The sequence below is a fragment of the Manihot esculenta genome, chromosome 11 (assembly GCF_001659605.2).
Source record: "Manihot esculenta cultivar AM560-2 chromosome 11, M.esculenta_v8, whole genome shotgun sequence".
Lineage (NCBI taxonomy): Eukaryota > Viridiplantae > Streptophyta > Magnoliopsida > Malpighiales > Euphorbiaceae > Manihot > Manihot esculenta.
In genome coordinates, this window is record NC_035171.2 from 10,053,230 (window position 1) to 10,125,318 (window position 72,089).

The 72,089-nt window shown below is 39.4% G+C and overlaps 3 protein-coding genes across 3 annotated transcripts; 1 reads left to right on the forward strand and 2 right to left on the reverse strand.

Annotated features, from left to right (window-relative positions):
- Positions 1-15,986: 15,986 nt before the first annotated feature.
- LOC110625581 (wall-associated receptor kinase-like 8) lies at positions 15,987-18,833 on the forward strand. Its single transcript, XM_043962096.1, has 3 exons — positions 15,987-17,011; positions 17,294-17,404; positions 17,573-18,833. The coding sequence occupies exons 1-3, from the start codon at positions 16,165-16,167 to the stop codon at positions 18,736-18,738; spliced, it is 2,124 nt and encodes a 707-aa protein (XP_043818031.1). The 5' UTR covers positions 15,987-16,164; the 3' UTR covers positions 18,739-18,833.
- A 9,012-nt stretch (positions 18,834-27,845) lies between these two features.
- Positions 27,846-28,476, reverse strand: LOC122725013. Its single transcript, XM_043961420.1, has 2 exons — positions 28,264-28,476; positions 27,846-28,187 (listed from the first exon to the last, which is right to left on the reverse strand). Exons 1-2 carry the CDS (start codon positions 28,474-28,476, stop codon positions 27,846-27,848), a joined length of 555 nt encoding a protein of 184 aa, XP_043817355.1.
- Positions 28,477-28,602: 126 nt separating this feature from the next.
- LOC110625582 lies at positions 28,603-31,322 on the reverse strand. The gene is made up of 4 exons (XM_021771218.1): positions 30,656-31,322; positions 29,698-30,032; positions 29,063-29,568; positions 28,603-28,879 (listed from the first exon to the last, which is right to left on the reverse strand). The coding sequence occupies exons 1-4, from the start codon at positions 31,320-31,322 to the stop codon at positions 28,603-28,605; spliced, it is 1,785 nt and encodes a 594-aa protein (XP_021626910.1).
- Positions 31,323-72,089: the final 40,767 nt, after the last annotated feature.

A 72,089-nucleotide genomic window follows, 5' to 3' on the forward strand; every position in this document is an offset into this window, starting at 1 on the left:
TATCCATTTGACCGACCTAGGGCCTTTTATAGTTGGCTGGCCAGACCAACTACGGCGGCCGAATGAGAACCCGAACGCCATGCACGTTCGGCGACAGAAAGTCACCTTCGGCGGCCGAAAGTCACCTTCGGCGGCCGAACCTTGGCTTTTCTGCCTTGGTGCTTTTCTTGCAAAACCTTACTTCTTTACACACTTTAAAACATGAAAACGCTCAAAACATAGAAAAACATAATCCGTACCCTTCCAAAGGATTCCGACATCAGAAAGTCCACCGGACTACAGGACTTCCGACGCCGGACTCTAGCCGGGTATTACATTGATCCAGATCGGCTTAAGACCGCCGGGACCCGTAGCAAGCCTGACATACAACCTGTAAACCTGTGTAATCCCATACATGATCAAACAAATACATAAACATGTAAACTTTTTCTTTCATAAATCAAGCTTAACCTGTGCATGCACACTAACATAACCATAAACCTCACACTGGAGCCCTCATCACATGCTCCAATGGGGTAACAATAACATACATTAAGCTTGATTACTCATCTCATCAATAATAATATTGTTCATGCATTAAAAGGGAATACCATACACATAGGGTCAAACACAACCTCTAATCCTTAATATCATTTTACATATCATGACTACATAAAACATTACATTTCAATTTCATAATGTCCACAACTTCTAACTATTACATAAAAACAGACTTTACTCCTGCTGACCTCCTGGTCTACCCTGTACCTGCAAACCTGGGGGATAAGGGGAAAGGGGTGAGCTACAAGAGCCCAGGGAGCAGAATAATAATAACAATTTAAAACACATGCTATCATGTAATGCATCACATCACAACCATATCACATCAAGGATGGACTTGTCACCAAGGGTCCTCTACATAGTCCAACTGTGCCAAGGGCGTAGTGCAGGCCACACCTGGTCTTTCTCTTACATATATCATAACATACATGTCCAACTGTGCCGGGGGCGTAGTGCAGGCCACACCCGGACTTTCACTTACATAGTGCCAGGGGCGTAGTGCAGGCCACACTTGGTCTTTCTCTTACATATATCATAACATACATGTCCAACTGTGCCAGGGGCGTAGTGCAGGCCACACCCGGACTTTCACTTACATAGTGCCAGGGGCGTAGTGCAACATATTCGTGAATTCTAATGCAAGCAACCTAGGATATCACATGGCATTTATGATGCATGATTCATGCTAAAATTTTCATTTATTAAAAGATAAGAGTTTATTCTACTCACCTCTGGCTAGCTCTGACACTGACTGAAGCAGCTGACTCACTGCTGGGGTCCTCGGTTCCTCGGGTCCGAACCTACACAGGTGGACTCAAATGAGGGACCAAACAACTAGAACATAACTCTAAAAACATCCCCCAAAAACCCTCTAAAACACCTCAAAACATCCATGCAAAAACATGCAAAGGAAGGCTGAACAGGGCACTTTCGGAGGCAGGTTCGGCGGCTGAAAGTCCCTCCAGAGCCGAAAGCCAGACAGGTTCGGCGGCACCTTCGGCGGCCGAAAGTGCCCTCCAGAGGCGAAAGTCTCTTTTCGGGGGCAGGCTTCGACAGCCGAAAGGCTGGCCTCCCAGGCAGGTTCGACGGCCGAAAGTCCTTCGGCTGCCGAACCTGGTTTCTGCCAAAGGGCAGAAACCTGGCTCCTCATGCACATTTGCCTCCCAAAACCATCCAAACATTCATTTTTCCTAATCTACAACATACATACTCAAGCATACAAGTTCCTAGGGGCTTCAAACTATCTTAAACCCCATCTACAACACATCAAACATCCACATTGTCCAAAAACATAACATAAACCCATAAACCTAACCATAAGCTAAACATGCATTCTACCCCATAGATCTACTTAAAACTTACTTAAAACATGCCATAAGCTCAAGATCGGCCCTTACCTCTTGAAGATCGAGAGGAGAACGACCCTAGCTCGGAAAATGGGAGAGAGAGAGTTCCTTGAACCTCCAAGCTCCAAAACTTGCTCAAATGCTCAAAATCTTCAAAACAAGGGTAAAATTAATGAAAATCGAGAAAGATTTGAAGGAAGGAACTCAAAACCGGCGAGGGATGGCGGAGAGCTCACCTTGGCCGAAAATGGGGAGAAAAGCTCGCCCGTTTTCGGCTAAGGGACCCCTTTATAGGTGGCTGGCCAGGCCACGTTCGGGAGCCGAAAGTGCCTTCGCATGCATGCCATGTTCGGCGGCTGAACATAAGGTTCGACGGCCGAACCTAAGGTTCGGCGGCCGAACCTGGTTTCCCTCACTTATGCTTTCGGGGGCCTAAGGCACACCCGAAACGCATGCATGTTCGGCGGCCGAACTTGAGATTCGGCGGCCGAACCTGAGTTTTCCTCCAAGGTTGTTTTCATGCAAAAACTCAGTTTCCTTTTAGCTTAAAAACATGAAATACATTAAAACATTTTATAAAAACATGATTTTACCCTTTTAGAGGTCTCTGACACCCGAGATTCCACCGGACGGTAGGAATTCCGATACCGGAGTCTAGCCGGGTATTACATTCTCCCCCCCTTAAGAACATTCGTCCCCGAATGTTCCTCAACTAGCACATGTAAAGCATACAACAAGTCATACACATAACATACATACAAAGCACATAAAACTTACTTTAGAAAAGATGGGGATATTGCTAGAGCATGGACTCCCGTGTCTCCCAGGTACACTCCTCAATATTGTGGTGATTCCAAAGGACTTTCACTATCGGGATTTCCTTGTTCCTTAGCTTTCTGATCTGGGTGTCTAGGATCCGCACCGGCTGCTCAACATAGGTGAGATCCTCTTAGATCTCCACATCAGGCTCACTAAGAACCTTGCCCGGGTCCGACACGAACTTTCTCAACATAGAAACATGGAAAACTGGATGGATTCTCTCCATTGAAGCGGGTAAGTCTAACTTGTGTGATACATTCCCAATCTTTTGCAAGATTTCAAAGGGTCCAATGTACCGTGGAGCCAGCTTACCTTTCTTCCCGAACCGAATCACCCCTTTCATTGGAGACACCTTGAGCAATACCAAATCCCCCTCCTGAAACTCTACTTGTCTTCTGCGGACATCTGCATAACTCTTCTGTCTGCTTGAAGCAGTCTTGATTCTTTCTCTGATTATGGGTACCACCCTGCTGGTGATCTCTACTAGCTCAGGCCCTGCCAAGGCCTTCTCCCCAACTTCCTCCTAGCAAACAGGTGACCTGCACTTACTTCCATATAAAGCTTCATATGGAGCCATCCCGATGCTAGCATGATGGCTGTTATTGTAGGCAAACTCCACCAAGGGTAGATGTTGCCTCCAAGAACTGCCAAAGTCCAGCACACACATTCTGAGCATATCCTCTATTGTCTGGATGGTCCTTTCTGATTGTCCGTCCGTCTGCGGATGGAAAGCAGTGCTAAAATCCAACCTGGTACCCATGGCATTCTGCAGACTCCGCCAAAACCTGGAGGTGAACTGGGGCCCTCTATCGGACACTATTGAAACAGGAACCCCATGCAGCCTGATGATCTCATCAACATACACCTACGCCAACTTGTCCACAGAATAGCCACTCCTGACAGGGATGAAGTGAGCAGATTTGGAGAGTCTGTCCACAATCACCCATATGGAGTCCAATCTGTTGGACGTCGCCGGTAACCCCACTACGAAGTCCATAGCTATATTCTCCCATTTTCACTCTGGAATAGGTAGCGGGTTAAGCATTCCAGCCGGCTTCTGATGTTCCAGCTTCACCCTCTGACACACTTCGCAGGCTGACACAAATTGTGCCACTTCTCTCTTCATAGTTGGCCACCAATAAACTTTCTTCAAATCTTGGTACATTTTGGTGGCTCCAGGGTGAACGCTGTATCTTGCATTATGAGCCTCTCTCATAATGTCTCCCTTTAGCCCTATGTCATCTGGTACAGACAAACGACTCCCATAGCAGAGGATCCCCTTATTGTCGAATCTGAATTCGCTGTCTTTGCCTGACTGAACAGTCCTGGCAATCTTCACTAACTCTGGGTCCTCATGCTGTTTCTGAGCCACCTGCCCCAGAAACACGGGTGCCACTCTCATCTGGGCAACCAAAGCACCTGTACCAGACAACTCCAACTGAAGACCTTCATCAACGAGCTTGTAAAACTCCTTCACCACTGGTCTCCTCTCTGCCGATATGTGGGACAAACTGCCGAGTGATTTTCGGCTTAAGGCGTCTGCCACAACATTCGCCTTACCCGAATGGTACTGAATCTTGCAATCATAGTCACTCAGCAGCTCCACCCATCTTCTCCATCTCAAGTTCAAATCTCTTTGACTCAGGATGTACTGCAGGCTCTTATGATCTGTAAAGATCTCACATTTAACCCCATAGAGGTAGTGCCTCCACATCTTGAGTGCAAAGATTACTGCTGCCATCTCCAGGTCATGTGTGGGGTAATTCAACTCATGCTTCTTCAGCTGCCTAGAAGCATAAGCAATCACTCTTTCATTCTGCATTAACACACAACCCAATCCCACTCGGGATGCATCACAGAAAACTGTGAAATCCTCACTGCTAGCTGGCAAAGCTAACACTGGTGATGACGTGAACCTCTTCTTAAGCTCTTCAAAACTCTCTTCACATTGGTCAGTCCACACAAACTTTTGATTCTTCCTGGTTAATCTAGTCAGAGGAGTTGCAATCTTTGAGAAGTCCTGAACGAACCTCTTGTAGTAACCTGCCAAACCCAAGAAACTTCTGATCTCTGACACTGAAGTGGGTCTAGGCCAGTTAGCCACAGCTTCTACCTTCTTGGGGTCCACCTCTATCCCATTTTCTGACACAACATGCCCCAAGAATGAGATGCTCCTCAACCAAAACTCACACTTGGAGAACTTGGCATACAAACCGTGTTCCCTCAAGGTTTGCAGAACCAACCTCAGATGATGGGCATGCTCCTCTGCATTCCTGGAATACACTAAGATATCATCTATGAAGACAATAACAAAGTGATCCAGGTATTGGCTAAACACTCTGTTCATGAGATCCATGAATGCTGCAGGGGCATTGGTTAACCCGAACGGCATTACAAGGAACTCAAAATGCCCATATCTGGTCCTGAAAGCCGTCTTTGGCACATTTGCTTCTATGATCCTCAGCTGATGGTACCCAGATCTCAGATCTATTTTGGAGAAACAACCCGCTCCTGCTAGCTGGTCGAATAGATCGTCGATCCTTGGCAATGGGTACTTATTCTTAGTAGTGACTTTGTTCAACTGCCTGTAGTCGATACAAAGTCTGAGGGATCCATCCTTCTTTCTCACAAACAAAACTGGAGCACCCCAGGGTGAGGTACTCGGTCGGATGAAGCCCTTGTCTACCAGCTCCTGTAACTGCTCCTTCAACTCTTTCAATTCTGCTGGCGCCATCCTGTAAGGAGGGATAGAGATCGGTCGGGTTCCAGGCATCAGTTCTATCTCGAACTCTATCTCCCTAGCAGGTGGTAAACCTGGCAGCTCGTCTGGGAACACATCCAAAAACTCTCTGAGCACCGGTACCGAGGCGGGCTCTCTAACCTGACTGCTAAGATCTCTCACATGAGCCAAATACCCCTGACATCCCCTCCTAAGCAACCTACGAGCCTGAAGAGCTGATATCAGACCTCTAGGTGTACCCCTCCTCTCTCCCCTGAAGACGACCTCTGATCCATCCTGACCTCTGAACCTGACTACCTTGTCCATGCAGTCCAAGGTAGCACCATGGGTAGATAACCAGTCCATCCCTAGAATGACGTCAAAATCTGTCAAGTCTAGAACCACAAGGTCGGCGGAAAGGCATCTTCCCTCAACAAAGACTGGACTGCACTGGCAGACTGACTCTGCCACTGATGGATCACACTTGGGTCCACTGACCCAGAGAGGATACTCTAACCCAGAGATCATCAACCCCAACCTCTCAACGGCTCTCGGTGCAATAAAAGAATGAGATGCACCAGGGTCCATCAAGGCATACACATCTGAACAACCAATGACTAAGTTACCTGCCACCACGGTGTTAGATGCATCTGCCTCCTGCTGAGTCATCGTGAAGATTCGTGCTGGAGCTGATGGACCTTCACCTCTAAAACCCGCTGAAGAAGAGGCTGCCCCTCTCCCTCTGCCTCTGCCACTGGCCTGAGTCGTGGCTGGAGCTGTTGGCTGCGCTACACTACCAGAAGCTGTCTGCTGGGACTGTGCCATCGGGACTGCTCTTGGACATTCTCGAGACATATGCCCCTTCTGACCACATCTGTAACAGGCGGTCGTCCCAAACCAACATACTCCCTTGTGTGGCTTACCACACTTTGCACAAAGTGCATTATCCGCACCAGAGCTTAAGCCACCTCCAAATCCCAGACTGGACTTGACTTTGTTCCAGAACTTGTTCTTCTTAGACTTCCTAGAGCCTCTGTCCCACTTTTTACTACCTGAAGCTGCTGCACTCAGAGAAGAAGAGCCTGGGGTCTTAGAACCAGAAGGCTGTGCCACTGATTGCTTGACTTTCCCCTCGATGATAGCACTAGCCTTCATCCTCCTAGCTATATCCACTATGGCATGGAAGCTCTCCCTATCTGCGGACTGAATCAAGGAGGAATATCTGGAGTGAAGTTTCATGATATACCTCCTTGACTTCTTCTGGTCTGAGTCAAGAGTTTGCCCTGCAAACGGCAATAGCTCCAAGAATCTGTCGGTGTACTCATCTACACTCATATCCTCTGTCTGCCTTAACTGTTCAAACTCAATCATCTTCAATTCTCTTAAATTTTCAGGAAAAGCCCAACCTGAAAATTCATTTGCGAACTCCTCCCATGATAGGCTGTCCAACCTCGGGCTCACATAGTTCTTAAACCACTCACGGGCCTTTTTGCATTTGAGTGTGAACCCAGCCATCTGAATGGCTCTGCTGTCATCAGCTCCTATCTCATCTGTAATTGTTTTGACCCTTTCAAGGTACACAAACGGGTCATCACCGGCTTCAAACTGGGGAGCACCCAGCTTCATGTAGTCGGTCATCTTGACCTTGCTCCCTCCAGATGAGTTAGGCTTAGGTATTTGGGTTTCTAGAACTGTGGGTTCTACTGATGGTGGAGGAGGTGCAACATTTTTTGAGGTAGGGTTAGCTGGATTTGGATAGTAAGGTGGGGGTGGATACATTGGGTACTGTGGATATGGTGGGTAGTAGGGTGGGTATGGCATCTGTGTGGGATAAGGGGTAAAGCTAGGGTAATCCGATGTACCTCCCATCGAATACCCGAGATTTGGTGAGAAGTGTGGATAGTGGGGTGGCTGAACAAATCCCGAGGCCTGAGTGCCTCCTTGGGACTCTCCCATTCCCTCTTCTGACATACTAACTCCCAGACTGCCATCTCTCCTCTGCTCTACATCCATATCATCCCCCATGTCCTCTGACATTCCTCCCTGAACTGTTCCCCTCACTGATCTGCTTCTACCCAGATCCAAAGACCTTCTAGGGTCTCTTGCTGCTCTTTCTCTGCTAGCCCTACTAGACATTGCCCTAGGCAATGCAGGAGGACGGGCGCTCATGCCCTCATCCTCAGGTGGCACTCCAGTCAATCGTGCAGATCGACGAGTTCCTGTTTTCTGAAAAACAGTACACATCACATAAACATTAGCATCATATGGTTCATGTGGGCACACATGAAAACGCATCACATACATATCATTCATATCATAGCATTAATGCACATGTATATAATCATGGCATTTCACATCATCATAAAAGACAGGACTCCACATCCTATCCTAGTGGACATGACCTTTCCTATTGTGCTTGACCTTCTATAACATCTATGAGCCCGACACTCTAGGCCCGACCATATGAACCTAGGGCTCTGATACCACTCTGTAACGACCCGAAAATCGGACCGCTACCAGCGCTAGGATCCAGATCGGCTTAAGGCCGCCGGGACCCGTAGCAAGCCTGACATACAACCTGTAAACCTGTGTAATCCCATACATGATCAAACAAATACATAAACATGTAAACTTTTTCTTTCATAAATCAAGCTTAACCTGTGCATGCACACTAACATAACCATAAACCTCACACTGGAGCCCTCATCACATGCTCCAATGGGGTAACAATAACATACATTAAGCTTGATTACTCATCTCATCAATAATAATAGTGATCATGCATTAAAAGGGAATACCATACACATAGGGTCAAGCACAACCTCTAATCCTCAATATCATTTTACATATCATGACTACATAAAAACATTACATTTCAATTTCATCATGTCCACAACTTCTAACTATTACATAAAAACAGATTTTACTCCTGCTGACCTCCTGGTCTATCCTGTACCTGCAAACCTGGGGGATAAGGGGAAAGGGGTGAGCTACAAGAGCCCAGTGAGCAGAATAATAATAACAATTTAAAACACATGCTATCATGTAATGCATCACATCACAACCATATCACATCAAGGATGGACTTGTCACCAAGGGTCCTCTACATAGTCCAACTGTGCCAGGGGCGTAGTGCAGGCCACACCTGGTCTTTCTCTTACATATATCATAACATACATGTCCAACTGTGCCGGGGGCGTAGTGCAGGCCACACCCGGACTTTCACTTACATAGTGCCAGGGGCGTAGTGCAGGCCACACCTGGTCTTTCTCTTACATATATCATAACATACATGTCCAACTGTGCCGGGGGCGTAGTGCAGGCCACACACGGACTTTCACTTACATAGTGCCAGGGGCGTAGTGCAACATATTCATGAATTCTAATGCAAGCAACCTAGGATATCACATGGCATTTATGATGCATGATTCATGCTAAAATTTTCATTTATTAAAAGATAAGAGTTTATTCTACTCACCTCTGGCTAGCTCTGACACTGACTGAAGCAGCTGACTCACTGCTGGGGTCCTCGGTTCCTCGAGTCCTCAGTTCCTCGGGTCCGAACCTACACAGGTGGACTCAAATGAGGGACCAAACAACTAGAACATAACTCTAAAAACATCCCCCAAAAACTCTCTAAAACACCTCAAAACATCCATGCAAAAACATGCAAAGGAAGGCTGAACAGGGCACTTTCGGCGGCCGAAAGTCCCTCCAGAGCCGAAAGCCAGACAGGTTCGGCGGCACCTTCGGCGGCCGAAAGTGCCCTCCAGAGACGAAAGTCTCTTTTCGGGGGCAGGCTTCGGCAGCCGAAAGGCTGGCCTCCCAGGCAGGTTCGGCGGCCGAAAGTCTTTCGGCTGCTGAACCTGGTTTTTGCCAAAGGGCAGAAACCTGGTTCCTCATGCACATTTGCCTCCCAAAACCATCCAAACATGCATTTTTCCTAATCTACAACATACATACTCAAGCATACAAGTTCCTAGGGGCTTCAAACTATCTTAAACCCCATCTACAACACATCAAACATCCACATTGTCCAAAAACATAACATAAACCCATAAACCTAACCATAAGCTAAACATGCATTCTACCCCATAGATCTACTTAAAACTTACTTAAAACATGCCATAAGCTCAAGATCGGCCCTTACCTCTTGAAGATCGAGAGGAGAACGACCCTAGCTCGGAAAATGGGAGAGAGAGAGTTCCTTGAACCTCCAAGCTCCAAAACTTGCTCAAATACTCAAAATCTTCAAAACAAGGGTAAAATTAATGAAAATCGAGAAAGATTTGAAGGAAGGAACTCAAAACCGGCGAGGGATGGTGGAGAGCTCACCTTGGCCGAAAATGGGGAGAAAAGCTTGCCCGTTTTCGGCTAAGGGACCCCTTTATAGGTGGCTGGCCAGGCCACGTTTGGGAGCCGAAAGTGCCTCCGCATGCATGCCATGTTCGGCGGCCGAACATAAGGTTCGGCGGCCGAACCTGGTTTCCCTCACTTATGCTTTCGGGGGCCTAAGGCACACCCGAAATGCATGCATGTTCGGCGGTCGAACTTGAGGTTCGGCGGCCGAACCTGAGTTTTCCTCCAAGGTTGTTTTCATGCAAAAACTCAGTTTCCTTCTAGCTTAAAAACATGAAATACATTAAAACATTTTATAAAAACATGATTTTACCCTTTTAGAGGTCTTCGACACTCGAGATTCCACCGGACGGTAGGAATTTCGATACCGGAGTCTAGCCGGGTATTACACTAGCTATGCATGAAAGAAATAACAAAGCAAATGAAAGATGGGTTGTCTTCTTCAACCCACCTTATGGCCGTAGCTTACACCATTGAAAAACCAAAAACTTGTTTTGTCTTTCTTCCACCAAATCTAAGTTAAAATCTCACCAAATCAACTTCTTTCTTTAATAAAAATTCACTTTAAAATGAAGATTTAAAGAAAGAGCCAGACATTGAAGGAATTGAAGAAAAAAAAGTTTAGGGTTCCTTATGCACCAAGCTTGAAAATCATAAGTGAGCTTAGAAATACGTAAGAAATAGCATCTTCTCATTTCTTCATGCATGAATTTAAATTATAAAGTTTTAATTTATAATTTATTCAATCTTTTCCTAAGATATAAATTGACCTAGGTGAAGGAACATCAAAGAGAAAGGAGAGAGCTAGAGAGTACAAGTGAAAAAGAAAGAGAAATTTAATAAAGGTTTAGTGTTTGTATGATTTTTTTTTTATGTTTTTCTTTGATTTTCTCATTAATATATGAAAGTATAGATTAATTTTACTTGCTGAAAATGTTGCTTTGATTGTATACATATGTAATATGAATGTTGGAATGGTATTTAAAAGGCTTAAATAAAGAAATTTAACATGAGAATTAAAAGTACAAACCTGGTAGGATAAGTTTTTAACAGGGCGGTATGTATTAACAACTTAATAACTCATTGTATAATTATTGAAATTAGGTTTAAAATATACTAAATGAAAACTAAGACAAAGAGATAAAACTTTCATGCTTGACCAAATTCTAAATCTATAGGTAAAATGATATAAATTACAAGTGAACCTAAACTGGACACAGTGATAGAGCATCCAAAACAGATTGTATTGATTATACCACAACTAATTTTGTACTTAATGAAATTAGTTAAGAATAGTGCCAAATGAATCTTAAGAAGCTTGCCTAAAACTTTGTAGAAGATACTTAAACTTGAATTTGTATAAAAATGCATGAATCTAATATGTTTTATAATACCATAAACAAGTACCAATACTAGACTGATTAAAACCTATTTGAGTAGCTTGTAAAGAAAAATTCATAACTTAAGATAGAGTAATCAGATTTGCATGAATTATAGATTGTTGGAAAGATAAGACATAAAATATACATTTGTTATATGAAGAAATTGAAGTCAAATTGTAACTTTAAACTGCTTGAAAATTTTATGCAATATATGGCAGAATGTAGTTCTCTCAAATTGGAATGTATAAAAATTGACATGCTTACTTAATCGGTAAGAATTATGCACGTGTTTGCTTATCGTACTTGATTTTTACACGTGCTTGCTTGATAATAACACATATTTGCGCATGATGATTTCAGAAAAACTTGTCATTCTTTACTTAGTGTTATGAAATGCAAGAAGTGAATTGACTTGACGCAATATTGGAATGCTAAGTCAATAAAATTTTGTACTATTTGCCATGAGTTTCTCATCTTGTTAACTTTGACATATGATATATGTACTTTGGAAATGAATTCCAATAGCTTCAAATGACATGCATTTTCAAACAGGCCGGCCCAAACTGGCCCAAATAATTTTTGGACCTACTTTCCACTTAACCCAAAATGGTTAACTCAAGTTATTTAGTAGTTTCGTGCTAGCTATTATATACAATTCAGAATTACCGTAATTTCTCGATGTGGGATGTGGTACAAGCTGGTAGCTCAAGCAAGCAGTTGATTCTTACACTCTCCCCCGCTAAATTTAAGACGTGCGACGAGGACGTCGCAAGGACGTCGCAACTGAATTGAATACAATTGCAATTTGCGACGAGGACGTCACAACTGAATTGAATACAATTACTAACCAGGATCGGACTCTTGGGTATTATGGTTCGCTAGTACCTCGGGCGGCTCCACCTCGTCTCATACGGGTAGCCCTTTCCTCGCAGGTCCACGAGCTCCGGACAATTTGTCTGAGCCAGGGTGGCTCTGATACCAATTGAAACAGCCCTGCCCAAACTGACCCAAATAACTTTTGGACCCACTTTCCACTTGACCCAAAATAGTTAACCTAAGTTATTTAGTAGTTTTGTACTAGCTATTATATACAATTTAGATTTTCTATAATATGACGATGTAGGACGGAAGCCGCAAATCCGCAAGTAGACAGCTTACCGTTATACTCGTTACAGCTAAATTTGCGACGTCCTCATCGCAAAACTTTATCTTTTTCTCTTTGTTATTTATTTATCTGCTCACTGAGTAAATTGTACTCACCCTTATTTAAAATTTTGCATTTTAGAAAAGAGCTACCCGTATGAGACGAGGTGGAGCCGCCCGAGGTACTAGCGAACCACAATACTCAAGGGTTCAGTCCTAGTTAGCAATTGTATTCAATTCAGTTGTGACGTCCTCATCACAAATTGCAATTGTATTTAATTCAGTTGCGACGTCCTCGTCGCATGTCGCAAATTTAGCAGGGGAGAGTGTAAGAATCAGCTGCCTGCTTGAGCTACCAGCTTGTACAACGTCCCACATCGAGAAATTACGATAATTCCAAATGGTATATAATAGTTAGCACGAAACTACTAAATAACTTGGGTTAACCATTTTGGGCCAAGTGGAAAGTGGGTCCAAAAGTTATTTGGACCAGTTTGGGCCGGGCTGTTTCACATATATATTAAACGATTGATACATTGAATTAATAATATTTTTCCCTGGTAAACTTAATAGGAGTCGAGATTAGATTAAGGGTATGACATGCAATATAAACATACAGAGTTCGCAGTACTGCTAATGATATATGATATATATTTGAGATTACATATCATGTACTTCATAGGCATGGCCAGAGAGCCTTGCTATCACAGTTTTAGCCTCTGAGCCTACCGTTTGGCACCTTGTGCCTACCGTTATAACTCCTTATCTACCTAGTCGATCCTACTATGTGTTTATAAGGGCTGAGAACCTAATTAAGATTGATACTCGATTTTGTAAAATTATCAGTGAATGTTAACATGTCTGCATCTATTACATGCACTAAGCTATGGTGATTTGCTATAAATATAAAATGTGCAATCGTGGCAAAAGAAGATACTTTTATTGAATGAGAAGGAAATTCTTGTCGTGCATAAAAATACATATGACACTCATATCTTATGCCAAGAAGTTTGACAAGTATATTTTATATTATGTTAACTATATTTTACATGCTTGTAATTGTTTATTTAATTATCTATATATATGAATAAGCTTGTTTTATTTTATTATTTGTTTGCAGTCACCCATTAAGCATTAGCTTAGAGTGTTGGTTTTTATCTCACGCAAGTTATAAATAAAGTAGGCACAACGGAGGTCGTCAAAGATCTACACCAGATTTCAAAACCATTATTATAGCCGGTTGTTTGTGTCTCCGTATCATAGTACAGTTATATTTTGGCATGTACATATAAAATAGAGTGAGTTACGAATGCTATGTAAATTAAAATAATGTAATCATGTATGAATAAAGAAAAAGAGTTAAGCGTTTGCATATAATGATATCCATAGAAAAATAAGAGATGATATTGTTATGAAATATGTGCTAAATTAAATAATAGTAAGATATCAAATGACAATTGATAGGATAATTATAAATATATTTTTCATATATACTATAAGTTAAAATTGTGATGAAACAGAGAAAACTCTGCTAAAATTTTGGTTTAAAATCTAATATTTACTTTAATCACTTTATAAAATTTACTTGAATTATCTAATAACTTGATAACTACATATAAAAAAATTATTTAATTTTGATATATCTAAAAAGTATAATTTGTGACAATTCTTATTCTGTCTACATTTTGATAGGATAAAGTGTTACATTATATATAGTTGATTCGATTCATACGGTTCGATTTTTAATTTAACTACTCATCCTTAATTTAAATTTTTAATTAAAAAGATATTTATAACTTTTCATTTAAAATTAACAGAATCCGTTAGCATGTTGACTTGGATGTTTATATGACCAAGGGCTTAACTTTATACGAATTTAAATTAAATTAAGTTTTTTAAATTAAGTTTTTTAAAGAATAATTATTAATTAAAAAATAAAAAATAAAATTAAAATTAAAATAAATAAAAAAATAAAAGAAAAATATATATAAAAATACTTTTTAATGGCTAATTAATTAATTTTAATATTAATATCTTTAACTAAAATTATTTCTTGTAAAATCTTATTAATTTTGATAAAATTTATTTTTAATACAAAATCAATTCTCATAAAAAGAATTGAATTTTTACACTATTACTTTTATTAAATATAAAAATTTAGTAAAAAATATTTTTTTTTAACTTTTTTCAAAATTATAATTTATAGTGAAATTTATATTTTAGGTTCTGTATTTTTTAACATTAGTCTTTCAAGTTTTATTATTTGATTAATAAAATAATCCATTGATTTAAGTTTTATATTTTAATTAAAAATAATCTTTATAATTTTATAAATTATTTCATAAATATCATAATTATTAATAAATTTTTGTATTTACAAATTACTAAATTTATTTATTAAATTTTAATATTTTGTGAAAATAATAAAATAAAAATTAAATAAAAAATCTGTCATGTTCTTTTGGTCCTAGTTAACTGAAAAATAAATTATTGAGAAGGAACAAGTTAGAGGAAAAAAATTTTTTTAACTTAAATTTAGATGTATATTGTGTTTTTTATTTAATTTTTATTTTATTAATCTATTTCAAATATAAGAGATTAAATTTTATAAACATGGAGATTAATTTATAAAGAATATAAGTATTTATTAGTAAGTAATTATAATATTTAAAAAATAATTTGTAAGAATATAGGATGAATTATAATAAAAGAGACTATTTTATTATAAAACACAACTTTATAATTAAATTTACAAATATATGAAATATATTATATATAAAAATTTTAAGAATTAAAATATAATTTATTTTAATTAAAAATTATTTTAAATGTAATATCAGCTTAAAGAGAAAAATCTCACTTAATAAAAAATAAAATTTTATGATTTTTTTTCATAAATTAAATGATATAATTTATTTAAAAAAAGCGTCAAATCACATAGTCATTGTTTTATAATTATCCCTTTTAATTATAATATATGTCAATATTTTTTTATTAATAATTTTTACTTCAAAATATTAATTTTTTAAAAAAAATTAAATTTTAATTTTAAATGAAAAATATAAAAAATATTATTTATATGAATATATATTTTATATAAAATTAATATTTAATAAAAATATAAAAAATTTATTATTTACTCTTAATATTATAAAAAAAATTTTAATTTTAAAAAATATATTAAAACGTCTATATTAATTAGCATTTGTATTAATTAGCATTTGTATTAATTAGCATTTGTGTTAATTTTCTCTATTAAATATTTTTCTATTTAATTTTTATAATATAAAAAATTTCACTAATTAATTTTTTAATTTTATAAAAAGTTTATTAATTAATTTTTTTATATTAAAACATTTTAAATTTTTTTATAATATTATTCAAAAGCTAAAAATAATTAATTAATTTCTAATCCGCTATGGTATTAATTTCAAATTCAAATCCGTGGCAAGTCTCGATTACTTAGCATTCTAACCAGTCATAATAAGATTCGGATGGGATATCTGTAAATTCCCGCGTTGCCGTCCCTGTTTGCTTGCATGAGTAGTTTTTGGATTTTGACTCGTTCATCCATTACCAATAGTTTTAAACAGATACTGCCGCTAATGCTACTTCATTAGCAACAGTCTGTTGCTGCACAATATTCCTTTTACCAGTAATCATTCTTTGCAAAACAACAAAATTCCGAAAGAATAAATCGAAAGCTAATCCTCTACAAAGAACATAACGACCTGAATCATAACTATTCAAATCAAAAGCTTTGGTCCTCGGAAGCAACGATTATCTTAGATAATCTTCTTTACTGCATTAATTTGTCTATAAAACTATGTATACTTTCCATTGAAGTAGCAGCCAAATGAGAAGAGGATTGTCTCTGCGATGGGCGTCTCTGCTTACTTTCTTGCTGCTGCAAATGTTATCAGAATCATCAGGTTTACCAATGAAGAGCTGTGAATCTAAATGCGGCAGCATTGATATCGAATACCCATTTGGTATTGGAGCCAACTGTTCCATGAACGACTGGTTTGTGGTCGTTTGCAATGGAACTGCCGATAATCGGAGAGCTTTCATAAGCAGCATCAACCTGGAGGTGACAGACTTTTTATATGAAAGAAGCCGATTGCGAGTTAAAAGCCCAGTAGTTTCATTCAACTGCGACGTGAATCACTCGAACAGTGTAGTGGATTTAAGAAGGACTCCATTCACAGTCTCAAGCCACAACAGATTCACCGTTGTAGGATGCAAAGCTCGAGCTTTGCTGACCTCTGCTGAGCCAGACATTATAGGTTGCCAGCCGACCTGTAACAAAAAGCTCAAACCTCAGGGAAGAAACCCTCCATGCTCCGGCAACAGATGCTGTCAGACATCAATTCCTTATTATCTGCAAGTGTTTAAACCGAGTTTTGAGAAGGAGAATGGTAAGGAAGGCAAAAGGGTATGCAAGCTAGCGTTCATAGTGGAAAGCACCTGGTTCAAATCTAATATAAAAGATCCATATAAGGTGCAAGAGAGGGAATATGTTCCAATGCTGTTGGATTGGAAGATCAATGCAACAGACATGGAATCTCTTGGAATTAATAAGGAAACAACGAGTTGGTCTTTTAGGTATTATAATGGATTTGGTTTCCCGTATCCCAACAACAGCATGTTGATGTGCCGGCAAGGTTATGCCGGCAACCCTTATCTTCCCGATGGATGCCAAGGTACCTTAAAAATCTTTCTTTCTTTCTATATTCTTGGCAGAAAATATTTGGGGTGATACAAAATTGTCCTCTGGCAAACGCCTATAGCATAGAATAGAACTTTAAAAAAAGATCCATTAAATATCTAGGCTAAAAATTTCATTGCTGTTAGGCTTTCTTTTGGGAAAAATAACTTCCTACTTGAAAGTTGTTTTTTAAAGTAATTGTAAATCCTATACTTCAAATTAAGGAAAAACTTAATGAAAAAATGATATGGACTCACATTCATGTTTTTGGATCCAGATGTTGATGAATGCTTGGATTTTGAAGTAAGAAGTCGGTGCAGTGGAAATTGCATAAACACTCGTGGTTCATACAGATGCGAGGCCCAAAAATCTTGGATTTTCATTTTAGGCAAGTCTTATCTCTCCAAAATTATTTTCCTTTTCTTTATAAAATTTGATTATTTGTTAGATTATAAAAAAAAAAAACATTGTTTATACTAATAATATTCCTCTTGAAATCTGAGATATCTAGATTCTAGACCGACTAACAAGCATATTGGTCGCCATTTTTGAACAGGTAGCAGCATGGGTTTTGGCTTATTAAGCCTGCTTCTTACTTCATGGTGGTTATCTAAATTCATCAAGAAACGAAAACGCAGCCAACGTAAGAAAAAATTCTTCAAGAAGAATGGTGGTTTGTTGTTAAAACAGCAAGTATGTTCAAGCAAAGCCAATGTTGAGAAGGCGACAATATTCAGTTTAAAGGAATTAGAAAAGGCAACAGATCGCTTCAACGTGAATAGAATTCTCGGAAAAGGTGGCCAAGGAACTGTTTACAAAGGAATGTTAGCAGATGGAAGAATCGTCGCAGTTAAAAAATCCGAGAAAGTAGACCAAACAAGAGTCGAACAATTCATTAACGAGGTTGTCATTCTGTCTCAAATTAATCACAGAAATGTCGTAAAGCTTCTTGGGTGTTGTTTGGAGACTGATGTTCCTTTACTTGTCTATGAATTCATCCCCAACGGAACTCTTTTTCATTATCTTCATCACCCAACTGAGGAGTTCCAATTATCGTGGAAAATGAGATTGCAGATAGCTATAGAAGTCGCCGGAGCACTTTCCTACTTGCACTCAGCTGCTTCAATACCGATTTATCACCGAGATATTAAGTCCACTAACATTCTCTTGGACGAGAAGTATAGATCAAAAGTATCAGATTTTGGAACTTCAAGGTCAATTCCTCTTGATCACACTCATCTCACCACTCGTGTATTAGGAACTTTTGGATATTTAGATCCTGAGTATTTTCAGTCGAGCCAATTTACAGAGAAGAGTGATGTTTATAGTTATGGAGTAGTTCTTGTCGAGCTTTTGACCGGACAACAACCGCTTTCTTCAGCAAGCTTACGAGATGGCGTAGGTTTAGCTGCACATTTCATTATGTCAGTGGAAGAAGATAAACTCTTTGATGTGCTTGATCCTCGAATTGTGGAGCAATGTGATAAAGAAGAAGTGATGGTGGTTGCTAGTGTAGCAAAAAGATGCTTGAACTTGAACGGAAAGCAACGACCTACAATGAAAGAAGTGATAATGGAATTGGAAGGGATTCAATTTCCTCAAAAAGATCATTTGAGTATTCTAAGAAAAGGTGATGAATTTGAATCCAATCTCTGGGATGCCTGCTCTTTCACCACTTTCTCTGGTTCTAATTGTTGTACAGATTTGCCTGTAGAAATCTAAGCATTCACGGCAACAAAAATAATCCCATTGTACAAAAGGAAGTTAAAATATTTATAGAGGTCGAGAGTTCGATCTCATAAATAAAAATACTGGGTGTTTACTTCTTAGTGAACTTACACAGTGCGAATAAAATTTAGTTTTAGTCTCAGTCTAGTGGATTTGAGTATACATGTGGTTATATATATATATATATATATATAGATGATAATATGCACAATTATATAGTTTTAATATTATAAAATACTTAGATATTGAGTTTAATTTCATTTAAAATAGATTGATTCGTTTAAATTTTATTATCTTGGTAGGATTGGAGAATAATAAGAGCAAAATCCAATTTGGACTCTATGTTATGAGATTAAACATGGTCACAACCAAATTTACAGAAGGATAAGGAACAGAGTCATACTTGAACTCTAATTTTCGGACGAGCTGTGTTATGGACTACGTTATAGGCATAACATACTTAACGAACAGAGTTCATTTTCAAATCGGAGAAACAAACATCTAACTCTCATCAGTCAAGATTTTAGCTACTTGTATTTACGTTAAATTAGGACTCTTAGCACTATAAAAAAAGGATATTATGATGTATCTGATATCTCATCTCATTTTTTATCTTCCATTCTTAGCCATGAATATGCGTGGCTAAGTTTCTTTTTTTCAGTTAAATGATAATTAAAGTTTCAATTCAATTGGTTGTGAGATTTATGGGATTCTATTGTTTCCTCAATTATTCTTGGTATTTATATTATTCATGTATTTATTGTTTACTATTATTCTATTGGTTGTTGTATTAAGATGTCATCGCTCAATTGCTACAATTGTATTTTGCTATTCAGGTTAATTAAATTAATAATTATTTAGTTAAATTGAAATAAGTAGTGAATTAGGTTGCGTAATACCTTCCTAAAAAATAGTATAATCTAACTTAAATGAACCGAATGTCTTGTGTTTGTTAGTTAGAATCAGATCCTTTTAATTATGAATTCAATAATTAGATTAAATTTTATGAGTATCTTCCACGGTTATTCAAGAGTTAGAATCGGTTAACGAGCGTCTCTTGACTATTTTAAAATCTAAGAAATGATTGAATACCTGAAACATTTTCAATATCTATAATGGGTTTATCAATAATTAAATTGAAATTATTTTATATCTGTAATCAACCAATAAAAATTGAAATTAAAATTATTTAGGTTTCTCATTTTGATTTTTTCTCTTCAATTTAATTACTTCTTTTTTTGAATTAATTTCCTTTATTTCTCAACATTCACAACCTCTCAACCTCCCATTTTATTTTATTTTATTTTTTAATTCATTCAATAAAATTAATTTAATTACCAATCTATGTGAGATCGACCCTACTTACCAATATCACGAGTTTTATTTTAAAATAGAAATTTATTTTTAATAATTTTGACGTCCATCATGAGATTAGTTTTATAAAATTATGATAATCTATAATTAAGTATTTTGTTTTGATATATATCATTTAGTATCCTAACTCTATTGATTTGATTAATTTAAATTCACATTTCGAATTATTATATCCTAATTATTCTATTTATATTTTAAAAAATCATTCTCAATTGATTCAATACAACTATATTACAAAACACACATAAGTAAACCTTAGCCGAAAAATTATTAATTATCTATTTAAAAATATCAAAACCTAAAACAAAAAAGTTACTTATTTTATAAAAAAAGGGAAAATTACTTTTTAGTCCCTGAGATTTAACGTAATTAACACTTCTGTCCCTCTATTTTGGCGACCCAACACTTAAGTCCCTCACTTTCTCTTCCGTCCGAATTCGTAGTCCTTCCGTCCGAATTCGTAGTCTTTCCATCTGAATTCGTAGTCCTTCCATCTGAATTCGTAGTCCTTCCGTCCGAATTCGTAGTCCTTCCGTCCAAAATGGCCGTTTGGTCAAAGAGTCTAAGGTGAGAGGTGAAATTTTTTACCAAAAATACCCTTAATGAACTTGATAAAACCCTTCTCAACGTAAAATCCCTCCATCCTTCTTCTCCCTCATATCTTCTCTCTTATTTTCGGCCATTGTTGATTCTCCATTTTTTTCTCTTCTCCATCTTTATTTTCACTCATATCTTTCTACTCTCTCATATATTTCTTCTCCCTCATATCTTCTCTATTTCCTTTCAGCCATTGTTGATTCTCTTTTTTTTTTTTTCTCATTTTCATCTTTCTTCTCCCTCACATCTTCTCTTTCCTTTCGGCGATTGTTATGAATCATCACTGGGGAAGAATAATGTCAGTATCAAGTGGGTCTACCAAGTACTGGAATAAAAGATTGAAGAATGTGAACTGCAATGTGGCAAAAGGGCTGGGATAAGAATTTCTGAGTCAGCCGAAAACCCTAATAAGCCATATTATTTTTACAGAGATAATGTGTGTGGAAGTTTTCGTGGGTGGTGTGAACCTGTGAATCAAAGTTCAACTCCATCAAGTGGCAGCATTAACGTGGATGAGGGATAGAAAATCGAAAAAAAGAAGACCTATAGAAGAAATGCTAGAGAAGGTAATAGAAGATATTGCAAAGATGAAGAATGATCTGAAGAAGATGAAGGAAGAACAAAGAGCTACTAGAGATGAGATTGCAAATATTGAGGGAATTATGTGCCAATTGAGAATAATTTATATTGTTTTGATTTTTATTGTAGTTGGAGTAACAATGAAAGTGATTTGAAATAATATGTATCAGGAATTTAGATAATAGAAACTACCTTTTTTTTGCTGTGAATATATATTTTGAATTTACAGTAGTACGATGGACTAAAATGTTTGAATATTTAATTTTATGAGGACATAAGTGTTTGAAAAACTGAATATATGAGGACTAAAGTGTTTGAAAATTTAAAAATACGAGAATTATAGTGTTTGAATATTTAAATGTATATGGACTATAGTGTTGTGAACTTTTAGTTAATTAAGTGATAATATCCCTCACAGATATATTATTTTGTTACAAAGTAATTTATCCCTATTCACATATAAAAATGTTATAAAAAAGTAGTCAACAAGAAATGTAAAAGCATACACAGGATGTGAAAAAAACTGAATATTCATTCATATAAAAGATTGATCATTTGAATGATAACATGATCAAGTCCATTACATTGCAAATGAAATTTTTTCCATTACATTACAAAATATATGCAAAAAACCTATCTAATTTCTTCAAAGTTGTCCAAAATAGCTTTACAATATCTACATATCTGAAATGACCAGTATATATCCAAAATAGCTGCACATCAAAAGATCTCAAAACCTGTAAATGAAATCTGTAAAAAAAATAATCAAAAGCTGCACACTAATTATATCAAAAAAATCACAATTTCATCCAATTTAGACTAAATTAAAACTCACCAAATCTGTCCAGAAAAACATGTTGCACATCTAATATATCTAACGAAAAACTCACAACCTGCACACATGTTCACAAATTGTTCATTCTCTCCTCACGCCCTTCATATTTGATTAACAACTTGTATATCTCAGATTTATCCATTGCTATCTACAAAAATAAAAAGAAAATTACAAAATTAATTCCCAAATCATTAAACCCCCTAATCTTAACAGTAAACCCTAGAAAAATCAATAAATAAAAAATTAATTATTGTAACTCAAAAAATCTAAATAATAAAGCAACAATTTTTTCTTCATCGTAAAACAAAAAAAAATTTTCGTACCTTCGAAGTGGACCACGCTCCACCTTCGGAATATGGTGGGTTCAGTGCTTTTCGAGAAAATTAAGGAAATGAGAGATAATGGGACCACAGAGAGAAAAGTTTTGATAGAGAGAGAGACAGAGAGAGCACAAGAGTGAGAGACAGAGAGAGCACGAGAGAGAGAGAGACAATGGGACCACAGAGAGAGAAGTTTCAATAGAGAGAGAGACAAAGAGAGCATGAGAGAGAGGGACAAGGCTTCGACAGAGACAGAGAGAGCGTGAGAGAGAGGGACAAGTTTCAATTGAGATAGAGGGGTTTAGTTTCGACAGAGAGAGAGAAATAGAGAGAGCGCGAGAGAAAGGGAGAAGAAAGAGAATAGAGTTTCGTGATTTTAAAATAGAGGAACTTTTTGTGAGGGTTAATTTTGTCAATTCACGTGTTCCAAACGGCTATTTTGGACTGAAGGACTACAAATTCGGACGGAAGAGAAAGTGAAGGACTTAAGTGTTGGGTCGCCAAAATAGAGGGATAGAAGTGTTAATTACATTAAAACTCAGGGATTAAAACGTCATTTTCCCTAAAAAAATGTTAAAATGTTAGTTTATAAATGAGATTTAAAAACATATGAAATAAAGCGAGTTGGAAAATCAGCAATTAAAAGCACAAGAAAATTAATAAAATAAGGATTTATTGATTGGCTATAGACCTATATTTACGTTCTATCTGTTCTTTTTTTTTTTTCCAAATAATTATAATAAAGGAAATCGAGAAATAATTTAAAAATAATGAGCATATTGGCTTTGGTCTTGTGAGGTATAGTAGTAATTCAGCCGGACTGCCAAAACATAGGTGCAAAGAACAAATGAACACGAAAAGTAAGAATGTATACAGCGAGCTTAATAAATATTAAATAATTTAAATTAATTATTTTAGATCAAATAAAATATAAATTTAAAAATTATTTAAATCAGTTTAAATCAAACTGTTATAATTTTATATTATTAATAAATCATCGAATAAAATGCTATTCATAAATTTGAAGTGAAATTGCTTGAGACATTAATAAATCATAATAATTAAGGATTAGGTCCGAATTTTTCAATTTATCTGAATTAATAAAAAAAATTACGATCAAGAATATTACAAAATTGAGTGGTGAAATAATATTATTATGATATAATATATACATATGACTCTTGTAAATGCTTACTAGATTATTATTTAGGTAAATTTTTTTTTTCAATTTTTTTTATTTACATTTCTATTGGATGAAATTTTATTAAATTAAATTTAAATTTGAAGTATTTTTATTATTGTATCATTTATTTATTGACTAGATATATATCTTAATACATGTAAGAAATATCATTTATTTGAAAAAATAATTTACATTTAAAAAATATTTTCTAACGAAATAATTTATTTTTTATTATTTAATTTTAATTTAGAAATAATTTTTTTAATAAATTTATATATAAATGTCTTCATAAGAATTTCAATAATATTTGTCTTGTAGCCTTAATTCATGGAACCAACGCCCAAGTAGTCTGGCGAGAACCGCCTTATGATCTGATTTGGTAAATATTTCCCTTGTGGCATTGATTTATGGGACCAACGTTCGAGTGGTTTGGCGAGAACTACCTTGTGACTTGACATGACGAATATTTGCCTTTTGGCCTTGATTCATGGGACTAACGCCCGAGTGGTATGACGGGAACCGCCTTGTGACCTAGCCTGGCGAATATTTGCTAGGGGTGAGCAGTATTCGGTTCAAATCTAAAAAACCGACCGAACCAAATTAATTTAAAATTTTGATTCGGTTTTTAATTTCAGAAATTTTGGTTATTTCGGTTCGGTTCGATTTTGATCAGAAAAAAATCAAAAAAACTGAATTGAACCGATTAGTGATAATAATATATTATTTTCAATAATATAGAGAAATTAAATCATATTAAGATTAAAATATTTTAATTAAATTTTAAAATACTAAAAATAAAGTGTAAAAAATAAAAAATTTATTAAAAATCGAAACCGATCAAACCGAACTGAATCGAACCAAATCAGACCGATTTAGTTCGATTCGATTTCTGATCAAAATCGATTCGGTTTGGTTTTCATAAATACTAAAATTTCAATTTTCTGTTTATTCAGTTCGGTTCGGTTTTGAACCGAACCGACCGAATGCTTACCCCTAATATTTGCATTGTGCCCTTGATTCATAGGATTAATGCCCGAGTGGTCTGGCGAAAATCGCCTTGTGACCTGACATGGTGAATATTTGCCTAGTGCCCTTGATTCATGGGACTAACGCCCGAGTGGTCTGGCAGGAACCGCCTTGTTACTTGGCCTGGTGAATATTTGCCTTGTGGCCTTGATTCATGGAACCAACGCCCGAGTGGTCTGGTGGGAACCGTCTTGTGACCTGACCTGACGAATATTTGCCTTGTGGCCTTGATTCATAGGACTAACGCCCGAGTAGATTGGTGGGAACTGCCTTGCCACCTAGCCTAGCAAATAAGTCTTGTGGTCTTGATTCATAGGAGCAACACCTAAGTGGTCTGGTGGGAATCGCCTTGTGACTTAGCCTGGCAAATATTTGCCTTGTGCCCTTGATTCGTAGGACCAACGCCCGAGTGGTCTCGCGGGATCCACCTTATGATCTGGCCTAACAAATATTTGTCTTATGGCCTTGATTCATGGGACCTATGGCCTTGATTCATGGGACCAGTGCCCGAGTAATCTGGCAGGAACCGCCTTGCGATCTAGCCTGATAAAAATTTGCCTTGTGGGCTTGATTCATGGGACCAATGCCCGAGTAGTCTGGCAGGAACCACCTTATGACCTAAGAACATACCATGTAAAAATACTTTGTTGAATTTACTATTAAAAGAATATCTTTCATTTACATACAATGGTAAAACTAAATTACTTGTCAAAATATGAATAATACTGAAACAGATACTTCGAGCGGATGACCCTTATAGGCGAATGTTTTCCTAGATTTATAAAGTTCCCACCTTTCTGGTAATTACGTTGTAATCTTTTCTATACGTCATCAGGTCCTTTTGTTATCATATGTATGACTCCCATGAGTTCTCTATTAGGAGTCATCTCTTGGGTTATTTTCTCAGGGTCAGACTTTTGCCATTCTTTTCCTTTTCTTGTGAATTTTCGGACAGTGCCATCCCTTATGAGCCTCTTGATCTTGTCCTTTAATTATCGACATTCTTCTATTGTATGGCCATGATCTTCGTGGAAGCGACAATATTTAGTCATGTCCCGTTTGTCTGCCATCCCGGGATTAAGTTTGGGCAGCCACCTGATTTCATTATCATTCTTTCTTATCCACATCAAGTTACGAGTTCGTGAGTCATTTAGTGGGATGTAATTCTTATACTTACTTTGTTTATCCTTCTTTGGCGAGATGGGATAGCTCATGTGATCCCCTTCATGGGCTCGACTCTCAGACTTTTGACTCGCCCTATTGTCTTCTTTGAGTGTCTAGATCTCATCATCTAACCTGATATACTTCTGGGTTTTATCTATCAACTGTTGGTATGTTTGTCACACCCATTCTCTAATCTGTAGAGACGGATATAACTCGAAAAACTGATAGAATTTCCCCTAAATATATATATATAAATACGTATAACCTGCTACGATTTTAAAATATTAAACATAGAAGAGAGGATTGATGGCTGGTCTAGTCAATTCATAATATATTTCCACCAAACAAAATAGATACAGCACTTGAATATATAATTTATATATTATCTTTCAAAATTACAAAAAGTTACAAAGAACTTAAGATTGACCCGCCCTCCACTAGACTCTGAGCGGACGAAGTGGAAGGAAGGACAAAACTAGAAGATGAAGACTGCTAGGAGTGGATCACCAAAAAGAATCTGTAATATTAAAAGTATAAGGGGTGAGTACAATTTACTCAGTGAGCGGATAAATAAATAACAAAAGGGAAAAGATAAAGTTTAGGTACTTAATAGTACCAAATATTTAGCTAAAATAAGTCGGCTAAATAAATACAATTTAATTCAATTAATATAAAATAAGCTAAATATAAATTACTAAGATATCACTATTGGATAATGAATCCAAAAAATTATAAATGTGAAAAATAAAATCCGCATACACTCATAACATGCTACATGTGGATAATACTGGCATCTCAGGTGTGATAAAATAAAATAATGACAGCCTGAGAGCAATGCTAGCATCTTAAGCTCTATGATGACAGTATTGGACCAATAGCTAATAAAATACTGGTCATACACATGTGCAGAGCTACCCCCAGAGAGTGACCACCTGACATACGCCCCAAAAGTTTTGTGTATATAAAGCGCTGTCCCAAAAACAGTATAAATATATACTAAGCTGAAAATAAATCACATATCATCAAGATGTTATCTGTTCAATACATGTACAAAGTATAATCGGCTATTTATTCAGCTGTGTTTTAAATTTAATTTTTATTCATTCAAGAAATATGACTTCATTTTATTCATTCCCATTTTAAATTAATAAAATAGCATATACATATATAAACATATTTAAGAAAAGTATCAATGTTATATATTTATCCACTTACCAGTACTAGGGACAAAATAATCTTAGATCATAGGAGCAGCCCTATTATCTATACCGGAAGCTAGGTCATCCCCTAGAATTAAGAAGAAAAATAATATATCAAGTGATAAATAAATATTCTAGGATAAAAATATAAAATGTAAAATGCGAATTTTAAATATATTTTTATATTTTTTAAAGAAAAATTCGGCAATATTTCGGCATAGCTAAACCTCCCAAAATTATACAGACTCAACAAAAATACACAATAAACTATAAATATTATTTGGATCAACCTATGAAAATCATCAATCCAAAAATATATATAGAATCTCTTAATTGGGTCTAACTAAAACTTATCCCCTTTTAATTCTCAAATCACAAAAATCACTTTTAATGATAGAGAAAATAAATTATTTCGTAATAATTCGAATAAAAGGGATAAAACTCACTTATCTAAATATCAGAGTTTCTAAAAAAAATTATTGAATTTCTGGTCAGGATATTGGTTTAAATAATGATCTAGCTAAGGATTTCGGATGTTTATGGATTGATTGGGTTGAGGAGGATGAAATTTGGATTTAAAAAGGAATTTTTTTTAAATAACAGAGCAAAAGCTCTGTTTTTCTTCACCTGAAGAAGACGGAGACGTTGAATTGCTTTGGTTTCGGGATATTTTAATTTTTATTTTTATTTTTTTATTTTTTTATCATTATTTTTTTTAAATTTTATTTAATAATTTTCTTTTTATATATATGTTTATGGGCTTTTTTTAAATGGGCCAGGTATAATAATTCTCTCATCCTAAAACAAATTTCGTCCTCAAAATTTTACATACCTGGTGAAGGGAATAAATGTGAGAATTGAATTCGCATATTCTCTTCTTTTTCCCAAGTAGCTTCTTTAGTAGAGTAGTTACTCCATGGAACTTTAACTAAGGGTATTATCTTGTTCCTCAGAACCTTCTCTTCTTTGGCAATGATCTCTACTGATTCTTCTTCGTATGTTAAATCTTTTCTCAACTCGATAGGTTGTTTCTGGAGGATGTGGGAAGGATCACTTCTGTATCTCCTTAACATAGATACATGAAAGATATCATGAATCTGTGATAGCTCTGGAGGTAGTGCTAAACGATAAGCAACTGGTCGAAGTCTATAAAATCTCATATGATCCTATGAATCGTGGACTCAATTTTCCATGTTTACCAAAACGTACAACCCCTTTCCAATGAGAGATCTTTAGAAATACCTTGTCACCAACATTATATTCAATATCCCTTCTCTTCAGATCTGCATAACTCTTATGTCTGTCTTGTACTGCTTTTAATCTACTTTTGATCATTTGAATTTTATTTATAGTGTGTTGCACTAATTCTGGACCTTCTAATTGTCTTTCTCCTACCTCATTCCAACACAATGGTGTTTTGCATCTCTTCCCATATAAAACTTCATAAGGAGTCATGCCGATACTAGTATGATAACTATTATTATAAGAAAACTCCATTAAATGCATATACCTATCCCAACTTCCTCTAAACTCCATCACACAAGCCCTCAGCATATCCTCCAAGGTCTGAATAGTTCTTTTTTATTGATCATCTGTCTGAGGATGAAAGGAAGTGCTAAACTTCAACTTTGTGCCTAAAGCATTTTGCAAGTTAGGCCAAAATCGAGAAGTGAATCTTGGATCTCTATCTGAAACAATAGAAACTAGAGCACCATGGAGTCTTATAATCTCATTGACATAGATCTCTACTAATTTGTCTAAAGAATAATCCATCCTGACATGTAAAAAGTATGTTGACTTGGTTAATCTATCAACTATCACCCATACTGCATTAAGTCCATGCGAAGTGCGAGGCAACCTAGAAATAAAATCCATAGTAATGTGTTCCCACTCCCATTCTGGAATAGAGAGCAATTGCAGCTTTCCTGTTGGATGTTAATGTTCTGCTTTAATTTGTTGGCATACTAAGCAAGTGGACACAAAGTCAGCTATTTCTTTCTTCATGTCTGGCCACCAATAATTTTCCTTAAGATCTCTATACATTTTTGTACTACTTGGATGCATAGAGTAAGCAGAACAATGGGCTTCCTCCATAATCTCTCTCTTCAAGCTTTTCACTTTGGGTGCACATAATCTATCACCAGACGTTAAAGTCCTATCTTCCCTTAGGGAAAAGTCGGTACGGGTGCCATTTCTTACTTCATTATTGATCTTACTCAACTGCTCATCTTGATTTTGGGTATCTCTGACTTTTTCTATCAAAACTGATCGAACTTTGAGAGTTTCCAACAATGCTCCTGCATAATCCACTGCTAATTCTACCCTTAAGGATCTGATCTCTAGTAATAAGGGAAGCCAAACTGTTTTGAGATAAGCTAAATTACTAAAGGACTTGCGACTAAGGGTATCAGCTACCATGTTAGCTTTGCCTGAATGATATTCAATGGTACAGTTGTAGTCCTCAAGTAACTCAATCCACTGTCTTTGCCTTAAATTCAACTCCTTCTGTGTAAGAAGATACTTCAAACTCTTGTAATCTGTAAAAATCTAGCAAGTCCCGCCATAAAGATAATACCTCCATGTTTTTAATGCAAACACAACTGCAGCTAATTCTAGATCATGGATGGGATAATTTAATTCATGTGGTCTAAACTGTCTAGCAGCATAAGCTATCACCTTCCCATGTTGCATGAGTACACAGCCTAAACCCTTGTGAGAAGCATCACTGTACACCACAAATCCACTTGTACCTGAGGATAAGGTAAGGACTGGGGTTGATGTAAGACATGTTTTAAGCTTCTCGAAACTCTCTTGACATTCATCTGTCCATTCACACTTTGCATTCTTTCGAAGGAGTTTAGTCAATGGTGCTGCAATGATGGAGAAATCTTGAACAAAACGACGATAATACCTTGCTAAGCCTAGAAAACTTCTAACCTCTCTAACATTAGTTGGAGGGTCCCAATTGACTACTGCTTCAATCTTCTTAGGATCAACCAAAACTCCAATTGCTGAGATAACAAGTCCTAAAAAACCACTCGATCAAGCCAAAACTCGCATTTGCTCGATTTAGCATATAGTTGCTTATTCCTCAAAATTTGCAGTACTATCCGTAAATGCATTTTATGCTCTTCCTTGCTACGGGAATATACTAAGATATCATCAATAAATACAATAACAAAGCTATCTAAATAACTCTTGAACACCCTATTCATGAGATCCATAAAAGCAGCGGGTGCATTAGTTAACCCAAAAGGCATAACGAGAAACTTAAAATGCCCATAACGAGTTCTAAAGGCTGTCTTAGGTATTTCGGACTCCTTGATCTTCAATTGATGATACCCAGACCGCAAATCAATCTTAAAGAACACCTTAGCACCTTGGATCTGATCAAAAAGATCATCCATGCAGGGTAAAGGATATTTATTTCGCACTGTGACTTGATTCAATTATTTGTAGTCAATACATAGCCTTAAGGAAATATCCTTCTTCTTCACAAATAGCACAGGGGCTCCCCAAGGTGAAACAATGGGTCTTATGAAACCTTTATGAAGTAGCTCTTGCAATTGTGCTTTTAACTCCTTCAATTATGCTGGAGCCATTCTGTATGGTGCCATAAAAATAGGAGCTGTACCTGGATTTAAATCAATAGAGAATTCAATCTCTCTATCTGGAGGCAACTCGGGAAGTTCTTCAGGAAATACATCAGGAAACTCGCTTACTATTGGTACATCTTCCAATTTAGGTCCTTTTAAGCTACTGTCCATCACATAGGCTAAGTACGCTTGATAACCCTTCCGAAGCATCTTCCTAGTAGTCATGGCAGAAATCACATAAGAAGGGAGTAAACGCCTCTCCCCAAAAAAAGTGAACTTAGATCCTTCTGGACTATTAAATACTACTGATTTCTCAAAAAAATCTATTGTGGCTTGATGACGGGATAACCAATCCATACCTAGGATAACATCCAGATCTTGTAGATATAAAGGAATCAGATCCACTAACAGCTCATGGTTGCCCAACTTAACAACACAATTCCTATACACATGTTCACATACAACAGAATCCCGGACTAGAGTACTCATAGCTAATCCACAATCTAAAGGTTTTAATTCTCTATCAGCGTGCACAGAGAATGATTGAGATATGAAAGAGTGAGTAGAACCAGGATCTATAAGAATGTGTGCATCTTTATAAAAAATAGTTAACATACCAGTCACCACCTCTAAAGATGCTCGTGCCTCATGCTGTGTCATAGCAAAGACTCTGGCCTGAGTACGAGGTCTACCAGGTTGTATCATTGGTCTAGATTGAGAAGATGAAGTAGCTCCACTGGCTTTGCTTGCGCTAGACCCAGCTTATGTTGTAGGTACGCCCTGTGATGGTGTCATACCATACTTTAAATTCTGAGGCGCCACTAATCCTTGTTGAGAACCACTGTCTCTAGCTATCAGCAATGGACAATCTTTCTTAAAATGTCCCGAAGAACCACATTCAAAGCAATCCTTATCAAATTTTCTGCACTCCCCAACATGATATTTACCATAAGTGACACATTGAGGAAAATGTCTCTTCTTTTGTTCAAACCCAAAATTATATTGACTCACGGTTGTCGAGGTCGGTCAAAAATAACCTTTTTGGTTATCAACAATTTTACAACTGTAGATAGTGGCAAAAGGATCGTATCCACAGGGAATCGATACTTACTTATTTTTCTTGTCAAGACCAAGTAAATAAACTAACAATAAAATAAAAAGGGGGTTTTGAGGTTGTTGAGTTAAGCTAAAATTGAAAGCAAGCAAGTAAAGCAAATAATAAAGTAAAGAGAAATCAATAATGAGAAAAGCCTAGTTGAAGAATTGGATTCACTTTAGTTGTTGGGATTGATCATTGACACAAAGGTTCTTTCATTAGATTCAATAAATTAGTTATGGAGGTGGAAGACACTTCTCACCAACCAAATCCCTCCTTAAGCTTAGATTAATTAAGGAACGTCCTCTAATTAATCACTAATCAACAAGTTGCAAAGGAACGTCCTTGGGCCATAGGCAACAAACAACTGTCAATTGCATTAAGAAATAGAGAGACCTAATTCTAGCTACCCAAACGCATGGAGATATTGCTAGATTATGCAATTCCTTGGTTTTTACACCAAGTGTTCTTGTGTGTGAATAATTCCAGCAATTACGGACTAAAAATTATCCAAACTAACAAATAATTACTTTGCAATCAAGAATCAAGTGGCCAATTTGATCAAAACAACAAAGCAACAATGAATTAAGCACAAAATTGCATAAATACTGATTAATAAAAGAATAACATAAAGGTTCAGATCTCCCAATCCATAAACAACCAAAGTTTCACCTTATTCTTCAACTAGAAAAAGGGTTTCAGCCACTCATGGCTGAAAGTAAAACAAAAATAAAGAAAGAAAGCAAGAAAAGAAAGAAAGAAGGGGCTGGCATAAGGGCGCAGCTACTGGAGTACTTCTACCGCAGGTGTGGTGATCCAAAGATGATCCAAGGATGATTGATCTGCTGGTTTGCATGCCCTTTTATAGCTGAAGAGGCTGCCTTAGGGTTTCCTTGTTGAGTTGGGACCCCTTTTCCCAATTGGAGTTGAATTCTTGGAAGATAATTGTATTTTGATGAGATTTGTCTTCCTAAATATGTGGGATTGAGTGCTGAGGTGTCTCTAGGGTTTGCTGAGCTGTCCACACGTGTTTGGGAGGAAAAACACTTCTTGAGCATTTGAATTTTGATTTTCCCGCAATTTACTGTCTGCTGGTTGCTGGTGCTGTTTGCCCGGGTTGTTTGGGCAAACAGTTTAGTTTTCCAGTTGTCTGTGCTCTGCTTCTGCCCTGCTGGTCTGTTTGCCCAGTCTGTTTGGGCAAACAGTCTGGTCAAACAGCAGATTGTTCCTCTTCTATTTCAGCTTCAACTTTGGTTTGGGCAAACAATTTGGGCAAACCATGCTTGTGCAATTTTGCTCTCTTTTGGGCAGATTTAAGGCCATTTTTGCCAAATTACCATTTTACTCCATTTTTCTGCAAAATAAGGTTAAAACCACAAAATTAGGTAGAAAATGTGTAAATTAACATAAATATTAATATGGAAAATGGGTCTAAATTTGGCTCTATCAAATACCCCCACACCTAACCCTTTGCTTGTCCTCAAGCAAATAGACTTAGTCAAACAAGCTTTCTTACTCTAGATCCTTATTACCACTTTAGCTCTTACTCTAGACACCTATTTTGAATCATTGCAGTGAAGAATATATGCATCAAGGTTACTCACCTTCTTTCCTTGTTTCCCTTTACTTGCCATGGCTAGGATTTGTTTTCCTCAAGAGAGACCATGCACATTTTTGTTTAGACTTTTTCTAGCTTTCAGAGTGACTTGCCCTTACCTTGAAGTACTTTATTCAGGCTTTTGCACTTTTAATTTTGCTTGGAGAGGTCACCAGCCTATTTTTGATGTTGAGAGTTTTTATATTTTTCAGTTGGTCACCTTTCCAAGTGGCTACTAGCTCTGTTCTTAGTCTTTTGACCATTGGAACAGTTTTTGATTTGTGCTTTTGAGGACTTTGCCTTTGCTAAATTTTCTTTCTCTCAATGATTTGGGCAAATCAACACCAATTGCTAAATTAAGTCATGTTAAGTTCATTCACACAACTTTAATTTATTCTTAATCAATTGAGGGTCATCAGTATATTTTTCACCATTGGCAACCTCTAAGATTCAATTCAAAAGGCAATTTCCAAACATGAATACAACTCACTACAAGTGATTCAACTTAGGTTTAAAGAGTTATCACATTAATTGTAATGACCGGGAAACCGGACCGCTACCGGCGCTAGGATTCAGATCGGCTTAAGGCCGCCAGAACCCGTAGCAAGCCAAACATACATCCTGTGAACCTGTTTAATCCCATACATGGTCAACAACAAACATAAAAAATTTAAAAAACTTTTCTTTCATTCAAACATTTCTTTGCCAAGCCTAGCCTGTGCATGCACAAACATAACATAAACCTCTCATTGGAGTCCTCATCAAATACTCCAATGGGGTAACATAACATAACATAGGCTTGGATTACATAGGCATCATAAAAACATTATATCTCATACAAGACCATGTGTACAGGGAATACAACAGACTCCAGTCAAGCACATTATTAAACTTACATTACATTACATCTCATAATTTTACATTACCAACAAACCATGTCCACAGCTAAGCTATTACATAAACTTCTCTTACTCTGCTGACTTCTCTATCTACTCTGCACCTGCAAGACTGGGGTTAGGGGAGAGGGGGTGAGCTATAAAGCCCAATAAGCAGAAACTAAAAACATTTGCTTTAATTCCTCCATTTTTAGGTATATTATTATTCATTTTATTATTATTATTATTATTATTTTATTTTATCATATTATTTAACTTTTTCTTTCTTTTTCTTATTCATGCTTTCATGAAATGCAACACATCACAGCTAATCACATAAAGGATGGTATTGTCACCATTAGTCCTCAACATCTCCAAATGCCAGGGGCGTAGAATGGGCCTCACTGGTCTTTCTCTTACATAACATAACATTCTAAAATGCCAGGGGCGTAGAATGGGCCTCGCTGGTCTTCCATAACATATCATCATAGCATAACATCAGAGGACTATGGATCACCCAACAACCATCCACATCAACATCAATTTATGCAATGCAGCATATTCGTGAATTCTAATGCAAACATCCTGAAATATTGCATGGCATAATGATGCATGGGCAATGCTTTATGATTCATTCATTTATTCATTTACTTTACTTTAAAACTTAAGGGGTTGTTCCACTCACCTGGTGACTGAAGCTTTAACGACGAACTCTGAACGACTATCTCACAACCGGGGGTCTCGGTTCCTCGGGTCCGAACCTACACAGGTGGACTCAAATGAGGCACCGAACAACAAGAACATAACTCTAAACATACCCCCAAAACCCCCCCTAAAACATCCTGAAAATATCACATAGAGATATGCATGAAGTGGCTGAACAGGGCACTTTCGACGGCACCTTCGGCGGCCGAAAGTCCTGGACAGAGACGAAACTCAGGTAGGTTCGGCGGCACCTTCGGCGGCCGAAAGTGCCAGACAGAGACGAAAGTCTCTTTTCGGGGGCAACTTCGGCAGCCGAAAGGCCTGCCTCCCCAGCCATGTTCGGCGGCCGAAAGTGCCTTCGGCTGCCGAACCTGGTTTCTGCCAAAGGGCAGAAACTTGGCTCCTTTGTGCATTTTCGCCTCCAAACTCACCAATCATGCATATATCTCAACCAAAACAAGCATACAAGTTCCTAGGGGCCTCAAAACAACAAATACCCCAACTACAACACTTCAAACATACTCAAGCAAGCCACATTGTTCAAAACGTCAATATTAACCCATAAACTCAACATATACCCTAACATGCATTTCTACCCATAAAACAACTTAAAACTTACTTAAAACATATAAGGAGCTTAAGATCGGCTCTTACCTCTTGAAGATCGAGAGGGAGACGACCTAAACTTGGAGATCCACGAAAATGAGCTCCTGAGTTCCCAAAGCTCCAAAACTTGGTTTAAATGCTCAAAACTTGCAATGTGAGTTTAAAACTCAAGGAAAATGGAAGAGATTTGGAGGAAGAACACAAGATTTGCAAAGGGAAGGTCGGAAGCTTGCTGTGGCCGAAAATGGGAGAAAGCTCGCCCATTTCGGCTAAGTGCCCCTTTTATAGGTGGCTGGCCAGGCCACGTTCGGGGGCCGAATGTGCCTCCGCATCCATGCAATGTTCGGCGGCCGAACTTGACTTTCGGCGGCCGAACCTGGACTTCCCTAACTCATGCTTTCGGGGGCCTAACGTGCCTCCCAAAATGCATGCATGTTCGGCGGCCGAACTTGACTTTCGGCGGCCGAACCTGGGTTTACCTCCAAAGACTTCTCAAGCAAAACTCATTTAATTTTCATACTTAAAACCATGAAATGCTTTAAAATATTTTATGAAAACATGTTTCTACCCTACTAGAGGCTTCCGACATCTGAGATTCCACCGGACGGTAGGAATTCCGATACCGGAGTCTAGCCGGGTATTACATTCTTCCCCCCTTAAGAACATTCGTCCCCGAATGTTCACCAAACAACACATAACATGGCAAAGAATATAACATACATATATAGCACATCAACACATAGGGATCTAACCTTAAAAGAGATGAGGGTATTGCTGGAGCATAGACTCCCGTGTCTCCCAAGTGCACTCTTCCAAGTTGTGGTGGTTCCACAGGACTTTCACCATCGGGATTTCCTTGTTTCTTAACTTTCTGATCTGGGTGTCTATGATCCGCACTGGCTGTTCAACATAGGTGAGATCCTCTTGGACCTCCACATCAGGCTCATTAAGAACCTTGCTCGGATCTGACACAAACTTCCTCAACATGGAAACATGGAAAACCGGATGGATTCTCTCCATAGAAGCAGGTAAATCCAGCTTGTACGACACATTCCCAATCTTTTGCAAGATTTCAAAGGGTCCGATGTATCGTGGGGCTAGTTTACCTTTCTTCCCGAAGCGAACCACTCCCTTCATTGGAGACACCTTGAGCAATACCAGGTCCCCCTCCTGAAACTCTAACTGCCTTCTGCGGATGTCTGCATAACTCTTCTGTCTGCTTGCAGCAGTCTTGATTCTCTCTCTGATTATGGGTACCACCCTGCTGGTAATCTCTACTAGCTCAGGCCCTGCCAAGGCCTTCTCTCCAACTTCCTCCCAGCAAACAGGTGATCTGCACTTCCTTCCGTACAAAGCTTCATATGGAGCCATCCCGATGCTAGCATGATGGCTGTTGTTGTAGGCAAACTCCACCAAAGGTAGATGCTGCCTCCAAGAACCGCCAAAGTCCAGCACACACATCCTGAGCATATCCTCTATAGTCTGGATGGTCCTTTCTGACTGTCCATCAGTCTGGGGGTGGAAGGCAGTACTGAAATCCAACCTAGTACCCATGGCATTCTGCAGACTCCGCCAAAATCTGGAGGTGAACTGGGGCCCTCTATCTGACACTATCGAAACAGGAACCCCGTGCAGCCTGACAATCTCATCCACATACACCTGCGCCAACTTGTCCACAGAGTAGCCACTCCTGACAGGGATGAAGTGAGCAGATTTGGTGAGTCTGTCCACAATCACCCATATGGAGTCCACTCTGTTGGACGTCGCCGGTAACCCTACTACGAAGTCCATAGCTATGTTTTCCCATTTCCATTCTGGAATCGGTAGCGGGTTAAGCATTCCAGCTGACTTCTGATGTTCCAGCTTCACCCTCTGACACACTTCGCAGGCTGACACGAACTGTGCCACTTCTTTCTTCATCGCTGGCCACCAATAAACTTTCTTCAAATCTTGATACATCTTGGTGGCTCCGGGGTGAATGCTGTATCTTGCATTATGAGCCTCTCTCATAATGTCTCCTTTTAGCCCTATGTCATCTGGTACACATAATCGACTCCCATAGCGGAGGATCCCCTTGTTGTCAAATCTGAACTCATCATTCTTGCCTGACTGAACAGTCCTGGCAATCTTCACTAACTCGGGGTCCTCATGCTGTTTCTGAGCGACTTGCTCAAGGAACACGGGTGTCACTTTCATCTGAGCCAACAAGGCACCTGTACCCGACAACTCTAACTGTAGCCCTTCTTCGATGAGCTTGTAGAACTCTTTTACTACTGGTCTTCGTTCTGCTGTGATGTGGGATAGACTGCCGAGTGATTTCCGGCTTAAGGCATCAGCTACAACATTAGCCTTACCCGGATGATACTGGATTTTGCAATCGTAGTCACTGAGCAGTTCTACCCATCTTCTCTGTCTCAAATTCAAATCTCTTTGACTCAGGATGTACTGCAAGCTCTTATGATCTGTAAAGATCTCACATTTTACCCCATAGAGGTAGTGCCTCCACATCTTGAGTGCAAAGATTACTGCTGCCATCTCCAGGTCATGTGTGGGGTAATTCAACTCATGCTTCTTCAGCTGCCTAGAAGCATAAGCAATCACCCTCTCATTCTGCATCAGTACACAACCCAGTCCCACACGGGACGCATCACAAAAGACTGTAAAGTCCTCATCACTAGATGGCAGAGCTAAAACTGGTGCTGAAGTCAACCTCTTCTTAAGCTCTTCAAAACTCTCTTCGCACTGGTCGGTCCACAGAAACTTCTGATTCTTCCTGGTTAACTTGGTCAGAGGAGCTGCTATCTTTGAGAAGTCCTGAACGAACCTCCTGTAGTAACCTGCCAAACCCAAGAAACTTCTAATCTCGGTCACTGAAGTGGGTCTAGGCCAGTTAGCCACAGTTTCTGTCTTCTTGGGGTCCACCTCAATACCATTCTCTGACACTACATGCCCCAAGAACGAAATGCTCCTCAGCCAGAATTCACATTTAGAGAACTTGGCATACAAGCCATGTTCCCTCAAAGTCTGCAAGACCAACCGCAGATGATGGGCATGCTCTTCTGCATTCCTGGAATACACTAAGATATCATCTATGAAGACAATAACGAAGTGATCCAGGTATTGGCTAAATACTCTGTTCATGAGATCCATGAATGCTGCAGGGGCGTTTGTTAACCCGAACGGCATCACTAGGAACTCAAAATGCCCATATCTGGTCCTGAATGCTGTCTTTGGCACATCTTCATCTCTGATCCTCAGCTGATGATACCCAGATCTCAGATCTATTTTGGAGAAACAACCTGCTCCTGCTAGCTGGTCGAATAGATCATCGATCCTAGGCAACGGGTACTTGTTCTTGGTAGTAACCTTGTTCAATTGTCTATAGTCGATACAAAGTCTGAGGGATCCATCCTTCTTTTTCACGAACAACACTGGAGCACCCCAAGGTGAGGCACTCGGTCGGATGAAACCCTTGTCTACCAGCTCTTGCAACTGTTCTTTAAGCTCTTTCAGCTCTGCTGGCGCCATCCTGTAGGGAGGGATAGAGATCGGTCCGGTTCCTGGCATCAATTATATTTCGAACTCTATCTCCCTAGGAGGCGGTAAACCTGGCAGCTCGTCTGGGAAAACATCTAAGAACTCTCTAACCACAGGCACCGAGGCGGGCTCTCTGACATCTCTGTCCAGCTCTCTCACAGAAATATATGTAAAGGCATGTAATAGCTAGTAAGTCAGTATGAGATGGTTTGTGCTTTGCCTAGTGTTTGTTTATCCCTTGTATATGCATGTATCCTGTTTTCCGTTTCTTGATGAGAACTGTGTCAAACCAGACGTACTCAATGTTGTGTTTCGAAAACCCAGTGAAGGATAACTGTGAGGGAAGATAGGGTTTCATTCCCTTGACCCAAGACCAGTGCAGAGGGAAGACCAGGTTTGATTCCTGTGACTCTATGGTAGCCAAGGTTAACTTATGATATGCTGACCCTACAGAGTGGGTTCTATGTTTCAGAGCATAGTGCATGGAGGTTACTTGGTAAGTATCACTGGTTTAGCCCTGAGGGCTATTTCAGACTGAGATGTCTGATGTTTTAAAGGTTAAGTCTGGTAGTTTTTACAGAGAAAGAAAGTACAATGAGTAGTCGAGTTGGATCATGTATGGGATTTTACCAGGTACACAGAGTTCATAGCAGGCTTACTACGGGTCTAGGCGGCCTTATGCCGATCTGGATCCTAGTGCCGAGCACTTTGGGCCGTTACAGAGAGGTACCAGTTTCTGGGGTGTTACAGATGGTATCAGAGCATAGGTTCCTCAAAAGTACGGTGTGTGAGCATGTTTGTTCAAGGATGAGAGATCCCACATCGGAAAGAGGTTGCTTCAGTCATAGCAAGGCAAAGCACAATAAGTAAAATCATGTCCATTAGGTTGTTAAGTTTTGTTTTGCATGCTGATGTGAAATGCCATGATGGATGCTATGCATGTATATGTTCTATGTTCATGTGTCTTTCATATGAACTATATGTGTGCTAATGTTTGTCTATTTGTGTTTTGTGTTTTCAGAAGAGCTAAGATGAGTGGAATTAGTCCTCAGATTGATTCAGATCCGTCTGAAGGGTCTTTTGATGAAAGCAGGGAAGGAATGGATCTAGAAAGAGTATCTGGAGATAGGAAAGAGAGGGAAGTGGATGTGCAAAGAAGGGATATAGGTTTGCAGGTGAATATGGACAACGAATCTTTAGAGGATATGCAGGCCAAGGATGCCAGACTTTCAGTTATAGGGGAGAATGATCCCTCTACTTGGAGTACAGCTACCTCAAAAGGAGTGCAATGGGGGAGCACTAGTAAGTAAAAAGTCAGAGGCCTTAGAAGGTCAAAGCAAACGGAGTGGGATAGGACTAGTGTAACAGCCCGGAAACCGGTACCCTGCCGTAACGGCTCCAAACTGTTCGGCGCTAGGATCCAGATCGGCTTAAGGCCGCCGGGACCCGTAGCAAGCCAAACATACCTCCTATCGCCTGGTCAAATCCCATACATGAACAAAACTTTAACATAAAAACAGAAACATATGATGTATAAACCGAGCTTGTCCTGTATGCAACATAACTGGAAACATAAAGAAACCCCCTTTTCTAGAGCCCTCAAAACTCTAGCCGGGTCAACATAACATACATCAAGCTGGGATACATCCAAAGAACTAGAACCTAACCTGTGCATGCATCAAACCACAAACACAAGACCTCCACTAGGGTCCTCATCCGTTGCCCTAGCGTGGTACACAACACATGCCACAAGATTAGTTCAAACACAACTCAACAAAAGCCATAACATTAAAACATTACATACATCATGTACTACAAAGGGACTAACCAAGTCTTAGGGCCAAGCACATTTCTAATCCATAAACATAACTCTTACAAAAAGGATATCGAATCTTAATACATGTCCACACTAAAAGCGTACTAATCTATTACATAACCATAACCTTTACCCTTGACGTCCTCCTGGACTACTTCTAACCTGCAAAACTGGGGTTAGGGGAGAGGGGTGAGCTAAAAGCCCAGTGAGTAGAAACAAAGAAAACAATTCATTAATTACATGCTCTCATGAAATGCGTCATAACACAAAGGAATCACATAACCGTATCTTGTCCGTCTCGGGGCTCATGCAATTATCTACTCCCCACGGACCTGTTTCTGAGAGTTCTTTTTGCTAGCATCCTTTCCTCTCAAGGATCGGACATGACCTCAAAATTCCCTCTGTCGGTGCCCGGCTCCCCCAAAGGAGCTCACACAGGACTTTCACATACATGACAGGGTACCTAGTCCACAGAGAGCGCACAGGGACTTTCCTATATGTACTTGTCCGGCTCTCAAAGGACTTACCCAAGACTCAATGACAGAAGTGGGCTATTGAAGTCGCCTTGGTCCAAACCTCCTGAATCAACATCAAATAATGCAATGCGCCATATTCGTGAAACTAGTGCAATCAACCCTATTACATATAAACATGATGCATGAACATGCTTTAGGCATTTGATTTTGTATATAAAAGATTAAGTTTAGTTCTACTCACCTCTGTAGCCGACGCTGACTGACTCGGCAACAGCTACCACTGATGGCCTCCTCGGTCCCTCGGGTCCGATCCTACACAGGTGGACTCGAATGAGGTGCCAACACACTCTAAACAACTCATAAACAACTCCCCAAAAACCCTCTAAAACATCACATAAACATGCATAGAAAACAACCAAGAAATGGCTGGACAGGGCACTTTCGGCGGCACCTTCGGTGGCCGAACCCTTCCTCCAGAGACGAAACTCGGGCACTTTCGGCGGCACCTTCGGCGGCCGAAAGTCCCACTCCAGAGACGAAAGTCAGGCACTTTCGGCAGCCGAACCCTTCCTTCGGCGGCCGAAAGTCTGCTTTCAAGCCAAAACTCAACTTTAGGGGGCAAGGTTAGGCGGCCAATCCATGCATCCAAAGGAAGGTTCGGCGGCCGAAACCACCTTTGGCGGCCGAACCTGAGTTCTTCCCAGAAGGGCAGAACTCAGCTCCACATGCATTCAAGCCTCCCAAACCTTCCAAACACCCCAAAACAAGCACCCAACCTTACCAAAACATGCATAAACCTTAACCATGCACAAAGGAGCTTAACAACTAGATTAAACTCCAAAAACAACATCAAAACATACATAGATAGCTTATGACCCATATAGGCCAAAACCATCAAAACAACCCATAATCTCACATACTCTCTCCCCATCATGCATACTCGCTCCCACAAGCATAAATTAGCTTAAAACTTCTTCATAACATCACATAAACATACATGTGCATAAAAACCCACATAAAGCCTAACATGCACATCTACCCATACTCAACCATTAAAACCTTCATAAAACTTTATAAAAACACTAGGGAAGCAAAGATCTACACTTACCTCTTGAAGATCGAGGGTGGTGTGATCTCTAACTCGGAGGTGTGGAGAATCCAAGCTCCAAAAGCTCCAAGCTCTCCAAACCTTGCTCCAAGCTTGAAAACTCTTCAAAATAACCATGGAACTCATGAAAACACGAAGGAGATGAAGAAAGAACATGAAAACGGCCAAGGGAGGACAAAAACTCACCTGAGCTCGAGAATGGGGAGAAAACTCGCCCATTTTCGATCTGAGGGCCTTTTATAGGCGGCCAGCTAAACCTCCTTCGGCGGCCTAACGTGCCCCCTAAACTCATGCATGTTCGGCGGCCGAACTTGACTTTCGGCGGCCGAACTTTGGCTTGTTCAAACAAGACTTTCGGAGGCCAAAGGCGCTCCCGAAGCCTTTCCATGTTCGGCGGCCGAACTTCACTTTCGGCAGCCGAACCTGGCAAATGCCTCCTTGGTCTTTTCTTTTCAAAACTCAATTCATTTTCATTTAAAACCATGAAATCAGTAAAAAAAAACATTTTAGAAAACACATTTTACCCCTCTAGACGCCTCTGGCATCTTCAAAAATTCTAGATTCCAACGGAGATTCCGCCGGAAGGTAGGGATTCCGATGCCGGAATCTAACCGGGTATTACAACTAGGAAGGGTAGGTTGTGGAAGCATTTGAGAGAAGGGTGTGGGAGGTGTGGAAGGTTGCATAAGGGAGTCTGTCGTGTAGGGATAACAGGATGTTATAGGTGTGGTCAGGAAGGACATATGATACGTGAGTGTCCTGTTGCGCCTTGGATAGTTCAGTCCCAGCGGACATTTTCTGGTAGAACTGTTCAGCAGGAGGCAACCACATTTGACACAGAGGTGCCAGGTATGCTTGTGTTTTTGGGTCGTCTGTTGTCTATATGTTGTGAGATTCATAGAGGAACACCGAATTATAGGAATGTTGAGGAAAGTGAATAGCTAAGAGATTAGTGAACTAAAGAAAAGGTAAAGAGAGAATTGCTATGAAATGTGGTAACCTTGGGTTGTTACGTGTAGTTATAGTACGAATGATCATAAGAGAAGATAGTTTAAAATAAACGAAAGAGAAAAGAAGAAAGACGAAGGTTAGAACGAGAATAGAGTTAGTCTGGGAATAGGTGGTCTTTGAGGCAGAGAAAAGTGCCAGGCTTTTCTTTTGTAGATTCCCGTGGGAAGTTCCGTTAACTTTGGCTTGGATCTTCACCCTGATTCTATAGGAGGCTATCACATTGAACACGGTGACGTCAGGTACGGTCACTGGAAGTGTTTGGATGTGTATGCTATTTGGTTTGGACCCTAGTGTTTCGCTTTCCTTTCTGCTTGTGAGCCTTAACTAGGGTGGGTTTGATGACTTCTGGGCTTAGAGAGTTTTCTTTGGGTTAGTAGACCCGAGTGTGATCCATCTGTGGCAGAGTCAGTCTGTCGGTTCAGTTCAGAGCATGTGAGAGTAGTGGATGCAATCCAGCTGACTTTATGGTTCTAGAGTTGACTAGTGATGTCAATCTAGGGCGGATTGGCTAGCTACTCATGGTACTACCTGAGTCTGCATAGACAAGGTAGGAAAGTTCAGAGTATAGAGCCTAGAATGGATCAGAGTGAGTCCTGAGAGAGGACAGAGTATAGGGATGCCTAGAAGTTGGTGTCAGCCCCGTAAGCTCATAGTTTTTCAGGAAAGGTTGCTAGGGGGTTTTCGCTCTTGTGAGCAAGGTTTGCAGTCAGGTCAGGGAATCAGCCTCAGTGCCAATGTTCGTATTGACTAGATGTTTCCAGTATGGAGGCTTGGTAGCTAAGGGGTTTTATCTGACTTAGTACCTCACCCTGGAATGGTCCAGAGTTGTGATGGGAAACGAAGGATGACTTCTTGAGCTGTTATAGTACCGGTCAATGGTGACGAAGTATGTCTAGTTAGGAGTGATCTAGAAAGAACAGTGACGAAGGATCGATTGTGGTTTTCCTAGGTAAACCTAGATTTGCGTATTATCTGTTGAGAGGTAGAATGTGAAAGTTAGAAAAGAGATTAGAGGAAAAAGGATAAAGAGAAAAAGGAGTCAGGATCAGAGTAGCGCAGCAGAAGCTGTAAAGTTCAGGCATAGATTTCGTTATTGATTGTTTACTTGTTTGTTTTTAACATTCGAGGACGAATGTTTTTAAAGGGGGGAAGATTGTAATACCCGGCTAGCTCAGGCATCGGAATTCTTACCGTCCGATGGAATTCGAGGATGTCAGTGTTGTTCGAAGGGTAAGAGAATGATTTCTAAACTGTTTACAGTATTTAATGTGTTTTGAATGAGTTTTGGAGTCAGTTTTGAAGAGAAAAGACTATGGGGACTTTTGCCATGTTCGGCCGCCGAAGGTAATGGTCGGCCGCCGAAAGGATGCAAGTTTCGGCTCTGGACAGGGCATTCGGCCGCCGAACCTGCTGCCGAATGTGTTCTGTCTAGCCTTTCTTTTGCATGCTTTATGTGCTTGTTCTACGAGCTTGTTAAGGGGTTTTGGGAAGTTGGTTAAGAGTTGTTAAAAGTCTGTTTGACACCTCATTTGAGTCCATTTGTATAGGATTGGACCCGAGAGATCGAGGAGGTCACCAGTGTTAGTGGTTGCAGCGTCAGGTCAGTTTTCTGCTAGAGGAGCAGAGGTGAGTAGAACTAAATTTAATCTTTTATACTGAGACAACAAATTGCTTTTAGTATAATTCATGCATCATGGATGCCATGCTATGTATTAGGGTGATTGCATTAGAATCACGAATATGGTGCATTGCATTATATCCTGTTAATGGGGATTGGACCAAGGCGACATCAATAGCCCGTCGAGGGAGTTTTGAGGTCATGTCTAATCCAAGATGTGGAATGTTTGTGTTGTGACGCATTTCATGAAAGTGTGTAGTTAATGAACTGTTTTCAGTGTTTCTACTCACTGGGCTTTAGAGGCTCATCCCTTTCCCTTACTCCCAGTTTTGCAGGTTCAGTATAGCAGGGAAAGGCAGCAACAGCAGAGTGTTGATTAGAAGACTGCATGTGTCATAGAATAGTATGGACATGATGTAAATTACAGAAATATATGTAAAGGCATGTAATAGCTAGTAAGTCAGTATGAGATGGTTTGTGCTTTGCCTAGTGTTTGTTTATCCCTTGTATATGCATGTATCCTGTTTTCCGTTTCTTGATGAGAACTGTGTCAAACCAGACGTACTCAATGTTGTGTTTCGAAAACCCAGTGAAGGATAACTGTGAGGGAAGATAGGGTTTCATTCCCTTGACCCAAGACCAGTGCAGAGGGAAGACCAGGTTTGATTCCTGTGACTCTATGGTAGCCAAGGTTAACTTATGATATGCTGACCCTACAGAGTGGGTTCTATGTTTCAGAGCATAGTGCATGGAGGTTACTTGGTAAGTATCACTGGTTTAGCCCTGAGGGCTATTTCAGACTGAGATGTCTGATGTTTTAAAGGTTAAGTCTGGTAGTTTTTACAGAGAAAGAAAGTACAATGAGTAGTCGAGTTGGATCATGTATGGGATTTTACCAGGTACACAGAGTTCATAGCAGGTTTACTACGGGTCTAGGCGGCCTTATGTCGATCTGGATCCTAGTGCCGAGCACTTTGGGCCGTTACAGAGAGGTACCGGTTTCCGGGGTGTTACAGTTCGGGCAAACAAGCTTCTACCTTCTTTTCCTCTGCTGGTTTTTCGGGTGAACAGTGTTCTGCCTTTGTTGTTTGCCCAACTGATCTGGGCAAACTGAGTTCTTCTTGCTGGAGTGATTTGGGCAGTCTGCCATTAGTCTCATCTGGTTGCTGAACCTGTTTGGGCAAACAGGGGCTTGCCTGTTCTGCCTTTGCTGGCTGTTTGGGCAGACAACAGTCTGCCTGTTCTGCCTTCTGTCTGCTTGTTTGCCCAGGCTGTTTGGGCAAACAACAATCTGTCCTCTGCATGCAGTAGTTCATTGCTGTCCGTTTCAGCTCTACTTGGCTTCTTTCATCTTTTTGGCTGTCCTCCCTACAAAAATCATCGGTTAGCATATCATTTTGATTTATATCAAAAATTTCTTGGCTCAAATAATCAATGATGTCTAAACTATCAACATGTTTTGATTCAATTGGGGCACTTTCAGAAGTTGCTGGTTCAGCAAGTGCAACCACTTCTAGTTCAGTTGTGTTAATTGCTGAGGTTGCTGGTGTTTGAACAGCAACATGGGATGCAATGGTGGCAGATTCAGCACTTGCTGATTTTTAGACAGCAGGTTCAGCAATTGCTGGTGTAATTGTGGAAGTTTCAGCAGGTGGACAGCAGTTGCTGTCTCTATCTTCAGCAGCTTGGTCAGCAACAAAGTCTAAATGTTTTACAGCAGGTGCTGCAATATTCTCAGCGGTAGCAGTATGTATTGCTGTTTCTTGGATGGCAGGAGCTTCAACAAGTATTGTTTGGACAGCGGCTGGTTCAACAATTTTGCAGCTAGATTCAGCAGGTATAACAGCAAGCACTGCAGTGTTTTATGCATCAAATAAAGTAGCAGATGAAGCAAATTCAGCAGCTGGTTCAGTTTCAAGAGCAGTGGTGATTTGTGCAGCAGATTCAGTTTCTGTTTCTTGGGAACTTTCATCATCGTCCCATACATCTTGAAGATCTTCCTCTCTTCTTAATATGTGCGCGTTCACTGAGTTGACCGCTTGATCCACTTGCTGTTGGAGTTTTTGCCCAGAAATTTCCAACCTCCTCACCATCTCTTCAAGTTCCATATAGGAGTTTTGAGGTGTTGCTTGGGCTTGATAGTTTTGGTAGTAGTTAGCCCTTGCATAGTCATAATTCGGGTGGTCCCTCCAACATGGATTGTAGGTATCAAGGTAGGGATCATGTCTTGGCTGGCTATTGAATCCTCCAAAGGCATGTACTTGCTGGTAATCCTCATAAAGTGTAGGACATTGATCAGTTGGGTGTCCTACATATGCGCAAATCCCACATGGCCGAGACTGCTGAAGTTGTTGAGCTTGACCTATGACATAACTTCTCACAACAGAGGTTAGTTCAGAAAGTCGAGCAGTGAGAATAGATGTACTTACCTCATCCATGAATCAGTTTCTTGAGTCTAGATCTGATCATGAAAGAAAAAAAATAAGTTAAATCAATTCCCCAGCAACGGCGCCAATTTTTGATTCACGGTTGTCGAGGCCGGTCAAAAATAACCTTTTTGGTTATCAACAATTTTACAACTGTAGATAGTGGCAAAAGGATCGTATCCACAGGGAATCGATACTTACTTATTTTTCTTGTCAAGACCAAGTAAATAAACTAACAATAAAATAAAAAGGGGGTTTTGAGGTTGTTGAGTTAAGCTAAAATTGAAAGCAAGCTAGTAAAGCAAATAATAAAGTAAAGAGAAATCAATAATGAGAAAAGCCTAGTTGAAGAATTGAATTCACTTTAGTTGTTGGAATTGATCATTGACACAAAGGTTCTTTCATTAGATTCAATAAATTAGTTATGGAGGTGGAAGACACTTCTCACCAACCAAATCCCTCCTTAAGCTTAGATTAATTAGGGAACGTCCTCTAATTAATCACTAATCAACAAGTTGCCAAGGAACGTCCTTGGGCCATAGGCAACAAACAACTGTCAATTGCATTAAGAAATAGAGAGACCTAATTCTAGCTACCCAAACGCATGGAGATATTGCTAGATTATGCAATTCCTTGGTTTTTACACCAAGTGTTCTTGTGTGTGAATAATTCCAGCAATTACGGACTAAAAATTATCCAAACTAACAAATAATTACTTTGCAATCAAGAATCAAGTGGCCAATTTGATCAAAACAACAAAGCAACAATGAATTAAGCACAAAATTGCATAAATACTGATTAATAAAAGAATAACATAAAGGTTCAGATCTCCCAATCCATAAACAACCAAAGTTTCACCTTATTCTTCAACTAGAAAAAGGGTTTCAGCCACTCATGGCTGAAACTAAAACAAAAATAAAGAAAGAAAGCAAGAAAAGAAAGAAAGAAGGGGCTGGCGCAAGGGCGCAGCCACTGGAGTACTTCTGCCGCAGGTGTGGTGATCCAAAGATGATCCAAGGATGATTGATCTGCTGGTTTGCATGCCCTTTTATAGCTGAAGAGGCTGCCCTAGGGTTTCCTTGTTGAGTTGGGACCCCTTTTCCCAATTGGAGTTGAATTCTTGGAAGATAATTGTATTTTGATGAGATTTGTCTTCCTAAATATGTGGGATTGAGTGCTGAGGTGTCTCTAGGGTTTGCTGAGCTGTCCACACGTGTTTGGGAGGAAAAACACTTCTTGAGCATTTGAATTTTGATTTTCCCGCAATTTACTGTCTGCTGTTTGCCCGGGTTGTTTGGGCAAACAGCTCGGGCAAACAGTCTGGTTTTCCAGTTGTCTGTGCTCTGCTTTTGCCCTGCTGGTCTGTTTGCCCAGTCTGTTTGGGCAAACAGTCTGGTCAAACAGCAGATTGTTCCTCTTCCATTTCAGCTTCAACTTTGGTTTGGGCAAACAATTTGGGCAAACCATGCTTGTGCAATTTTGCTCTCTTTTGGGCAGATTTAAGGCCATTTTTGCCAAATTACCATTTTACTCCATTTTCTGCAAAATAAGGTTAAAACCACAAAATTAGGTAGAAAATGTGTAAATTAACATAAATATTAATATGGAAAATGGGTCTAAATTTGGCTCTATCATATATCCTTGCCCTTGCCCACATTTCTGTGCCCCAAAGGAACTACCCACTGGTTGTGCTACTGAACTCTGACTAAACTGTGGTCGAGTAACCTATTGCTCTGTATTGACAAAAGAACCTCTACCACTACCACTGTATTCAGTTTTGGACTGAAATGAACTGCTCCCTCTCTTAACTGGTCTCTCTCTGAACCCCTATGAACCCTGCATATGCTTTTTACTCATCTTCTACTCATACTCTTTTTCTTCTTGCTTAACTTTCTCAACGTTCAAGGTTGCTTCCACCAACTCTCTAAAATTATTTTCTCTGAACCAGGTCATAAATGATCTAATATTAACATATAGACCTTGTCTGAATCTCTCACATTTAGCTTCTTCAGAAGGCAATATGTCTGAAACAAAGCAGTAAAGGTCTTCAAACTTGTCATTATACTCTCTTATTGAGAGGCTTCCTTGAAACAACCTGGAAAAGGCATTATGTTTTCCCTTCCTATAACTTTCTGACAAATACTCCTGGCGAAATTCATATATAAATTGATCCCAAGTCAATCTAACTCCATGTCTGCGACGTATGCCATCAAACCAACCATCAGGCTTACCCTAAAGCAATCCATGTACATTATCTACATTATCTGCATCAATCAGCTTCATTAATTCAAACACTTTTATCACTTTCTTTAACCATTTATTTGCAATATCAGCATCAGAAGAAGCCTTAAAGCCCCCAAACGTCTATCACGATCCACTATCTCCCATGGATCTCTAGGTTTAGTTGTAATAGCTGCTATAACTACTTGTGCCACAAAAGCACCCAGGTCTGCATTTATCTGAAAAGGAATAGTTATTGCTACAGGTGGAATAAGAGGTGGAGCTGCAGGTGCGACAGGAGGTGCAACTGCGGGTGCCGAAGGAGGCGGTGGTGCAGTCGAATATGCCCCTGATTCAACACCATGAGAAACAAAATCTTCGTGCCCTTCTCCGCTATCAGGTAAAATATGATCTGTCACCCCTTCTAGAGGTGGAGGTGTAACTATAGGATCCCTATGAGGTCGACCAATATCAACTAATCTAATTGTACGAACACCACGGTCTCGACTTTTATTACCTACTCTGGGCGGCATTGTCCTACAAACGAAAATATGAAAAGAATTATCAGAATATAATTAAGAATACTAACTTAAGAAAAGTCTACAGAATCTATAAACCTAAGCTTTGATACCAAAAATTGTCACACCCATTCTCTAATCTGTAGAGACGGATATGACTCGAAAAACTGATAGAATTTCCCCTAAATATATATATATATATATATAACCTGCTACGATTTTAAAATATTAAACATAGAAGAGAGGATTGATGGCTATTCTAGTCAATTCATAATATATTTATACCAAACAAAATACATCCAGCACTTAAAAATACAATTTATATATTATCTTTCAAAATTACAAAAAGTTACAAAGGACTTAGGATTAGTCCGCCCTCCATTAGAATCTGAGTGGACGAAGTGAAAGGAATAACAAAACTAAAAAATGAAGACTGTTAGGAGTGGATCACCAAAAAGAATCTGTAATATTAAAAGTATAAGGGGTGAGTATAATTTACTTAGTGAGCGGATAAATAAATAATAAAAGGGAAAAGATAAAGTTTAGGTACTTAATAGTACCAAATATTTAGCTAAAATAGGTCAGCTGAATAAATACAATTTAATTTAATTAATATAAAATAAACTGAATATAAATTGCTAAGATATCACTGCTGGATAATGAATTCAAAAAATTATAAATGTGAAAAATAAAATCTGTATACACTCATAACATGCTCCCTGTGGATAATACTGTGATAAAATAAAATAATGACAAATTGAGAGCAATGCTGGCATCTTAGACTCTATGATGACAATATTGGCCCAAGAGCTAATAAAATACTAGTGATACACATGTGCAGAGCTACCTCTACCTCTAGAGGGTGACCACCTGACATACGCCCCAAAGATTTTGTGTATATCAAGCGTTGTCCCAAAGACAGCATAAATGTATACTAAGCTGAAAATAAATCACCTATCATCAAGGTTATCTGTTCGGTACAAATATAGAGTGTAATCGGCTATTTATTCAGCTGTGCTTTAAATTTAATTTTCATTCATTTAAGAAATACAAATTTATTTTATTCATTTCCATTTTAAATAAATAAAATATCATATATATATATATAAATATATTTAAGAAAAGTATCAATATTATATATTTATCCGCTTACCAGTACTGGGAACAAAATAACCTTAGATCCTAGGAGCACTCCTATTATCTATACTTGAAACTGGGTCCTCTCCTAAAATTAAGAAGAAAAATAATAAATCAAGTGATAAATAAATATTCTAGGATAAAAATATAAAACGTAAAATGTGAATTTTAAATATATTTTTATATATTTTTTTAAAGAAAAATTTGGCAGTATTTTGGCATAGCTAAACCTCCCAAAATTATACAGGTTCAACAAAAATACACAATAAACTATAAATATTATTTGGATCAACCTATGAAAATCATCAATCAAAAATATATATATAGAATCTCATTAATTGGGTCTAACTAAAACTTATCCCCTTTTAATTCTCAAATCACAAAAATCACTATTTAATGGTAGAAAAAATAAATTATATCATAATAATTTGAATAAAAGGGATAAAAATCACCTATCTAAATATTGGAGCCTTTGAAAAAAATTATTAAATTTCTGATCAGGATATTAGTTTAAATAAGGATCTAGCTGAGGATTTCGGATGTTTATGGATTTGAGGAGGACAAGATTTGGATTTAAAAAGGAATTTTTTTTAAAAAAAAATAACATAGTAAAAGCTCTGTTTTTCTTCACCTGAGGAAGACGGAGTCGCTGAATTGCTCTGGTTTCGAGAAGGGTCCCGAAACCGGAGCTTTTAATATATATTTTTTTAATTTTTAATTTTAATTTTAATTTATTTTATTTATTTTATTTATTTATTTATTTATTATTATTATTATTTAATTTTATTTTAATAATTTTCTTTTTATATATATGTTTATGGGCTTTTTTTTTAAATGGGTCGGGTATAATAATGTTGCCGCTAGGTTTTTTATTAAGAAATCCATAAATTTGACGTTATATGTCCCTTTTTTCAATGCCTTACATGCTATCTCATGATTCAACTCTTCCACCTGTATGGCTTTAGTATTGAAATGGAAAAAAAAAATACTCCTTAAAGACTCGCCCTATTCCTGGCGAATCTTTCGCAGGTCCAAGGAATGCTTTTTTGGATGTATGCAGGTGATAAATTTGGATTTGAATATTGTAGCAAACTATGTAAAGTTTCAGATTAAACCTGGGCTTAGGTGTTGATACCATTTCTGAACTAAACCCCATTGTAACGTTCAGCTGCCTGCTTGCAGCAGGCAGCTGTTCCGTCATCCCACATCAGTAGATTTGAAAAAAATTGAATTGTATATAATAGCTAGCACAAAACTACTAAATAACTTGGGTTAACCATTTTGGACCAAGTGGAAAGTGGGTCCAAAAGTTATTTGGGTCAGTTTGGGCCCGGCTGTTTCAATTGGTATTAGAGCCATCCTAGATCAAACAAATTGTGCGGAGCTAGTAGGCCTGCGAGGAAAGAGCTGCCCGTGAGAGACGAGGTGGAGCCGCCCGAGGTACTATCGAACCACAATACCCAAGGGTCTAGTCCTGGTTAGCAATTGTAACCGATTCAGTTGCGATGAGCTCGTCGCAAATTTAGCGGGATCGAGTATAACGGTCAGTTGCCTGCTTGCGGCAGGCAGCTTTCCGCCGTCCCACATCGGTAGATTTGAAAAAAATTGAATTGTATATAATAGCTAGCACGAAACTACTAAATAACTTGGGTTAACTATTTTAGGTCAAGTGGAAAGTGGGTTCAAAAGTTATTTGGGTCAGTTTGGGCCTGGCTGTTTCACCCTTGAGTATCGATGGGAACACTCGGCATAATACAAAATCATTTATATCTTAAAGCTGCATGGCTAAATGGCTTTGGGGGTTCGTTGTTCCGTCATACTTATCCAAACTAGGCAATTTGAACTTAGCAAAAAAAGTTTCTTCCATTATTTCTTCCGAAAGAGTGAGACCCTATCTAAACTAAAATCCTCTTCCTATTCTTTTTGACATCTTTGTACGGCTAATACTAGCTTCCAATCCACTCCTTTCGGAGCCTCATCCGATTCATCTTGAGATTCGGACTTACCATTGAATTGCACTATGGTCGCTTCTGTCTAGGCCCTTAGGGTGTTCACAAAAGCTTCATCTCTTTTTCCGTGGTCCATCTTAGACACCTCTTCCTAGGTCTTATACTGCTCGAGAGTAGCATGCAACCTTTGGATATACTGAAGTATCTGCTCGTTATTCAAATTATTAAGGTCTACTTTGTAGAACATTGGGGGCGTGTTTTCTCGGTTGTTTGGAACAGAGAAAATGATGACTCCCTTGTTGATAGCAATATTAGCAATGGCTGTAGGGCTACTGTAACGACTCGAAAACCGGACCGCTACCGGCGCTAGGATTCAGGTCGGCTTAAGGCCGCCAGAACCCGTAGCAAGCCAAACATACATCCTGTGAACCTGTTTAATCCCATACATGGTCAACAACATACATAAAAAAAATTAAAAACTTTTCTTTCATTCAAACATTTCTTTGCCAAGCCTAGCCTGTGCATGCACAAACATAACATAAACCTCTCATTGGAGTCCTCATCAAATACTCCAATGGGGTAACATAACATAACATAGGCTTGGATTACATAGGCATCATAAAAACATTATATCTCATACAAGACCATGTGTACAGGGAATACAACAGACTCTAGTCAAGCACATTATTAAACTTACATTACATTACATCTCATACTTTTACATTACCAACAAACCATGTCCACAGCTAAGCTATTATATAAACTTCTCTTACTCTGCTGACTTCTCTATCTACTCTGCACCTGCAAGACTGGGGTTAGGGGAGAGGGGGTGAGCTATAAAGCCCAATGAGCAGAAACTAAAAACATTTGCTTTAATTCCTCCATTTTTAGGTATATTATTATTCATTTTATTATTATTATTATTATTATTATTATTATTATTATTATTATTATTATTTTATCATATTATTTAACTTTTTCTTTCTTTTTCTTATTCATGCTTTCATGAAATGCAACACATCACAGCTAATCACATAAAAGATGGTATTGTCACCATTAGTCCTCAACATCTCCAAATGCCAGGGGCGTAGAATGGGCCTCACTGGTCTTTCTCTTACATAACATAACATTCTAAAGTGCCAGGGGCGTAGAATGGGCCTCGCTGGTCTTTCTCTTACATAGTGCCAGGGGCGTGGAATGGGCCTCGCTGGTCTTCCATAACATATCATCATAACATAACATCAGAGGACTATGGATCACCCAACAACCATCCACATCAACATCAATTTATGCAATGCAGCATATTCGTGAATTCTAATGCAAACTTCCTGAAATATTGCATGGCATAATGATGCATGGGCAATGCTTTATGATTCATTCATTTATTCATTTACTTTACTTTAAAACTTAAGGGGTTGTTCCTCTCACCTGGTGACTGAAGCTTTAACAACGAACTCTGAACGACTATCTCACAACCGGGGGTCTCGGTTCCTCGGGTCCGAACCTACACAGGTGGACTCAAATGAGGCACCAAACAACAAGAACATAACTCTAAACATACCCCCAAAAACCTCCTAAAAACACCTCAAAACACTCCTAGGAAGCATGCAAGAAAAGGCTGGACAGGGCACTTTCGGCGGCACCTTCGGCGGCCGGAAGTCCCTCCAGAGCCGAAAGTCAGGCAGGTTCGGCGGCACCTTCGGCGGCCGAAACTCCCAGACAGAGGCGAAACTCATGCATGTTCGGCGGCACCTTCGGCGGCCGAAAGTCTCGGACAGAGCCGAAACTCCAACTTTCGGGGGCAAGCTTCGGCAGCCTAAAGCTGCCTCTCAAGCCATGTTCGGCGGCCGAAACTCCCTTCGGCTGCCGAACCTGGTTTCTGCCAAAGGGCAGAAACTTGGCTCCCTTAAGCATTTTTGCCTTCAAACTCACCAATCATGCATAAACTTGTTCTAAAACATGCATAAACACCATACATCACACCTAGGGGTCTCAAACTATCAAATACCCCAACTACAACACTTCAACACACACAAACAACATACATTGTTCATCAAAACATCAAAACCCATAAACTCATCAACAAGCCTAAACATGCATCTCTACCCATAAAACAACTTAAAACTTACTTAAAACATATAAGGAGCTTAAGATCGGCTCTTACCTCTTGAAGATCGAGAGGGAGACGACCTAAACTTGGAGATCCACGAAAATGAGCTCCTGAGTTCCCAAAGCTCCAAAACTTGGTTTAAATGCTCAAAACTTGCAATGTGAGTTTAAAACTCAAGGAAAATGGAAGAGATTTGGAGGAAGAACACAAGATTTGCAAAGGGAAGGTCGGAAGCTTGCTGTGGCCGAAAATGGGAGAAAGCTCGCCCATTTCGGCTAAGTGCCCCTTTTATAGGTGGCTGGCCAGGCCACGTTCGGGGGCCGAATGTGCCTCCGCATCCATGCAATGTTCGGCGGCCGAACTTGACTTTCGGCTGCCGAACCTGGACTTCCCTAACTCATGCTTTCGGGGGCCTAACGTGCCTCCAAAACGCATGCATGTTCGGCGGCCGAACTGGACTTTCGGCGGCCGAACCTGGGTTTTCCTCCAAAGACTTCTCATGCAAAACTCATTTAATTTTTATACTTAAAATCATGAAATACCTTAAAACATTTTATGAAAACATGTTTCTACCCTACTAGAGGCTTCCGACATCTGAGATTCCACCGGACGGTAGGAATTCCGATACCGGAGTCTAGCCGGGTATTACATTCTTCCCCCCTTAAGAACATTCGTCCCCGAATGTTCACCAAACAACACATAACATGGCAAACATATAACATACATATATAGCACATCAACACATAGGGATCTAACCTTAAAAGAGATGAGGGTATTGCTGGAGCATAGACTCCCATGTCTCCCAAGTGCACTCTTCCAAGTTGTGGTGGTTCCACAGGACTTTCACCATCGGGATTTCCTTGTTTCTTAATTTTCTTATCTGGGTGTCTATGATCCGCACTGGCTGTTCAACATAGGTGAGATCCTCTTGGACCTCCACATCAGGCTCATTAAGAACCTTGCTCGGATCTGACACAAACTTCCTCAACATGGAAACATGGAAAACCGGATGGATCCTTTCCATTGAAGCAGGCAAATCCAGCTTGTACGACACATTCCCAATCTTTTGCAAGATTTCAAAGCTAGTTTACCTTTCTTCCCGAAGCGAACCACTCCCTTCATTGGAGACACCTTGAGCAATACCAGGTCCCCCTCCTGAAACTCTAACTGCCTTCTGCGGATGTCTGCATAACTCTTCTGTCTGCTTGCAGCAGTCTTGATTCTCTCTCTGATTATGGGTACCACCCTGCTGGTAATCTCTACTAGCTCAGGCCCTGCCAAGGCCTTCTCTCCAACTTCCTCCCAGCAAACAGGTGATCTGCACTTCCTTCCGTACAAAGCTTCATATGGAGCCATCCCGATGCTAGCATGATGGCTGTTGTTGTAGGCAAACTCCACCAAAGGTAGATGCTGCCTCCAAGAACCGCCAAAGTCCAGCACACACATCCTGAGCATATCCTCTATAGTCTGGATGGTCCTTTCTGACTGTCCATCAGTCTGGGGGTGGAAGGCAGTACTGAAATCCAACCTAGTACCCATGGCATTCTGCAGACTCTGCCAAAACCTGGAGGTGAACTGGGGCCCTCTATCTGACACTATCGAAACAGGAACCCCATGCAGCCTGACAATCTCATCCACATACACCTGCGCCAACTTGTCCACAGAGTAGCCACTCCTGACAGGGATGAAGTGAGCAGATTTGGTGAGTCTGTCCACAATCACCCATATGGAGTCCACTCTGTTGGACGTCGCCGGTAACCCTACTACGAAGTCCATAACTATGTTTTCCCATTTCCATTCTGGAATCGGTAGCGGGTTAAGCATTCCAGCTGGCTTCTGATGTTCCAGCTTCACCCTCTGACACACTTCGCAGGCTGACACGAACTGTGCCACTTCTTTCTTCATCGCTGGCCACCAATAAACTTTCTTCAAATCTTGATACATCTTGGTGGCTCCGGGGTGAATGCTGTATCTTGCATTATGAGCCTCTCTCATAATGTCTCCTTTTAGCCTTATGTCATTTGGTACACATAATCGAGTCCCATAGCGGAGGATCCCCTTGTTGTCAAATCTGAACTCATCATTCTTGCCTGACTGAACAGTCCTGGCAATCTTCACTAACTCGGGGTCCTCATGCTGTTTCTGAGCGACTTGCTCAAGGAACACGGGTGTCACTTTCATCTGAGCCAACAAGGCACCTGTACCCGACAACTCTAACTATAGTCCTTCTTCGATGAGCTTGTAGAACTCCTTTACTACTGGTCTTCGTTCTGCTGTGATGTGGGATAGACTGCCGAGTGATTTCCGGCTTAAGGCATCAGCTACAACATTAGCCTTACCCGGATGATGCTGGATTTTGCAATCGTAGTCACTGAGCAGTTCTACCCATCTTCTCTGTCTTAAATTCAAATCTCTTTGACTCAGGATGTACTGCAGGCTCTTATGATCTGTAAAGATCTCACATTTTACCCCATAGAGGTAGTGCCTCCACATCTTGAGTGCAAAGATTACTGCTGCCATCTCCAGGTCGTGTGTGGGGTAATTCAACTCATGCTTCTTCAGCTGTCTAGAAGCATAAGCAATCACCCTCTCATTCTGCATCAGTACACAACCCAGTCCCACACGGGACGCATCACAAAAGACTGTAAAGTCCTCATCACTAGATGGCAGAGCTAAGACTGGTGCTGAAGTCAACCTCTTCTTAAGCTCTTCAAAACTCTCTTCGCACTGGTCGGTCCACAGAAACTTCTGATTCTTCCTGGTTAACCTGGTCAGAGGAGCTGCTATCTTTGAGAAGTCCTGAACGAACCTCCTGTAGTAACCTGCCAAACCCAAGAAACTTCTAATCTCTGTCACTGAAGTGGGTCTAGGCTAGTTAGCCACAGTTTCTGTCTTCTTGGGGTCCACCTCAATACCATTCTCTGACACTACATGCCCCAAGAACGAAGTGCTCCTCAGCCAGAATTCACATTTAGAGAACTTGACATACAAGCCATGTTCCCTCAAAGTCTGCAAGACCAACCGCAGATGATGGGCATGCTCTTCTGCATTCCTGGAATACACTAAGATATCATCTATGAAGACAATAACGAAGTGATCCAGGTATTGGCTAAATACTCTGTTCATGAGATCCATGAATGCTGCAGGGGCGTTTGTTAACCCGAACGGCATCACTAGGAACTCAAAATGCCCATATCTGGTCCTGAATGCTGTCTTTGGCACATCTTCATCTCTGATCCTCAGCTGATGATACCCAGATCTCAGATCTATTTTGGAGAAACAACCTGCTCCTGCTAGCTGGTCGAATAGATCATCGATCCTAGGCAACGGGTACTTGTTCTTGGTAGTAACCTTGTTCAATTGTCTATAGTCGATACAAAGTCTGAGGGATCCATCCTTCTTTTTCACGAACAACACTGGAGCACCCCAAGGTGAGGCACTCGGTCGGATGAAACCCTTGTCTACCAGCTCTTGCAACTGTTCTTTAAGCTCTTTCAGCTCTGCTGGCGCCATCCTGTAGGGAGGGATAGAGATCGGTCCGGTTCCTAGCATCAATTCTATTTCGAACTCTATCTCCCTAGGAGGCGGTAAACCTGGCAGCTCGTCTGGGAAAACATCTAAGAACTCTCTAACCACAGGCACCGAGGCGGGCTCTCTGACATCTCTGTCCAGCTCTCTCACATGAGCTAGATAACCCTGACAACCCCTCCTGAGCAGCCTACGAGCCTGTAGGGCTGATATCAAACCTCTAGGTGTACTCCCCCTGTCTCCTCTAAAGACAACCTCTGACCCATCCTGACATCTGAACTTAACTACCTTGTCTCTGCAATCCAAGGTAGCACCATGGGTAGATAGCCAATCCATCCCTAGAATGACGTCAAAATCTGTCAAGTCTAGAACCACTAGGTCGGCGGATAGGCATCTTCCCTCTATGAAAACTGGACTGTACTGGCAGACTGACTCTGCCACTGACGGGTCACATTTGGGTCCGCTGACCCATAGGGGACACTCTAACCCAGAGACCATCAAACCCAACCTCTCGACCGCTCTCGGAGAAACAAAAGAATGGGATGCACCCGGGTCCATTAAGGCATAAACATCTGAATAACCAATGATGATATTACCTGACACCACGGTGTTGGATGCGTTTGCCTCCTGCTGCGTCATTGTGAAGATCCGTGCTGGAGCTGACGGACCTTCCCCTCTGTAAACTGATGAAGAAGAGGCTGACCCTCTCCCTCGGCCTCTGCCACTAGCCTGTGTTGCGGCTGAAGCTGCTGGCTGTGCTACGCTACCCGAAGTTGTCTGCTGGGGCTGTGCCGTAGGAACTGCTCTCGGACATTCCCAAGACATGTGTCCCTCTTGCCCACACCTGTAGCAGGCTGTCGTCCCAAACCGGCATACCCCCCTGTGTAGCTTACCACACCTTGCACACACTGCATTATCAGCACCAGAGCTTGAGCTACCTCCTAATCCCAGACCTGATTTGATCTTGCTCCAAAACTTATTCTTCTTTGGTTTCTTAGTGGTACTGCCCCACTTCTTACTAGCTGAACTCAAGGATGAAGGGTCTATCCTTCCCCCACCTGGGGTCTTAGAACCAGAAGGCTGTGCCACTGACTGCTTGACTTTTCCCTCTATTACGGCACTAGCCTCCATTCTCCTGGCCATGTCTATAATGGCATGGAAACTTTCTCTATCAGCTGACTGAATCAAAGAGGAATACCTGGAATTGAGCCTCATGATATACCTCCTCGACTTCTTCGGATCTGTGTCCAGATGTTGCCCAGCAAACGGCAACAACTCTAAGAATCTATCGGTGTACTCATCGACACCCATCTCATCTGTCTGCTTCAGCTGTTCAAACTCAATCACCTTCAGCTCCCTGGAACTATCAGGGAAAGCCCATCCTGCGAACTCATTCGCAAACTCCTCCCATGACAGACTGTCCACCCTTGGTTTCACATAGTTCTTGAACCACTCTCGTGCCTTCTTGCATTTCAGAGTGAAACTAGCCATCTGAATGGCTCTACTGTCATCAGCCCCTATCTCATCTGTAATTATTTTGACCTTCTCCAGGTACACAAACGGATCATCACCGGTATCAAACTGGGGAGCACCCAACTTCATATAGTCGGTCATCTTGGCCTTGCTCCCTCCAGATGAGGTAGGTTGAGGTCTTTGGGTTTCTGTAACTGCGGTTTCTGCTGGTGGTGGAGGTGCGGCATCCCCTGAGATAGGGTTTGCTGTGCCTGGATGGAAGGATGGAGGTGGGTACATAGGGTACTGTGGATACTGTGGGTAGAAAGGTGGGTATGGCATGTGAGAAGGGTAAGGATTAAAACTGGGGTAATCCGATGTACCTCCCATCGAATACCCGGGGTATGGTGAAAAAGGTGGGTACTGGGGTGGTGGAACAAACCCCGAGGCCTGAGTGCCTCCCTGAGACTCACCCATGCCCTCTTCTGGCATGCTCACACCAAGACTACCATCCCTCCTCTGGTCCACATCCATCTCTTCTCCCACATCCACTGACCTGCCTCCTTGAACCGTTCCTCTTACTGATCTGTTTCTACCCAGATCCAGAGATCTTCTAGGGTCTCCCACTGCTCTGTCCCTGTTGGACCTACTTGACATTGCCCTTGGCAATGCTGGAGGACGGGCGCTCGTGCCCTCATCCTCCAGTGGTACTCTAGTCAATCTAGCTGATCGACGAGTTCCTCGCATTCTGTTTACTGAAAAACAGCACAGATAACAAAACATTAGCATCCAATGGTTCATGTGGAAACACATGAACCCACATCATATACATAGCATATCTCATGGCATATCATACTTTCATTCTAGACAGGACTCTACATCCTATCCTAGTGGACATGATTTCCTATTGTGCTTGACTTTCTATCACATCTATGAGCCCGACACTCTAGGTCCGACCATATGAACCTAGGGCTCTGATACCACTCTGTAACGACCCGGAAACCGGACCGCTACCGGCGCTAGGATTCAGGTCGGCTTAAGGCCGCCAGAACCCGTAGCAAGCCAAACATACATCCTGTGAACCTGTTTAATCCCATACATGGTCAACAACATACATAAAAAAAATTAAAAACTTTTCTTTCATTCAAACATTTCTTTGCCAAGCCTAGCCTGTGCATGCACAAACATAATATAAACCTCTCATTGGAGTCCTCATCAAATACTCCAATGGGGTAACATAACATAACATAGGCTTGGATTACATAGGCATCATAAAAACATTATATCTCATACAAGACCATGTGTACAGGGAATACAACAGACTCTAGTCAAGCACATTATTAAACTTACATTACATTACATCTCATACTTTTACATTACCAACAAACCATGTCCACAGCTAAGCTATTATATAAACTTCTCTTACTCTGCTGACTTCTCTATCTACTCTGCACCTACAAGACTGGGGTTAGGGGAGAGGGGGTGAGCTATAAAGCCCAATGAGTAGAAACTAAAAACATTTGCTTTAATTCCTCCATTTTTAGGTATATTATTATTCATTTTATTATTATTATTATTATTATTATTATTATTATTATTATTATTATTATTATTATTTTATCATATTATTTAACTTTTTCTTTCTTTTTCTTATTCATGCTTTCATGAAATGCAACACATCACAGCTAATCACATAAAGGATGGTATTGTCACCATTAGTCCTCAACATCTCCAAATGCCAGGGGCGTAGAATGGGCCTCACTGGTCTTTCTCTTACATAACATAACATTCTAAAGTGCCAGGGGCGTAGAATGGGCCTCGCTGGTCTTTCTCTTACATAGTGCCAGGGGCGTGGAATGGGCCTCGCTGGTCTTCCATAACATATCATCATAACATAACATCAGAGGACTATGGATCACCCAACAACCATCCACATCAACATCAATTTATGCAATGCAGCATATTCGTGAATTCTAATGCAAACTTCCTGAAATATTGCATGGCATAATGATGCATGGGCAATGCTTTATGATTCATTCATTTATTCATTTACTTTACTTTAAAACTTAAGGGGTTGTTCCTCTCACCTGGTGACTGAAGCTTTAACAACGAACTCTGAACGACTATCTCACAACCGGGGGTCTCGGTTCCTCGGGTCCGAACCTACACAGGTGGACTCAAATGAGGCACCAAACAACAAGAACATAACTCTAAACATACCCCCAAAAACCTCCTAAAAACACCTCAAAACACTCCTAGGAAGCATGCAAGAAAAGGCTGGACAGGGCACTTTCGGCGGCACCTTCGGCGGCCGGAAGTCCCTCCAGAGCCGAAAGTCAGGCAGGTTCGGCGGCACCTTCGGCGGCCGAAACTCCCAGACAGAGGCGAAACTCATGCATGTTCGGCGGCACCTTCGGCGGCCGAAAGTCTCGGACAGAGCCGAAACTCCAACTTTCGGGGGCAAGCTTCGGCAGCCTAAAGCTGCCTCTCAAGCCATGTTCGGCGGCCGAAACTCCCTTCGGCTGCCGAACCTGGTTTCTGCCAAAGGGCAGAAACTTGGCTCCCTTAAGCATTTTTGCCTTCAAACTCACCAATCATGCATAAACTTGTTCTAAAACATGCATAAACACTATACATCACACCTAGGGGTCTCAAACTATCAAATACCCCAACTACAACACTTCAACACACACAAACAACATACATTGTTCATCAAAACCCATAAACTTATCAACAAGCCTAAACATGCATCTCTACCCATAAAACAACTTAAAACTTACTTAAAACATATAAGGAGCTTAAGATCGGCTCTTACCTCTTGAAGATCGAGAGGGAGACGACCTAAACTTGGAGATCCACGAAAATGAGCTCCTGAGTTCCCAAAGCTCCAAAACTTGGTTTAAATGCTCAAAACTTGCAATGTGAGTTTAAAACTCAAGGAAAATGGAAGAGATTTGGAGGAAGAACACAAGATTTGCAAAGGGAAGGTCGGAAGCTTGCTGTGGCCGAAAATGGGAGAAAGCTCGCCCATTTCGGCTAAGTGCCCCTTTTATAGGTGGCTGGCCAGGCCACGTTCGGGGGCCGAATGTGCCTCCGCATCCATGCAATGTTCGGCGGCCGAACTTGACTTTCGGCGGCCGAACCTGGACTTCCCTAACTCATGCTTTCGGGGGCCTAACGTGCCTCCAAAACGCATGCATGTTCGGCGGCCGAACTGGACTTTCGGCGGCCGAACCTGGGTTTTCCTCCAAAGACTTCTCATGCAAAACTCATTTAATTTTTATACTTAAAATCATGAAATACCTTAAAACATTTTATGAAAACATGTTTCTACCCTACTAGAGGCTTCCGACATCTGAGATTCCACCGGACGATAGGAATTCCGATACCGGAGTCTAGCCGGGTATTACAGCTACTAACCATTTTGAGAGTGAGAGGAGAGAGAAAGAATATGAAATCGGTCATAATCTAAATGAATAAAGGGGATTCATTAGATTTCTCGGCAACGGAACCAAATGATATTGCTGAGATTAAATTGATAATGTGGTCGGAATGGGACTATGCTGTGATTGGCTAGAACCTGTAAGGGAGAAAATGTGAAGTGGTAGTGAGTGCCCACGGCAGCCACTCCGACGCTCAAGTCAGTATCGTGACAAGTAGAGAGAATACAATGAATTGCTTAGAGCTTTAGTTTAGAGAATAATGTACATTTACCTCTGGAATTGTTCTCCTTTTATACTGTAAAAAGATAGAGATACATATAGTGTTTCCTGAAAATCCGGTGATAATGTAGTCGGCTGCTTAATAATCGCTAAATAAGTTGGTAATCCTGTGATCTCAGATGAATGGGAATGTGCCTATCAATGGTAACTCTGTGCCAAGACTCAGGAGGGCGAATCTTGACGATAGTTCAAATATCAAAGCGTCCGAATCTACTTCTCTTGTGGCGGGACCATGTTTTTCACTTGTCTGATCCTTTCCAAATGATCCATATTTTGTAATGACAATTCATAACTTACTTTTAGGTGGATGTTAACTTCACTTACCCAAAAAACTTACTCCTTGTTAACTTTTTATTTAAAGAAATAAAAGTCTCGTTTGGTTCACGCCAAAATATTTTTTAATTATTTTATTAAAAAAATAAAAAATTAAATTTATTTCTAAACTATAAGGTGGAATAAAAATATAAAATTTTACCTTTCAATTTAATTTACTTTAAACTATCATTAAAAAAATAAAGATATTACTTATCATATTTTAGAATATGAATTACACTTTATTTATACTATTTTTCATCACTTATCAGAATTTTAGTATAAACTATATTCTACATGGTTTATTTGATATTATTTGAACTTTTATTAAAAAAATTTTAATGAATTTAGATTGAAAAAATAAAATATTTGATTTATTAGCAAGAATAGAATAAATTTAAAAAAATTACTATGAGATCCTTAAGTTTTAGAGAAATTAACTAATTAGTTCTTATAATTCTTAGAGCGAATTAAAATATCCTCTATTATCTCAAAATATAACTATTTGTTTATTATGTTAAGAATTCCACTGGTCAAAGAAAGAAATTACTGGTCAAAAGAGAGATAGTAATTATAAATTTCAAAAATAATCATATACGGTTCAATTGGTCCGATTTAGTTCATCAAAATCGATTTTATGAATGAACAACAAAAACCCAAAAACATTTATGCGCAGAAAGGCTAAACTTCAAACATTAAGTAACATTCAGTCATGTAAAAAAAAAAATGATCCAGATTAAATCAAATCCAGAAACTAAAAATTAATTATCAATACAAACAATAATCTAAAAAATTAAACTTTAGATTTTATAAATAAATTAAATACTAAGTAAAAAATCAAATAGAAACAACAATTAATAATCAAATCCCATTCAAGTAAAAATCCTATCAACATAGAAACCTCCACAAATAACAACTCATAAACCTATTGCACACCCAAATAATCACACTAAAAAACTTTATATCTGGAAGTCCTTGCAAATCCAAAAATTTAATATATGAAACAACGAAAAGATTGAGCATCAACCGTCAATCAAATTGAGAGAAAGGGCAGCCATTATAAGATAGTACTTCAGTGAGGACGACAACTATCGGCGAAAAAATAATTATTAATCATTAATCAAACAGTAAAGATGACCATAAATATGAAAATATTTGGAGGATTTGATAATAACGAAGATTAAGAGATCTAAAGGAGCTGAACAAAGATAGAAAATGAAAACAATTCTCCAGATGCATTTGGGCGCGTCATGGTCGAAGATTAAGGGAGAAAAAGAAGATGGAAAGAACCGAATAATGAGAGAGATGAGAGCAAGTTTGTGCTAGGATCGATGGAGATAGAATTTCTTTAAGATCGTATATATATAATCGATTCGTATGATTCGATTTTTAATTTAACTACTCACCCTTAATTTAAATTTTCAATTGAGAAGGGTATTTATAACCTTTTTATTTAAAATTAACGGAATTCGTACAACTATTAATCAAAAGAACCAAATAGTTGTATTTTGTAATAATGGAGGACATTCTAATAGCTCTAAAAATTAACTCAACTCCAGGCCAGGGCCAAGATGTTGATCCATAGATTTCTCTCTGGAACCAGGACTATGGCTTTGATCTAAGAGCATAATTAAAAGCTAAACCATGTTGTATTCTCTTACAACATCTCTCATTCAAATATTAATTTAGCATGTTGACTTGGATGTTTATATGACCAAGGGCTTAACTTTACACGAATTTAAAATAAATTAAGTTTTTTAAAGAATAATTATTAATTAAAAAATAAAAAATAAAAAATAAATTTAAATTAAAACAAATAAAAGAAAAATATATAAAAAAGAATTTTTAATGGCTAATTAATTAATTTTGATATTAATAACTTTAACAAAAATTATTTCTTATAAAATCTTATTAATTTTGATAAAATTTATTTTTAATATAAAATCAATTCTCACAAAGAGAATTGAATTTTTGCACTATTACTTTTATTAAATATAAAAATTTAATAAAAATAATTTTTTTATGATATATATTATATTTTTTATTTAATTTTTATTTTATCAATCTATTGTCAAATATAAGATATTAAATTTAATAAATATGGAGATTAATTTATAAAGAATATAAATATTTATTTGTAAACAGTTATAATATTTATGAATTAATTTGTAAGAATATAGGAATGAATTATAATAAAAGAGATTATTTTATTGTAAACACAACTTTATAATTAAATTTACAAATATATGAAATATATTATATATATAAATTTTAAAGATTAAAATATAATATATTTTAATTAAAAATTATTTTTAAATGTAATATCAGCCTTAAAGAGAAAATTCTCACTTAATAAAAAATAAATTTCATGATTTTTTTTCACAAATTAAATAATATAATTCTATTTGAAAAAAAGCAACAAATCACATAGTAATTTTTTTATAATTATTTTTTTAATTATAATATATGTAAATATATTTTTTATTAATACTTTCTATTTTAAAATATTAATTTTTTAAGAAAATTAAATTCTAATTTTAAATGAAAAATATAAAAATATTATTTATATGAATATATATTTTATATAAAATTAATATTTAACGAGAATATAAAATATAAAAAAATTACTATTTATTTATATATTATAAAAAACACACTAATTAATTTTTCAATTTTAAAAAATATATTAAAATATCAATATTAATAAACTTTCCTTTTAATTTTCTCCATTTAATTTTTTTTTTTGAAAAGGAGGGATAGAGCCCTTTAATTTATTATACGATCATGAAAAATATTCATACAGTCAGCATCCAAGAGGAGCTTAATACTAGATGAAGGCAAATCAATAAGACTCATACCAAAAACTCCACCATGCGCACTATTCGCAAGATAATCAGCTACCATATTAGCTTCCATATATATTTGCACGACCTTAACCTCCCATTCCCGCCGGATAAGAACTCTGCAATTAATAACTAAAGACTGCAATCTATAAACACCACTGCATTGACCTTGAAGAAGCTGAACAGCAATTTGAGAATCAGTTTGAATAACAATTTTCCGCCATCCCCTACTCCAAGCCACATTCAAAGCATGATATATGGCCCATAATTCTGCCTCAAACACACCACAAACTCCCAACACACAACGAAAACCAAGTAGCCATTTACCAAAACTGTCTCGAAAAGAACCCGCACAGGTTGCAGCTCCTGATTTTTGACGCACACTACCATCTGTGTTGATTGTAATCCACCCTATAGCTGCTGGTGTCCAGGCCACTCTAATCACTCGACATTGACGTTGAATAGAAGAAGGAAAATAACCATTCCATGCTTGATATATTTCCTTAGCCTTGTCCAAGATTAGTGGGCAAGAAACTAATCTTTGGACTCCAAGATTGAAGGACCGTTCATTGCGAAATTTCCATGCCCACCAAACTGTAACCATAAAAACTACAGGCCAGGGAAGCTCACCAATACAAAAAGAGCTTTTAAGACACCAAGACAACCATTCCCGGATATCAACGAAGCCAAAAAAGGTTTGGACTTCACTAGCAGGTAATAAATTAAGCCAGCAACTCTTAATAAAGTTACAATCTCTTAAAACATGTAGCACCGACTCAGACTGAGTACCACAGCTCATACACAAGTCTGAATTAATCCATCCTCTCCGAAATCGCTGAACATTGACCATAATTTTCTCATGGGCAACTTCCCATAGAAAAACCCGCATCCTCTGCGTGCCAGGTGCTTTCCAAATAAGCTTCCATAATGGTAAGGCAACTGGTAAACCACATTTCTCCACTAGAAGAGAGTACCCCGTTTTAACTGAATACTGTCCACTAATGGAATGTCTCCATATTATTCCATCCCTTGAGTTAGCATCATCATGTAGGCAAATGGGGAGTAAAAATGCTAAAACGAAATCAGGTAGCCATAAAGACAATCGATTCCAATCCCATCCATATCCAGGGATCCAATAATATCTCACAACCACCTCTAATTCCAAAGGATCAATAGGAGCAGAAACCAATCGGAAAAGAGGTCCAACCGAAAGCCAATCATCTTGCCAAAACTTAACATCAGTACCACTACGAACGTCAATAGAAACACCACTAGAAACTAATTGGAGGCCCCAGCATAAAGCCTTCCAATTCATAGAGGCACCAGGAGGTACTCGAAGATTCCAAGAAATTCTACCATTATTATATTTCCAAAGAAGACATGAGATCCATAAGTCAGATGGGTTCATAAATGCCCGCCAACATAATTTACCCATCATAGCTTGATTCATTAATCCAAAATTCCGAATGCCCAACCCACCATTTTGCTTTGGATATAGCAAAGTTTGCCAATTAATCAGATGAACAGCAGAATCCCCACTGTTACCATGCCAAATAAAATTACGACAAAGCCGCTCCATTTCCTTACAAATAGACACCGGCAATTTAATAGATTGCATAGTATAAATAGGAATAGAGTTCAAGACTGATTGGACCAGCGTTATTCTCCCTGCTCTAGAAAGTGCACCCGCCTTCCAACCAGCAAGCCGGCTGTAATACCCGGCTAGACTCCGGTATCGGAATCCCTACCGTCCGGTGGGACCTCGGATGTCGGAAACCTCTAGAAGGGTAAAACTATGATTTTATGAAATGTTTTCATGAATTTCATGTTTTTAAGTAAGTAATTAAATGAGTTTTTGCATGAAAAATCTTTGGAGGAAAACCCAGGTTCGGCCGCCGAACTTCGAAGTTCGGCCGCCGAACATGCATGCTTTCGGAGGGACTTTAGGCGCCCGAAAGCATGAGTAAGGGAAATCCAGGTTCGGCCGCCGAACCTCATGTTCGGCCGCCGAACCTTGCATGCATGCGGAGGCACTTTCGGCCCCCGAACGTGGCCTGGCCAGCCACCTATAAAAGGGGCACTTAGCTGAAATGAGAGAGTTTTCTCCCATTTTCAGCCGCAGCAAGCTTCCGACCTCCCTCTCCCAAATCTTGTGTTTTTCCTTCAATCCCCACCATTTTCTTTGAGTTTTAAGATTCCACAAAGGTTTTTGAGTGTTTTTAAGCAAGTTTGGAGCTTGGAAGTCTTGGAGCTAAATCCCTCCATTTTCCGAGCTAGGGTCGTTCTTCCTCTCGATCTTCAAGAGGTAAGCTTCGATCTATGCTTCTTTTATGTTTTATGAAAGTTTTATGCAAGTTGATGGGGTAGAATGCATGTTTAGGCTTGTTGTTAGGTTTATGGGTTTATGTTGTGATTTGAACAATGTATGTTGGAAATGTGTTGTTTGAAGTGTTGTAGTTGGGGTATATTATAGTTTGAGACCCCTAGGTGTGATGTATGATGTGTATGCATGTGTAGAAACAAGTTTATGCATGTTTTGAGGCGTTTTGGAGGCTGTGGACACAAGGGAGCCAAGTTTCTGCCCTTCGGCAGAAACACAGGTTCGGCCGCCGAAGTGACTTTCGGCCGCCGAACCCCCTTGTGGAGGCAGTTTCGGCTGCCGAAGCCTGCCCCCGAAACTCAAGTTTCGTCTCTGTCTGGGAGGTTCGGCCGCCGAAAGTGCCGCCGAACCTGCATGACTTTCGGCTGCAGAGGGACTTTCGGCCGCCGAACCTGCCGCCGAAAGTGCCCTGTTCAGCCATTTCTTGCATGTTTTCATGTGATGTTTTCAGGATGTTTTAGGGGGTTTTTGGGGAGTATTTTAGAGTCATATTCAGGTATGTTTGGTCCCTCATTTGAGTCCACCTGTGTAGGTTCGGACCCGAGGAACCGAGACCCCCAGCAGTGAGCCAGCTGCTTCAGAGTCTCTTCAGAGCTAGCCAGAGGTGAGTGGAATAAACTTTAAGTTTTAAAGCAAATTAATGAAATATTTTAGCATGATTCACGCATCATGAATGCCATGAGATATATCAGGTTGATTGCATTAGAATTCACGAATATGTTGCATTGCATACTTTGTTGTTGATGTGGATGAATGTTGAATGATCCATTAGCCCTTTTATGTCATGATAGCCTATGTGAGTCCAGGTGTGCCTGCTACGGCTCTACGCCCCTGGCACTATGACTGATTATGGAAGTCCGGGTGTGCCTGCTACGGCTCTACGCCCCCGGCATGTATAAGTAAGAAAGATAGGGGCTAAATGGTGACAAGTTCATCCTTGTTGTGAAATGTTTGTGTTATGGCGCATACATGAAAGCATGATTTAAATTGATGTTTTATTATTCTGCTCACTGGGCTCTAGTAGCTCACCCCACTCCCTTTATCCCCAGAGTTGCAGGTACAGGATAGATCGGGAAGTCGGCTAGAGTGAAGTTAAGTCATGTATGTTGTAATAGATAGTAGTGGACATGAATATGATGTAATGAGTAATTATGACCATGTAATGTAATGAATAATTTGATGATGTATTGAGGATTATAGTAGTGCTTGACCTAGAGGTGTGTGAATCCCCATTATGTTCAGAGTGTTTAATGAGTAATGATGTTAATGACCATGATTATCCAAGCTGATATGTATGATGATGATACCCCATTGGAGTATTTGATGAGGACTCCAGTGTAGGGTTTATGTATGATTTTGTGCATGCACAGGTTTTGCTTGGATAAGAGAAAAGAAAATTTTTTACAGATCATGTATATGTTGTTATGTATGGGTTTCCACAGGTTTACAGGAGGTATGTAGGCTTGCTACGGGTCCCGGCGGCCTTAAGCCGATCTGGATCCTAGCGCCGGTAACGGGTCGGATTTCCGGGTCGTTACAGAGTGGTATCAGAGCCCTAGGTTCATATGGTCGGACCTAGAGTGTCGGGCTCATAGATGTTCTAGAAGGTCAAGCACACTAGGAAAATCATGTCCACTAGGATAGGATGTAGAGTCCTGTCTATATGATGATATGATATGCCATGATGATATGCATGTGCATAAATGCTATGATATGATGCTATGTATGTGATGAGGGTTCATGTGTTTCCACATGAACCATATGATGCTAATGATTGTTTATGCTATGTGCTGTTTTTCAGAAGATAGAATGAGAGGAACTCGTCGATCTGCACGATTGACTGGAGTGCCACCTCAGGACGAGGGCGCTGATGCCCGTCCTTCAGCTTTGCCTAGGGCAATGTCCAGTAGGTCCAACAGAGACAGAGTAGCTAGAGACCCTAGAAGGTCTTTGGATCTGGGTAGAAGCAGATCAGTAAGGGGAACAGTGCAGGGAGGAATGTCTGAGGATATGGAAGTAGATCAGAGGAGGGATGGCAGTCTCGGTGTGAGCATGCCGGAAGAGGGCATGGGAGAATCAGAAGGAGGCGCTCAGGCCTCGAGTTATGTCCAGCCACATCACTACCCACCCTATTCACACCATCCAGGGTATTCGATGGGAGGTACATCGGATTACCCCAGTTTTAGCCCTTATCCTCCACACATGCCATACCCACCTTACTACCCACCATACTCTCAGTACCCCACGTACCCACCTCCACCTCCTTATACCAGTACAGCAAACCCTACCCCAGGGGATGTTGCACCTCCACCACCACCAGTACCTACTGTCCCGGAAACACAAGTACCCAAACCTACCTCATCTGGAGGGAGCAAGGTCAAGATGACCGATTACATGAAGTTGGGTGCTCCTCAGTACAGAGCAGGTGAT

What these genes read in the sequence shown, in the direction of transcription:
- LOC110625581 (XM_043962096.1), top strand. Translation starts at nt 16,165, where the DNA reads ATGAGAAGAGGATTGTCTCTGCGATGGGCGTCTCTGCTTACTTTCTTG. An exon ending in TCTTCCCGATGGATGCCAAG is followed by an intron (nt 17,012 to 17,293) that starts GTACCTTAAAAA and finishes TTTTGGATCCAG; the next exon opens with ATGTTGATGAATGCTTGGAT. An exon ending in ATCTTGGATTTTCATTTTAG is followed by an intron (nt 17,405 to 17,572) that starts GCAAGTCTTATC and finishes ATTTTTGAACAG; the next exon opens with GTAGCAGCATGGGTTTTGGC.
- LOC122725013 (XM_043961420.1), bottom strand. Translation starts at nt 28,476, where the DNA reads ATGACTCCTTATGAAGTTTTATATGGGAAGAGATGCAAAACACCATTG. An exon ending in AATATAATGTTGGTGACAAG is followed by an intron (nt 28,188 to 28,263) that starts GTATTTCTAAAG and finishes CACGATTCATAG; the next exon opens with GATCATATGAGATTTTATAG.
- LOC110625582 (XM_021771218.1), bottom strand. Translation starts at nt 31,322, where the DNA reads ATGATACAACCTGGTAGACCTCGTACTCAGGCCAGAGTCTTTGCTATG. An exon ending in CTCTATTGATTTAAATCCAG is followed by an intron (nt 30,033 to 30,655) that starts GTACAGCTCCTA and finishes TTGTTATCTCAG; the next exon opens with CAATTGGAGTTTTGGTTGAT. An exon ending in CATCCAAGTAGTACAAAAAT is followed by an intron (nt 28,880 to 29,062) that starts GTATAGAGATCT and finishes TTTTATTTCTAG; the next exon opens with GTTGCCTCGCACTTCGCATG.